At 36.2% G+C, this 72,089-nt stretch overlaps 6 protein-coding genes across 8 annotated transcripts; 4 read left to right on the top strand and 2 right to left on the bottom strand.

Annotated features, from left to right (window-relative positions):
• Positions 1–1,006: 1,006 nt before the first annotated feature.
• On the top strand, positions 1,007–2,660 carry MAD2 (DNA-binding HORMA family protein). The gene is made up of 7 exons (XM_078983475.1): positions 1,007–1,260; positions 1,367–1,382; positions 1,472–1,602; positions 1,716–1,836; positions 1,917–2,020; positions 2,203–2,324; positions 2,417–2,660. Exons 1-7 carry the CDS (start codon positions 1,188–1,190, stop codon positions 2,471–2,473), a joined length of 624 nt encoding a protein of 207 aa, XP_078839601.1. The 5' UTR covers positions 1,007–1,187; the 3' UTR covers positions 2,474–2,660.
• Positions 2,661–8,037: 5,377 nt separating this feature from the next.
• LOC145034913 (trihelix transcription factor GT-4-like) lies at positions 8,038–10,016 on the bottom strand. Of its 2 annotated transcripts, XM_078983472.1 has the most exons (5): positions 9,370–10,013; positions 9,068–9,106; positions 8,804–8,935; positions 8,488–8,712; positions 8,038–8,364 (listed from the first exon to the last, which is right to left on the bottom strand). In XM_078983472.1, the coding sequence occupies exons 1-5, from the start codon at positions 9,905–9,907 to the stop codon at positions 8,162–8,164; spliced, it is 1,137 nt and encodes a 378-aa protein (XP_078839598.1). In that variant the 5' UTR covers positions 9,908–10,013; the 3' UTR covers positions 8,038–8,161. The 2 variants fall into 2 exon arrangements, with proteins under 2 accessions (XP_078839598.1, XP_078839600.1); XM_078983474.1 differs by lacking the exon at positions 8,804–8,935 and having other exon boundaries at positions 9,370–10,016.
• A 30,753-nt stretch (positions 10,017–40,769) lies between these two features.
• LOC145034912 (uncharacterized) lies at positions 40,770–42,447 on the top strand. 2 transcript variants are annotated; one of them, XM_078983470.1, is made up of 3 exons: positions 40,776–40,949; positions 41,191–41,345; positions 41,463–42,447. In XM_078983470.1, the coding sequence occupies exons 2-3, from the start codon at positions 41,328–41,330 to the stop codon at positions 42,381–42,383; spliced, it is 939 nt and encodes a 312-aa protein (XP_078839596.1). In that variant the 5' UTR covers positions 40,776–40,949; positions 41,191–41,327; the 3' UTR covers positions 42,384–42,447. The 2 variants fall into 2 exon arrangements, with proteins under 2 accessions (XP_078839597.1, XP_078839596.1); XM_078983471.1 differs by lacking the exon at positions 41,191–41,345 and having other exon boundaries at positions 40,770–40,949.
• Positions 42,448–43,630: 1,183 nt separating this feature from the next.
• LOC145034910 (F-box protein SKIP14-like) lies at positions 43,631–46,373 on the bottom strand. The gene has a single exon (XM_078983469.1). The coding sequence runs from the start codon at positions 45,588–45,590 to the stop codon at positions 44,310–44,312; it is 1,281 nt and encodes a 426-aa protein (XP_078839595.1). The 5' UTR covers positions 45,591–46,373; the 3' UTR covers positions 43,631–44,309.
• A 19,686-nt stretch (positions 46,374–66,059) lies between these two features.
• On the top strand, positions 66,060–69,217 carry PUR5 (phosphoribosylformylglycinamidine cyclo-ligase, chloroplast / phosphoribosyl-aminoimidazole synthetase / AIR synthase (PUR5)). The gene is made up of 6 exons (XM_078983468.1): positions 66,060–66,178; positions 66,867–67,194; positions 67,268–67,524; positions 67,597–67,769; positions 68,466–68,739; positions 68,809–69,217. The coding sequence occupies exons 2-6, from the start codon at positions 66,882–66,884 to the stop codon at positions 68,968–68,970; spliced, it is 1,179 nt and encodes a 392-aa protein (XP_078839594.1). The 5' UTR covers positions 66,060–66,178; positions 66,867–66,881; the 3' UTR covers positions 68,971–69,217.
• Positions 69,218–70,073: 856 nt separating this feature from the next.
• On the top strand, positions 70,074–71,614 carry LOC145034908 (putative carboxylesterase 16). Its single transcript, XM_078983467.1, has 2 exons — positions 70,074–70,851; positions 71,065–71,614. The coding sequence occupies exons 1-2, from the start codon at positions 70,211–70,213 to the stop codon at positions 71,600–71,602; spliced, it is 1,179 nt and encodes a 392-aa protein (XP_078839593.1). The 5' UTR covers positions 70,074–70,210; the 3' UTR covers positions 71,603–71,614.
• Positions 71,615–72,089: the final 475 nt, after the last annotated feature.

Raw genomic sequence — 72,089 nt, 5'->3', positions numbered from 1 at the left:
TGTATGTGAGATTAATTCCATAGGGTCACAAAACTCTGTGACCCGTAAAATATGTTAATAGCGAAATTAGTCCAGTTTTTAAATTGTTGTTGAAGAGAACAATTGCTTTTAGACTAGATTGAATCTACTGCAAAATTTTCACATATCATGGATTTGATTTTCATGTCGTCACAAAAATGCTTTATTAATTATATTTTAGAAAATTTATTTATTAAAATTATTCTTATTTTAAATGTGTAAAAATCATTCATTCTTTCGATATCCCATTTAGGTCACATGAAAACGAAGTAAACTAGGTTTAACGTACGATTAAACTAAGCAAAATGAATTAATGTATTGTGATTTTCGTGTTCTATATCTCTAGTTGAATTTTGATCTTCTTAGAGTTTGAGAATTATTTGATCATCCTTAGAGTATATATATATATATATATATATATATATATATATATATATATATATATATATATATATATATATATATATATATATATATATATATATATATATATATATATATATAGCCTCTTCGCAGTTCATCGAAAATATTTCAAACCACCACGTCGTGGTATATATGCGTCCATGACGTGGAATCTTTTTTTGCACATTTTTCAAGTTTCTTTTTATATGGGTGTTGGTTTGATTGTGCTTTAACACACACATAGAGAGAGAGGATGGTGCTTTAACACACACAGAGAGAGAAGAGAGAGATTTTCTTTTATTTTTTTAATTATAAAAATAATTAAGTAAATAAAAGAAAATAGAAAAAAATCAAGATGGAACAATATTTTTTTCAAGTATATTCAAATTTTGGAATATCACAATTACCAATTTTTGCAGTTTACTAAATAATTTTAACACCAAAAAGATTTGAGTAAATGCCTTGGAATATTTGCAAAAATATTGGTGGGGCCTACTTGTTGCCCGTTGCGTCCGCACCAAATCGTTTTTCTCTTTTGAACAAAGTTGACCGTTTGGGATACCCAGACCCAACAAAGCGAGTGCCAAAAGTAGCCGTTGCTCTACAGTTTATCGATTTATATCATTTCTAAACCCTAGCCCTATTTCTACATAATATTTGTTTTTTCAGAAAGCACTTAACCTGTTCGATAAAATTCCCCACTGAAACACAAGAAATATATCTATCCGTTTGAGCAAACCTATCAACTTCGAGGTGTTTCTACAGAAATGGCTTCAAGAACTGTGAGCAAAGACATAATCACTCTCCGCGGATCCACAGCCATTGTCAGCGAATTTTTCGGTAAAAATCTCTCGGTCTCTCGTTGATGCTTTTCCTTAAACCATGAATCTGTTTTTTTTGAATATCTTGTTGCTAATAACTCTCCGTGTATGCAACCGCTTTTCAGGTTATGCAGCAAACAGGTAAGACTTGGTAGCGCGATTTCTCATTTTATGGTGTAGATTGCTGTGGATTCGATTGGAAAATGCTAATTTTGATCGCTAATATGTAGTATTCTGTACAATCGTGGTGTCTATCCGGAAGAAACTTTTGGAAGAGTGAAGAAATATGGACTTCCATTGTTGCTTTCTCAAGACGAAGGTGTTAAAACATTCATCTCAAATTTGAATAAGCAGCTTTCCGGTAAACATCCAATATATCGTCGATAACACTTTTCCCCAATCTTCATACAGTTTTGGTAAACTTTGTATTGTGTTTTGCTTATGTGATTCGCTTTGAATCTGTGTATTACAAAGAATGGCTGGAAGCTGGGAAGTTACAAAGGATTGTTCTTGTGATAATGAGTAAGGCCACCAATGAAGTGCTTGAGAGGTGGAATTTCAGTATAGAGACTGATGGTGAAGTTGTTGAAAAAGGGTAAGATATCTCTGAAACAAACTTTAGTCCCTCCATTGATAGATTATGTTCATGTCAATTTAATGGTTTTTAATCTCCAGGGTTTCGAGGGAGAAGAGTGATAAAGAAATCATGAGAGAGATTCAAGCTATTATGAGACAGATTGCATCCAGCATTACATACTTGCCCTGCCTTGATGAACCATGTAAGTAGAAGTATTAACAAAGTTTGTATGGATATCATATATACTTATATGTATGATTAGTTTTTTGGATAATTGATTTGGTTGATTATGTTTAAATTGCATATCATATATACTTGTATGTATACTTATATGTATGATTAGTTTTTTGGATAATTGATTGGTTGATTATGTTTAAATTGCAGGTATCTTTGATGTGTTGGCATATACTGATACGGATGTTGCAGTACCTTTTACTTGGACAGAGAGTGACCCTAAACTGATAGCAAATCCCCAAATGGTGAAATTGCATTCTTTTGATACTAAGGTATATAAATTTATTATTCGTTTATACTTTTTCATTCTAATTTCATATGAATCTTTGTAGAGGCATAAGAAAATGTTGTTTTCATGATGCAGATACATAAGGTTGACACAATGGTGTCTTACAAGAATGATGAATGGGATGACCAGTAAAAGAAAGAAAGATAAGGGATGTTTAAGAAAATTGTTGCTGTGTTTTTGTTGTTGATCTTGAAGGTTGAATGATGTGAATCGTTTTGATTCACTTGTGTGTAGGAATGAAATATGAATCTGGAAACTTGCTTTTTCTTGAAATTGAAGAACTTGCTTGCTGCAATAAGACATTGATTTTCTTGAAAAATGTCAACACTTACAATTAGACCCTAAAGTGACTTGCTTTCAAAAAAAAAAAAAATCCAATAAATCCGTCTTGGTTTGGCAACATTTATTTTCCTTGTTAACTAACAGATGATGTAACTGCACATTCATGTCTGGTGATGAAGAAAGAAGTTTTACTTTTTTATGGGCCATAGTAGATTACTCCTGAATCTTTATCTTTTTCTCTAATTTGATGCTTTTTGAGGTCCAATGGTGATCTTGTTGTTGTCTTCAATTGTGGTTGATTGAGATGTGAATATTATTTGGGTAAATGGGGTTGAAGTGGGTTCTTGTGATTTGGCTTTTCTGAACAGATGTTTCCAAGTTTGTTTCGATGAACAAGACAACTGTAGAACAATATCAACAGAAGCCATCAAAATACACTTTTTGTTCATCACCGAAAGCCATAAAGAGAACATCAAAAGACAAATCTCTAAATACCAAAAACTGTTAGGTTGGCTCTTGTACACAATAAACTTTTTATGGAATTTAAAGAAAATAGAAGGAAGATTTTTTCATTTTCATCCACTCTAGATAAATCTCTAAAGCAAACCTATTTGAAGATTTTTTCATTTTCATCCACTCTAGATAAATGAAAATAAAAAGAGAGGAGAAGCAAATGTTTGGGAGTTTCAAATAAATTGGTTCTAGATAGATAGTGTATCTTGAACCACATTCATTTGAATAATCTGTAGCAATCCAATTTTCAAAAGAAAATTTTCATTTTTAAATAGTCAAAAACATTTCCAATAAACCATAAAATCTCAAGTACATTTGTTTTCAAATTCATAACATCAATAATATTATTCCAAACATCAGAGTGTCCCATAAAAACGCTTGATAGAGTGCATGACGCGTCATCAAGTTAATGTTTAGTGGGTTCCTCAGAGCATACCCCACACAATCTACATAATCACATAATCATATTAGCTACAAAAGCTACATAAACCACATAAGCTATGCATATAAACATATAAGGATGTCGTGGAAACCGTCCAAGGTCTTACACCAAGTGTCACAAGAAACCCCCACGTGGTCTTTACTAGCCGCCACTGGAATCCACACGTGGTCTTGGCTCACTGTCGTGGGAACCTCCTCCACACAGTCTTCCCTAATTATAGACATATCATACGAACTAAACATGTAAACATACTAGGTAGCCGTGGAAATCCTCTAAGGACTTATACCAAATGTCATAGGAACATCCTCATGGTCTTAACATATTGCCACGGGGACCCCCCGGGGACTTCCATACAAGTGTCATAGCGAAATATCATCTAATCAACTATATATATATATATATATATATATATATATATATATATATATATATATATATATATATATATCATAAAATGGGTCGCATTGTGTCTTGGTCCCATTGGTATGGTGAGAAGACTCACCTCTCAACAATGCCGAACTGATAAGATAAAATCTGATAAATCCCAACACGCACCTCCAACTCAACTGCCTATAATCATCATGTTATTAACTTGTCAAAATCTCATAATACCATAAATACCCTCAAAGTCAAACTTGGTCAATCCTGGTTAAAGTCCAAGTCAACAATCAAGGTCAACAGTCCATGTTGACCCTAACTCGTCGAGTGCATCCAACAACTCGTCGAGTTCCTTCAGAGTCCATACAACCGAAATCCCAAGTCAACTCACCGAGTCACCTGAGTAACTCGTCGAGTTCCTTAATGTCCAAGGTCCGACAACTCTAAACTGAAATCTCTTAATCAGCTCACCGAAATCACTTAGGATCCTGGAAACGGGAAAACCCTACCCAACTCGTCGAGTTGGCTAAACAACTTGTCGAGTCCCTTCAGCCCTCTTTATGTTCAGTCCTTTCCAGTGGAATCTAAGGCTCCAAATTATAGATCTAACCCCTTATGGTGTAGCTACCACGTAATGTTGCAAACTTTACGTGCATGCAAGGCCTCAAAAGGCTAGAACACTAAAACTAAGGTTCATACAACGCTTAGGACATGGAAAAGGGCTTAGACTAGGTAAATGAAGCAACTTTATGTCATGAAAGACCTAAAGGTGTCCAGATCTGGAACCATATCCTCATGACAAGTCCAAATCCAAGTATGACACCATTTTTGCACCAAAAGTGACAATATTCTTCCATAAGATGAGATCTAAGCAAATAGAGATCAAGGTAGCAACTTTTACCTCCAAATGGATGCTAACAACAGGTAGATACCGGATCCAAAGTCCTCTCCTCATTTCAATCTCCTCAACCTTCAAGTTTCCTTCTAAAAAGCACAAGTTTCACTCTCCAAGGCTCACACACACTCAAGAAAGCATCAAAACGCGGCTAAGGTTTCTCTCTGGATTGTAAGAACAATGAAAGAGGTTACAAATAAGCCATAAGTTCTTTAAATAGGGTACAAACCCCTGAAAATTAGGGTTTTACTTTACAGAGTCTACTCGTCGAGTCGGGGCCTTCCGACTCGTCGAGTAGGATCTAAATCTCGTGTCCTCATAAATGATCTATATTAGACGAGTTGGAGCTCCCCAACTCGTTGAGTTCTAACACAAAACCCTAAAAACATAGGGAATTAAATGATGTCTGGAAGAGGCGTTACATAATCTTTTTTATAAGAGATAGATAAATAGATGTATATTTTTATTTTTAAGAAAAGAAAGGTGATTTCATTATTTTAATCATTTTTATAACTTATTTCAATAAATTAAATATAAAACAAACAAATACTTACTATATATAATCGTAAACCCTTTTAGATAAATTCAAATTAAAATTCTAACACTTTCATATCTTTTTTTTTTTTAAAAAAACGGTAAATATCATTAAAAAGTCATGATTAACAAGTAACTAAAGCACGACAGAATAAACAGTACAAACAGAAAGATAATGAAAACATAGAAGAAACAAAGAAAAATCAAAAACTAAAAGGGGGAAGTAGATAAACGAGCAAATGCGAACAACTCCACTCAACCCAACCGCCATAATTCAGGTGACTCCTATGGTCACACCAAGAGTATGAGTTTGACATAATATCATCCACAACCTTTTATGGATCAATTCGAATATTCTTGAAGATCTTATCGTTCATGGCGAACCATATGTACCATAGCACTCCAAATAGAATAACATCACCAATCACTTTCTTCCTTTGACAATTGTCTCATATAGTTCTTGTATTAAGAAATTCAATAACACCGGAGAACCCTTGAACAATACTACCACACCATTTAAAAATCTTGAAGTGAACCTCCTTGGCGAATTCATAGTGCACAAAAAGATGATTCCCCGATTCGACATCCTTGTTGCATAAAGTGCACATCTAATTTGATACTTGTAGCTCACGTGCTATTAGATACACCTTATACAGTTTACCACGTAACACCTAACTTTTAATGGTATTAATTTTGACTAGCAGATGTGCAACCCTTTAAAGGGGATCAGTTTCGAGCCTATGATACACCTCATACAGTTTACCACGTAATTACCGGTTTTTTGTCGGCATAAAACGAAAACCGTAGGATCTAGAATCCTTTGAGTGATTCAGGTCACCAATATATTTGTATAGTTGAACCGGTTCGTGGAGTTCAGATGGGTTGGAAGGTGACTGGTTCCAACACCACGTAAAACCATTTGCTGATACTCAATCAGAAAGTTTACAACATTTGACCGATTCAATCTTATATAAATGGGGAAACTTTTCTTCAAACGGGACGGAACGCACCACACGTATTTCCAAAACAAGATATGAATATCTAATCCGTGAACGATTTTGAATATCTTGTGAGAATCGACACCTAGATCACCCAAGGATTTAATAGCCCTTTGGATATTGTGCCACACCCAATTGGAGGTTTTACCAACAATGAAGTGTGTTGGTTTCTTACTCAAATTATGTAGACTTGTAATGACATTATTTCAAAGACTTCCTTTTTTGTTTATCAGTCACCACTACCATTTGATTAAAAGTGCAAGTTTTGTGCTTTTAGAGTTGATGCCCCAAACCACCTTGAGAGATATGGGCTGTGATTTTAGACCAAGTCGATCCAATGTATCTTGCATTTTAAATAACCACCACCCACATGAAATTTCTTCTGATTTTTTCCAAAGAATGTTTTAAACAGATACACAAAGTAATTAGGCAAGCTGTTTAGGACATATTTGATTAAAGTAATGTGACTCCCAAAGGAAAGAAATCTTGCTTTCTAATCAGATAGACGAGTTCTAGCTTGTCTATGATGGGTTTCCAATGCTTTTTCAGTCTCATATTTGCCCGGACAGGTACACCCAAGTACTTGAATGGAAAGGAATCTTCTACACACCCCATAATTCTAGCCATGTCTTTCAATTCAGTATCATAGGTACCAATACCGAATAACCATGACTTAAGAAAATTGACCTTTAGGCCTGATGAGATATGAAAACATTTCATAATTGCCGAGAGGTTTCTGATACTCGATTTATCCCACTCACCTACAAAAATGGCATCATCCGCATAGAATAAGTGAGATAAGTGTGGACCATTGAAAAGAAGCTTAACCCCAAGTATCAGGGAGTTTTCTTTGGCACTCTTGACAACAATACTCAGGCCCTCCATTGCAATGATAAAAAGGAACGAGGAGAGAGGATCTCCCTGACAGAACCCTCTTGTTTAGATAATTCAATGGATGATCCGTTTACTAACACGGAGGTTCTCGAGGAGGATAAACAGCCCAACATCCATTGTCTCTATTTATACCCAAAATTTATTTGGTACATGATGGAAACAGGTATTGCCAATTAACAGAGTCGAAGGCCTTTTCAAAATCCATTTTAAGAAAATACATCTTGTTTTTTTTGCTCTTTTTGGCCCATGAGTAAATCTCGTTCATGGGTCCGTCGAGAATGTTTATGCATTCGACGTATGCTGAGTGCACTTTATCTACCACCGAGCCAACCACTTGCTTTAAGCGAACAAGGAGTTTGGCTAAAATCTTGTACAAACATCCGATTAGGTTTATGGGTCGATAATCCACCAGATTGAACAGGTCGGGTCTGATATTTTTGGTATTAGAGTAATAAAAGAAGAGTTGCAACCGGTGGATATGAAACCCGTTCTTTCAAAGTGTTTGATGAAACTGATAATGTCCCCGGTCCCCACAACCAAAAGCATAATATAAATTCCTTCTTAGATTCAAAATCCCATAGAAACAATCTTACAATCCAGACACCTCCTTCAAATTCCCTTTCTTTAACCAAACAAGATATTTGAATTGCAGTTCTAAAAAGGTCTCACTTCTGTTTTTTACCATAACTAGCGAACCAAAGATTCCTATTAGGATCGGCTCGCCCTCTTGCTCAAGATGGTAAGGTAAACATCTCTAAAATATTCAACAACATTTGCAAACATTACACAAACAAAGTTACACATAATCATCCATGAGAAGTTACAACATCTAAGCACAAATATTCACAACATTTCAAAAAGAAACATGACAAATGTACCCAAGCCTAGCTAATACCACGATAAATTGCACCAGGGCAAAGCTCATCCATCACATCAACATTTCTATACCCATTATATTCTCTCAAGCAAATCCACCCTCTCCTCGACAAAAAGTCACGAAAATCATCTTCCGTATAAAAAATCTTGTCTTCCGTATGGACAGGCACATGATCCGGCTCCTCAAACAAGCACACTTTGATCATCAAGCCTGAAAGTTGACCAGTTATCAGATATTTGACTAATAGTCAGACAGACAAACAGACTCTACATGTCTTTTGTCTTTACACCTAAAAGTTGAATGTAAAAAGTCAAGGGCATTTTAGACATTTACCTTCGTCAACATGAAGGGTGTAGTTTCCTAGAGGCATATCTCTATCAAGGGTCCTCACTATGTTATCGATATCTTCCAACCAAAACCCTCGATTTGTTCTCAGTCTAAAAGCCGATTTGATGGTTTCCTTTATGGCATCCGGTGAGCCATCGATTCCAATTCGCCGTGTGTAATCCCCTAACTTGACCGAAATAACCCTACCACCATAAGTGTTATTCTGATCACCTGCGAATATAACAGACTTGAAGCTCACAAAATCATCAAGGGTAAAAATGGATATGAATAATAAAAATAATAAAAAAGTAATAGCTGAAACCATTTCCAGGATTCTCCCTCCAATTCCATGGAGAGACTCCACTGGCTGCCATGGTATCGGCTGCAGTGATGGCAAGAGGATGACCCTCTTGATCCAACCGTCTTTCAAGATTAAGCGCACCCCTTGGATTAGCTATGACAACAGACATAAATTGAAAAGTTTCCTTTTTTAGAAAGATGTTTTGCTATCTTCTTTTCTTTTTTGGGGATAAATCTGGAATGGATAATAAGAATTTTGATTTTGTTGATGATCTAATTGAATTACCTTCTACAGGTCCAAAAGCAATGCCGGTGTCATCTACACCTGCACAAAATAAATGATATAAAATATATTGACAATAAACAAAGAATCGAGAAGGATTGAGATCACGGAATAACAGATCACGAAGATATAATATGAACTGATGAATCAACCAGTCAAACAGAATATAACTGAAGATATCGAATATCAAAACACCCCTTCAAATTTTCTTCGTATCACATCAACGAATCACAAACAATTGCTGTTAAGGACCTTTTTGAAGCAAAATTACTCTAATTCAGAGCTCAATTGAAGTACTGTTTTACCTTTATCAGAGAACTGCATAAACGAATCGACTTTCGAGTTTTTGTTTCTATCCCTAATAACGTCTTCAACTTCTTTATAGAACTGCATCTTACTGTTAGCTGAATACCCATTATGATTAATCCCGTTATTCTGCTCCTTGGCTTTCTTGAACTCCTTCAACAAGTTCCTCCACTTGTCCGTACACATGGTGGGCGATCGATCAAAACCCTTTTCCCTCATTTTCATTGAAATCTGATCCCATAAGTGCTTGTTTGACTTTGAAGTGTTGAAGAGTGAATCGATCTCATGGCGGAGGAGGATTAGGGTTCGAGTTTCTTCTTTGACCCAAGTCTCGGCTCGTTTCTTCACTGGTGCTGAGGTTGTAGTGGTGGTGGATTTGATAGTGTTTTCTTCGCTGCTGGTGGTGTCGCCGCCGCCCGGAGCCGCGATAATCATTTGGGTTTGGTGGTGGTGAGGTGCAGATGTGGATTCCATCATCATGTTTGTTTCTTGTGGTGGGTAGAAATTGATCGCTTGAGGTTTTGCAGGTGAAAACATTTGGAATTCAAACTGTTCAGTGAGAGCTTCCACTCAACGCCAACAAGGGTTTATGATTTAAATTAAGAAAAATCCAAATTATTGGTGGGTTTACTAGTCATAAGATCAAAAAGAAACAATCTGCAGTCAATTATACGAAAATTTTGTTTCTTTTAATCTAGGTTTTTGCGCCAATGTCTTGGAGAAAATCATAAAATACTTTATTCTATTTAGGTACGTTTCTTGTTACATTACTGATCCTGGTGTAAGAATCCCATTCTAAAACATTTGATCTACCGTGTTTTTTCTGTGTGTGTTTTTTATCATTAATGTTACTTTGTAATGAGATTATTATGTTGACAAAAAGATCTGGATAAAAATTAAACAAATAAGGAAGGTGTTGAGATACATATTTTGTTTAAGTTTGATCAAGTTTTAAAGTACACTGTTATTTAGGGGTGAAGTTCCTGAACAAACGGATGTTAGGGGGCAGCGCCCCTGGGAGCAGGATCCAAGGGGCGGCAGCCCCTGGCTGGGATCGAAAATCGGTTTTTCAGAAAACTGACCATTGGTTTGACGTTTGTCCAAATATCCGTTTTTATGTTAGTTTTATAGTTTTGTGACAGTTTGAAACTATTATACGATAGTTTTCAGACAGATATCTTAAAGTTGATTTTGGTCTCATTTCTAGTACATATGAAAATATCATCAAAACACTTTCTGTTATTGTCTCTCCGAATCTTATCCGATTAAAGAATATTTGAGAGTATCACCTAAATATTTTAATATGAATGTGTTTAACATGATTCTCAGAATTTCCAGGTTTTTTATAACCCAAATTTCTAATAGTTTTTGAAAAAATTATAAAAATGTATCTTGTGGTCAGCTCGTTGGGTACTATCTAATGTCTTTTAAAAGTATGAATTTGGTTTTTCGGTCATATTTGAGTGAATTTGGTATTCCTCAAATTTGAAAGATTGTTTTACTACTTAGATATTTATTTTCCACCTTTTATGTACTTATTTGAATATATATTGTTATTGTTACTAATTAATAAATAGCTCACAACTATCATCCTTAATATGTAAGAAAGTTTGGACTTTACATTTTGGAGGTCCAACATGAAAATCAAAGTTATGTCCCATACAAAAATATTGGAAGATATTATTAAGTAAATTTGTTACTCTTAAATTTAAAACTTAAAATTATTAAAAACATTTCGTAAATTCATTACTACAATATTATGTCTTCACTCATCGCTAATAAACTAAAAGTGTTACAAGCAACATCGATGATCTATTGATACTGTTATTAGGTTTGTTATGGTTTGATTTGATTTTTATTTTTTGGTGGGTTGAAAGAAACGAAAACTTTTGTTAGAATTTATAATAGAAATAAATTTCTCTGGATATAAATACTTTCTATAAATTGTTGAACAATTTTAGAATTTATGATTAGATTTTGATTTATTGATTTATTTTAATTTTTTCATTATTAAAATGATTTCAAGATCGTAACCAATGTTACATTGTGTATATATAAATAACCAATGATTAATTTTCTTTAATGATAACAGATAAAAATGTATTTTAAGAAAAAAAGAACATTATAACTATAGATTTGTCTCAAAATTAGGAGGCCCCATGTGACCGTACCGTCTGCATACCTCTTGGGCTACCACTGATAGTAAGATATATGTAGAACCTCACATTAACTCTCCAAAAGAGCCTTTATAAAGGGAATAGAGACTCCAACATATATCGACACTTATTGGATTTCCCATCATAGTCGTAGACTCGATGAGGATAAATAGGGATATGTTGAACCATGAGGGTGCAAAATGTCAACTTTGATACCATGTAAGACATAACCGGAGCCTCGTACTCTCCAAAAAAATCTTGTGGATTGGAGACTCCAACATATATAAACATTTATTGGACGGTGTCGCACCGATGTGAGATATACTAACACAAACCTCCACCTTATACCCTCAATCGCCTCTCCTTAAATTCATTATTGTTCAGCCATTTCTCTTATATTCCACTTACCAGAAACCCACACAAGAAAAGAAAAACATCATACTACACTCCACACAAGACCTTTCTCCTAATTTTTACCACTAGAGACCCTCATCCACGTTACCATTTTTCATGAATAGAATTGAAATTTAAAAAAAAAAAAATCAATAATGTTCATGAATGGACTTCAAGGACATTGTTGAAGTTTGAGGCAGTGGAAACACGCATGAGATCTATGGAGCAGAGAATATAGCCATAAATTATTATCTTTGATGGTGTCTATTAGTTGAATAAGCTTAGAGGTGTTAGGGTTGGGAAATAGAACCGATAACTCCATCATCGTATTTTTGTTGCAACTCATCCACTTCATTAGACATGTTTGCTTATTATGGCATGATTAATCTAAAATTAAAACAAATATTAATCATTTTTAGTCGAATAATGAGTTTAGATATCCAAATACGTATTGAATTTGATAATTTTTACTCTTTCTTATGGAATTGCTTGAAGAACCATAGATAGGTGCTATTGTTTACAATTAAAATGCATACTAACTAGATATGTGTTAAATGTTTTGTTGGAATAATATCAAAATATAATCATTGAGAAATTAATTCTTTATTGGCTTATAAGAATCAACCAACGCAACGTCCCCAAAATACTAATCCATGTCTCATGTCCATATGATATCTAGAAGAACGGATGAATATTTGATCACTTATCTAAAGGACAAATATCTGATCGGATCGGAGCTCGGTAGTTGCTTTGGAAAGCACCATTTGTTGTTTAATTTAAAAGTTATATATGTAATTTAGTTTTAGACTTATCCAAGTGGAAGACTGTTGGATTGAGTATCAAAGTCAATAACTAAATTAGTATAATCTTGAATTATTAGCAAAATCCTTTGGATTGCCCTCAAACCTAATAATTGACAGGAATGCTTTTTGGAGACAGAGACTAATTTATGAATTTATTATATGGTTAATAAGTTAATTAGAAATCAAAGTAAATGATTTATTAATATATTATGAGAATAATATATTAATTAGAAATAGTATTGTTTAATTAAAAATTAATCAGAAAATAATTGGAATTAATTTAGGATTAAATAAAAGTAGAAGGACTAAAGGTGACAATGTTCAAAAATTGAACATTGACCAATTTTAGAACCTCCAATAGGTGGGGGGTGGTTCTAGAGGAGTTCTAGAGGGTTTCTAGAGCCTTTCTTGGGCTTTAAGGAAACTTGGATGCCTTGGGGGGGGGGGGGGGGAAGCAAAAGAATTAAGGTTATCTAAAAGGAACATGCTTTATCCTTAGCCACCCTATCACCTATTTAAACCCCTTTGGTTTATGATTTTAGAATTTCACCTCATTCTATACAGAATTTCAAAAATTCCCTTCCTCTTCCTTTCTCCTCTTTAGCCTCTAATTTGTTAGGGTTTGGGTGTGAGCCATTAGAGGCACGGGACTTCTGGTACTTGTTTTCTGACGGCTAACGAGGAAGGATTACTAGTTTATTTTCTATAGTAAACTAAGGTATGAATTTTCTAATAACCCTTTATATATCAAAATTAGCAATGTACTTTTAAGGTTCTTGATATTCAATAGTTGTTTGCAAATTATAGTGAGAACATATATCCTTTAGGGTGCATGTGAACTTAGGGTTTATGTTTTTAAGCTAAAATAAGTTTTTTTGTAACATATAAAACCCATCACAATGGTCCCAACCCTAGGGTATATTTCAACCTAATATACAACAATGGACCCAACCATGAGGTATATTTCAACCCAATCATGTCATAATAGGCCTAACCCTGGGGTATATCTCAACCCGAACATACAATAATATGCCCAACCTTAGGGAATATTTCAACCTAATTATACATGAAATAGTCACAACGATAACTAGCATTCTACATAACACAATCTGGTGGGTCGGCATTAGTGCCTCCGCCCCACAAGTACAATGAGAATACTCACTTAAACTACTCAACAGAAGCCTAACAGCTACCTCAACATCATAACATACTTAACTGTACCCAAGGTTAACCAAAAGTCAAACCGATCAAAAAAAAATCAACGGCCAAATCAAGATCAAAATTGTCATTCAGCTGCCCCCCCCCCCCCCCCCCCCCCCCGTCATGGGCACTAAATACCAAAACAGTCATGAAACATCCTAAAAATCATGACCAAAATTTTCATTTTTAATTATTAAATAAATCGTAGCTATCAAAATCATTTAATCCAAAAACATAAGTCATCGTATCAAATCAAGGTATCATATTGTGACATCCCCAAAATCTCGGCCAGAAAAGACCGATTTTCATTTATGCTTTTAAATATTTTCAGAGTAAATCCTTTTGATTTGAAAGAGTTGCGGAATTTGTTCCCAAAAACAAAACATGATAAAACAATGTTTACCGAAGCATTTCATAAAAGAAATGTATTTTCATTAAAATCAAAACTCGGGGTGTCATGTTCCGATACAGACCAATAAGCATAAACGATAACATTACAAGTCGTTCAACAAATATTTACATATACAGACTTGTAAACAAAACAACTTGATGGTTCATCCATCTTACGCCCTTGCGCCACTTCCTGTAATACAAATAAAACTGAGTGAGTCAGGCTTGGGAGCCTGGTGAGCATATAGGGTTTTCAACCCACAATAAATAATTAAATTAATTATTATCAACCAACAATAACCCAGTTACCCATTTCCGTTATTCTCACTTTACGTCCCTAAAATAACTAACACAAGGGACCTAATCTAAGAATATTTTCATCGGGGTGACAACACATGCTGCGGGGTTTCCTCAACAATATAAGTCAAATAAGGCAACCATGAGGGGGATGGAATACAGCGAATGAACACCCAAGTTCATTAACACCTACAGGTTATGAGCCTGCTAGCGTTCCACTGGACTATCTAGAAAAGTCTGTGGTCGTCATCTAAATTCCGCTAGATGACTGGATCAAAACAACAACGAGGCCTCTCATCTGTTTATTACACACCAACTATCTACCCATGTTCTACCCAACATATTAGTAGATAAAAACATACATTTTTATACATATTTTAAAAACCTGTATAGCATGCTTGATCAATACATTTTCCATATAACAGATGAGGCACACACACATAACACGTATTTCATATAGAAATAATCATATCTGTAAGATAGAAGAAAGTGAATATACATTCACACACATAACAACAAAATATACACATAACACGTATTTCGTATAAAATACTTCATAGTTATACGTTATGAGAAAGTAACAACGCATTCACACGTATAAACAACAATAAACTTAATACCCTCGAACCATACTTGTATTATTATTGCGTTTATGAAAGGTAGTATACACTCACATGATCAGAAGATGATCAGACAGCACTACGACTCGCAAAAGTAATAATCCTCCGTAGATCTGGAAGATCTCTACGAAAATCGAACTTCTCGCGGGCAGAGCTTCGGCTCGGAAACCGCACTTCTCGGGATCTTCGGGATCTCGGGACTCGCTTCGGGACTCGGGAATATTACCGGGGCTTCGGGGTATGATTGGCACGCAAATCGAGGCAAAACTTAGAGAGAGGGAAGAGTTTGAACAAGAAAAAATGGTTGAATTCGAGTTCTATTTATAGGCTGCTGGGTCTGGGATTACGCGGGGCGTAATCTCAAATTACGCAGGGCGTACTCGGGTTACGCGGGGCGTACTCAACGTCATTGCATGTGTATGTGTTCGAGTGACGTCATTGCATGCGTAGCTGAGGCGGTTCACGAGTACGCTGGGCGTACCCCAAATTACGCGGGGCGTACGCTATTAAGCAAACTTCAAACTTGCGTAACTTTTGCATACGAGCTCCGTTTTCGACGTTCTTTATATCCACGGAAAGGTGAGACTACGCTCTACAACTTTCGTTTAGACTCTGTCGGCTAACTTTGACGTTATTTTTATTATTTATTTTTAATAGGCCAGGACAGAAAATTTCGTTATAAATTCATAACTTCTTCGTTTGACGTCCGTTCTCGCCTAACTTTTTATCGCTTTGATACTAACAACGAGATCTTCGATTCTCGTTTAGATCACTAAGGCTAAATATCGCTCTAACGTCAATTTCACTTTTTACGTTAATCAGCGGTGCCGGTTCTGTCGCGAAACTTCGACAGGTCATAACTTCCTCGTTATAACTCGGATTTCAGCATTCTTTATATCTTCGGAAACCTTGTTTCAACTACTACAACATGATCTAAAGATATCAAGTTTATTTTACACTTAAATTTTGACACTTATTTTTATTCTTAATTAATCAAACCACATAATTAAGCAATTAAGCACAAAACACATAATACTCAAATAATACACTTATATTATTTCTGTGACATCCCCAAAATCTCGGCCCGAAAAGACCAATTTCATTTATGCTTTTTAAAATAATTTTCAGAGTAAATCCTTTTAATTTTAAAAGAGATGCGGAATTTGTTCCCAAAAACAAAACATGATAAAATAGATATTTATCAAAACATTTCATAAAGAAATATGATTTCATTTCATAATCAAAAGTCGGGATGTCATTACAAGTCTTTTAACAAATATATACATATACAGACTTGTAAACAAAACAACTTGATGTTCGCCCATCTTAAGCTCTTGCGCCACTTCCTGTAAGATAAATCAACTGAGTGGGTCAGGCTTGGGAGCCTGGTGAGCATATAGGGTTTTCAACCCACAATAAATAATTAAATTAATTATTATCAACCAACAATAACCCAGTTACCCATTCCCGTTATTCTCACTTTATGTCCCTAAAATAACTAACACAAGGGACCTAGTCTAAGAATATTTCATCGGGGCGACTACACATGCTTCGGGGGTTCCTCAGCAATATAAGTCAAATAAGGCAACCATGGGGGGGATGGAATACAACGAATGAACACCCAAGTTCATTAACACCTACAGGTTATGAGCCTGCTAGCGTTCCACTGGACTATCTAGAAAAGTCCGTGGTCGTCATCTAAATTCCGCTAGATGACTAATCAAAACAACATCGAGGCCTCTCATCTGTTTATTACACACCAACTATCTACCCATGTTCTACCCAACATATTAGTAGATAAAATATACATTTTTATACGTAGTTTCAAAACCTGTATAGCATGCTCAATCAAAACATTTTTTTTCACATAACAGATGAGACATACACACATAACACGTATTTCATAGAGAATACTTCAGATCTATAAGATAGAAGAGAGTGAATATACACTCACACGTATAACAACCAAATATATACACATAACACGTATTTTATAGGAAATACTTCATAATATTGTGTTGGAATGAAAGTAACTACACACTCACATGATCAGAAGATGATCGGGCAGCACTACGGCTTGCAGAAGTAGTAATCCTCCGTAGATCTGGAAGATCTCTACGAAAATCGAACTTCTCGCGGGCAGAGCTTCGGCTCGGAAACCGCACTTCTCGGGATCTTCGGGATCTCGGGACTCGCTTCGGGACTCGGGAATATTACCGGGGCTTCGGGATGGCTTCGGGGGTAAAAACGTAAAGCTTCGGCGCAAAAACGAGAGAGAATTAGCAAATTGGCCGGCTGCCCTCGCATGCCTTTTATAGGAGGCTGGAAGCCTCTCGTACGCGGGGCGTACTGCCTCAGAAACGTAAGCGCTTGCGTCATCCGAAGCCACTTGCTGCGATGTCGACACTTTCGGAGTACGCGGGGCGTACTCACTTACGCGGCGCGTAAGTCGGATAAGATCTGTGACTCGCCTTCGGATAATGCTTCCGAATTTGAATTAAAAATAATTATAAATTAATTAATAAACTTCGGAAATTCATATCTTCTTCATACGAACTCCGTTTTCGACGTTCTTTATATCCACGGAAATGTGAGACTACGATCTACAACTTTCGTTTAGACTCCGTCGGCTAATTTTGAATTTATTTTTATTATTTATTTTTAATAGGCCGGGACAGAAAATTTCGTTATAAATTCATAACTTCTTCGTTTGACGTCCGTTCCCGCCTAACATTTTATCGCTTTGATGCTAACAACGAGATCTTCGATTCTCGTTTAGATCACTAAGGCTAAATATCGCTCTAACGTAAATCTCACTTTTTACGTTAATCAGCAGTGCCGGTTCTGTCGCGAAACTTTGACAGGTCATAACTTCCTCGTTATAACTCGGATTTCGGCATTCTTTATATCTTCGGAAACCTTGTTTCAACTACTACAACATTATCTAAAGATATAAAGTTTAATTTACACTTAAATTTTGACGCTTGTTTTTATTCTTAATTAATCAAACCACATAATTAAGCAATTAAGCACAAAACACAAAATACTCAAATAATACAATCTTATTATTTCAAAACGGGTTACAAAGGTTAACCTAGACCATTACATTGCTAAAAATGGCAAGCCTGGAAACACAGGCGTTACAATTTCAAAACGGGTTACAAAGGTTAACCTAGACCATTACATTGCTAAAAATGGCAAGCCCAGAAACACAGGCGTTACACATATCAAAACACATTTCAATATATCAGAGTAAAACATCCCAGGCTAAACAAATGGTGTGTGCACTGTACTCATCCCGAGCTCTTCTCTTTGTATCTATAAGTACCTAAAACCAAAACTGAAAACCGTAAGCATGAAGCTTAGTGAGTCTCGCCAAACTACCACATATCATACACATAATCACATAAACTGGGCCTCGCCCCCTTCCTCGGGCTACACCCGACATCGGACAGAGTCCGACATCAGGCCTCGCCTAGTATCGTATCCCGCTAAATATATATATATATATATATTTCTCCCAGGCCCCGCCCACTATACACATACATAAAATAACATATAATCATGCTAGTACATAAAGAATCATACACAATAATATATATTCTAGTCCTAATGCCTCACCTATCATGGGCCCCGCCCTTACTCTGCTAATGATGAAATATCGAACCCCGTCCATTCTCAACTAGTGATGAGATAGGGGACCCCGTCCACACTCACCTCCCTACCAGTCACATACAAGTATCACAAATACAACAAGTATAACTAAACATGCATTCCTTCATCGAGTACCACCCGGCATCGAACCGTAGTTCGGAAACATATGTGTAAACATTCCTTGGGCCCCGCCCGGCATCAGACCAAAATCCGGAAGAATACAAACATTCATCGGGCTTTCCCTGGAATCGGACCGAAGTCCATAAACATATAAAACAAGCACATGCAAAAATCACGAATATATCAAGCATACAAACACTCCCCAGGCACTGCCCGACATCGAATTAGAATTCGAAAACATAATAACCTACATCAGGCATTTCTCGACATCGGACCTTAGTCCAGAACATACTAACATACATAAATAGGTCAGCATTGATGCCTTCGACCCGTTCCTACAGGAGAAACTCACCTCACAAAGTCGACTGCAGAATCCCGTGTATAAGCCTCTAGCTGCTAGCTAGAAGATCCCCGAACTGTTGATCTCTTGACTTCTCGAGATACTAATCATCATACAAGTTAGATAAGTCTGGAATTCTCATGACTTAACCATAAGTCCTCACTAGGGTAAAATACCATTCTACCCCTCACATACTCTTGTCCCAAAATAAACTCTACTCAAACCTTGGCCCAAAAGATAAACACTTCCACAAGGCCAAATATATAGTCCAATTTCCAATTAGGCCCAATCCCTTCACATGAATCTCAACCTAAGACCCGATAATGCTTCTCTAGTCCAAAAGTCCAATTCAGATGGCCCACTAAAGCCCAAGATACCAGCCCATGGAAAATGGACCAAACAACGCCAAGCCCAAATTTGATGAGTACGTGGGGCGTACTCCTATGTATGCTGAATGTATAGGTTGTATGGCTTGTACGTTGCTGTACACCCAATGTACTGCTCAGTTAAGCCACTTTTCCCATTAAGCACGTAACACTATATTCCAAAGGCTATAATCACAGATCCAAGTCCTCTTCAACGTCTTAATTCATAAAGTCGATTAGTTGGTGGCTTGCAACACACCAAATGGGCTCAAACTTGAAATGTGACAACTAACTGTTGGATTAGTCTAAGTCTATAACTATTTTGGTATGTACTTGACCCGATTGTGAGCATGGTCCTTTTGGGTTGCCTTCACCAAAGCAACTTGATAGGATGATTTGTGGAGAAAGAGATTAATTATGATTTATTAATATATTATGTGAATAATATATTATAAAAGAAATGATATTGTTTAATTAATATTAGTCGAGAGTTAATAAGAATTAATTTTGTGGCTAAAAGACATTAATTAAATAAAGGGGACTAGAACTGTCAATTGTGTGATAGTTGGATATTGGTCTAATGGACTCCATAAAGGATGGAGTGGACAAAATCTATGGGGAGACCCATGAGAATTCGTCCAAGGCCTTTAAGGAGGGAGTTCATGGGCTGCTTAGGGCCTAAGCAACCAAATTAGGGTTTCCTAGTTCAAAACCCTAATAGCCTCACTATATAATGACCCCTAGGGCACACAAAAACGTGGCTAAGTGTTCCTTAGGGTTTCTTGGACGTTTTGGTGCCTCCTTCTCTTCTCCTAAATCATCCTCTTGCTCTTGGTGTTTGTGAGCCATTAGAGGTGTGACATTTGTGACACTAAGCTTTCTGAAGCCAATTATAAAGAGGATTTGAGATTGTTATTGCTACATAACAATCAAGGTAAGATCTAAACGCTATTCTTATGTTAATATTGATTATCACATGCTAGATCTAGGGTTTAAAGTCTTGGATGAATGCATGTACAATAGAGAAACCTAGATCCAAGCATTAGGGTTTGCATGAGCACATAGGATGTTCTTATGGCCAAAACCCATCAGTGGTATCAGAGTCTTGATTGTTAATACATAATGTGATAAGATTACATTTGAAGTAGTTCTATGTGTTGTTCCAAAAGAGTCAATTTGCTTTTATTGCCAATAGAAGGGGCATTGGAGACGAAGCTGGCGAGTCTACCTGAGAGATCTAAGAGATGGGAGAGTCAAGACGTTTGACTCTACTTCAGGTAAAATCCACTATCTAAGTCCATTAAGTTCCTATTCATTGATTCTTAATATATAATGTGATATGATTACATTTGATTGTTTGCAGGATCAGAGAAAAGAGAGGAAGCTTGATGGAAGAGCAAGATGAGTCTGATCACGAAGAAATGGATCGCAATCGTATGCATTCAAAGATCAGATTTTGAGCTTCGAAAGTTATGATAGATTTGTTAGGAATATTTGATTACATAGGTTTTCAGATGATTTTGCATTGTAAGGACACGTTTTCCGCTGCTTTTATGAATAAAATAAAATTTTGATTTTATATATATCCTTGCAATGAAATCATTGTGAAAAGTTGATGTTTGTGTATTTCTGTAAATGGATGTGATTCTTAGTTATGTTATTTATGGTAGTGTCAAAATTTTCTAAGTAATGAAAGATTCCCATCGCCCAAGTTTCAATTGGATAGAAACTTGTAATCATACAACTTGCATTGTATGATGTATGGAAACCTTGGTACTTAGGTAATTAAGATTAATTCCTTGATCACACAAGTATGTGAGTCAAGTGAAGGACTAAAGGAATAGAACACAATGTTGTGCACTAGTCAAGTCCACCACAAATAACAATAAGACAATTCGTCATAATTTACTAAAATTCTAGTAAATATGGTTATACTTACAAGATTAAGTGTAATTTTGAATCATTGAAAAGTTTCAATGAATGGCAAAACGAATAAGAAGAATCAATTAGGCAGAAAGATTAAAGTTTCTCCAATCTAAGAAGAAGGGAGAGTACTTTTGTATCAGGTTTTATGATCGTCTTAATGATTAAGAACCATATCACAACTGATCCTCTAAGGAAATCTTAGTGCATTAGTATGGCTAAGAAGAGGAATCGAGAATTGTTGAAATGGTTAAGTCAATAAGATGTATTGTACTTCGTTCCAAAATCAAGTCTTAGAGTCATACTCCAAGATTGTGAATTGAGTGAAACATTTTAAAACAAGGTCTAACACACTCATCAAATGTGAAGTAGAAAATAGTTTTTCTTACTCCTACATGTTTGAAATTGGTATATTGTGATGTCTTGGATAAGACAAAGACCAACTAAGACCAATTGTGTGATATGGTTTGTCTTGATAAAAATCCGGACTAACTCTTGAATCTTTGTTTATCATGAAATGTTTCTTGACAAAAGAATCTTATACGTCAAGAGGTCAATGGGAGTCTAAATGATCTTGAAAAAGGTTTAAAGAACTAATCAAGAGTAAACCTATTATTAAACACTAGCACACGACTTGAGGTTTGTAACCTATCGTGTTGATGTATTCTTGTTTCTATGACAATCCAGTTGAGTAGATTATGCATATGAGTTCTATGAGTTCTCAATAGGTTGCATAAGGGAAAACACCATATGAAAGTATATTAACCGGCATAGGTGAGCTGCTATATAACTTGGAAGCAATGGTGGGACCCTTGATGGCAAGAAATTAAGAATGTACAAGTTTTGTCCATAAGAGTTTGAATTTGTCACAAACATTATCTTTCGATTATGGTTATGATAAATTCACATGGATAGGAACACATACACCATAAAATCTAAGAGTCATAAGGTTTCTATCCTTCATGAAAATGATTGTGAGAAAACGCTTTCACTAAGAGATATTTTAAGAAGATAGCGATTATGTAAATTGAATTCTCAAATTCGATTATGATTATGGCATCCCTCTTTATAGTTCAAATTATGAGATTTGGCAATTAGTCTGAACATTTGGGACTTAGTAATATAAGTTCTAAAATAGTTTAGACACACATGTGAGTTATCCAAGGGAATGTTTATAAGGTTGAGAAGCTTAGATAAAGGCTTATAAAAGCATATCATATTAGAAACAATGAACTTTGGAAGTCAATAAGTATTGTCTTCTAGAAATTTAGTTGATTTCTAAATACGTATCAAATCTAGTGGGAACATAAATGTTATGCTAGAATAGATATAATCATCATTTTAGTGGGAGCATGATTATTATTTAAGTATTGCAAGTTGGCAATATTAATTATAGAAAAACAAAAGTTTCACTTTGCAAAGTTGCAGGGGTTGAAAAGTTGTTTTAGCTATAATTAAGGGAGAGAATGTTATACTTCGTTTCCAATCTAAAAGTTTAGATCGAAAAATTTTAATTGAATTTAGTCAAGGGTATATTTATTATTTTGCATTTTCAAAGTTCAATTATGATTACGACATCTCTCTTCATAGTCCGAATTTTGAGAACACGACAATATAGAAATATTATGACAATATTATAGTAAGAAACTGGTAAAGTATCACGTTTTTTATTATGAGTTGTATCCATACGCTTCGGTTATAGGATCAATTGCATATGTTGTAATATTCAACCATTCTAAAATTTTCAAAATGCCTAGGGCATTTAGAGGGAAAAAGGAAATAGAACCGGTTTTGACTATAATAATTAAACAACTACGAAGGACAATCTAAGGTTCGCTAAGGATTGGTCGCTTGTGGATAGTTGAAAGTATAGTCATGGATGGACCATATTGACATTATTATGAATAGATAAGATTATATTTAGAATGAGTTGTCATATGGAAAATATGGAAATATTTCCATATTGGGAGTTGGATATCGAGAATCAATGTCTAGATTAGAAACTTTTATGCAAGAAGGATGTTCAAAGGAATGTACTTTGAATATGAGACTTCATGACTATGGAATTGTCTTGTAACAATCTCCAATAGAGTACTTTGTAATTTCATTGGCCGAGTCTTAGTGACTTTTGTTCCGTAACATTACGAAAGGACTTTTGTATAAAATGTTTGAATCTAACATATTCTAGTAGTGGCGAGAATTTTGTATTCTTACACTAATGGATTAGGAATTGTGAAATAAGTGTGATTGAAAATGTTATTCAATTATACTATTTTACAAAGTAAGGACCATATGTAAACATAGTGTGCATGCTAAGAGCATGGGATAATTGTAGTTATAATTCAAGTACGAAGTTCATTACCCGAAACAACAAATGATGAGTAATCAATATGGTGATTAAATAAAATGTTTTATTTATACTCAAAGGTTTGAGGCCATATAGGATTAGTATTATTCTTGTGTTTCACTTTGCATGTTTTGACTTCCCGAATAATAAGATTATTCAAACCCTCCACAGTCGCTCATACTTTGGAAATAGGTATGAATGAAGACTGTCATGAATCCGTCTGTAGATTGTCTAAAATGTTTAGACATAGCACAAGTTTTCTACAGAGTTCATGACTGCTGCTATAAGATTAGAGTATTGGATTAAACTCACGCTCACTTGGATCGCTTCATGGATTTTATCACGAGTGATTGGTGAGATGATAATATATTATATTCTTGAAACAGAGATGTGTGAGTTGTATCTTGCCAGTCTGTTACATATTGATAATATGTAAACGCACTGGTAACATGGTGTTATAAAACGTATCGTTGTGTGTGATTCAGTGAGTGAGTACAAGCGAGCATTGAGTCGAAGTTTATCCGTTCCTTTTATCCAAAGTGGGATAAAAGCGATATATGTGGGCCCCTCGATGATTTAGTGATGGCACCCTAAGCGCTTGGCCAAGTCGGGACTAAGTTTATGTGTTTAATTGTAGTCTGTTGTCAGTCGTCATAAATCAGAAGTCAAGAAACAATATATGGACAGAGAGAATGATTTAAATCCATGTCTTAGCTTATACGATATCTATAATTGAGGAATATATAATCCCTTATCTAAAGGATGCGTATCTGATAAGATCAAAGTTGACAACGGCTTTTAAAAACTACGATTACTGATCAGGTTTGAAGTTATACGTAGAACAGTTATTAGACTTATCCAAGTGGGGGACTATTGGATTAGTGTCTAAGTCCATAACTATTTTGGTATGTACTTGACCCGATTGTGAACATGGTCCTTTTGGGTTGCCTTCACCAAAACAACTTGATAGGATGATTTGTGGAGAAAGAGATTAATTATGATTTATTAATATATTATGTGAATAATATATTATAAGAGAAATCATATTGCTTGATTAATATTAGTCGAGAGTTAATAAGAATTAATTTTGTGGTTAAAAGACATTAATTAAATAAAGGGGACTAGAACTGTCAATTGTGTGATAGTTGGATATTGGTCTAATGGACTCCATAAAGGATGGAGTGGACAAAATCTATGGGGAGACCCATGAGAATTCGTCCAAGGCCTTTAAGGAGGGAGTTCATGGGCTGCTTAGGGCCTAAGCAACCAAATTAGGGTTTCCTAGTTCAAAACCCTAATAGCCTCACTATATAATGACCCCTAGGGCACACAAAAACGTGGCTAAGTGTTCCTTAGGGTTTCTTGGACGTTTTGGTGCCTCCTTCTCTTCTCCTAAATCATCCTCTTGCTCTTGGTGTTTGTGAGCCATTAGAGGTGTGACATTTGTGACACTAAGCTTTCTAAAGCCAATTATAAAGAGGATTTGAGATTGTTATTGCTACATAACAATCAAGGTAAGATCTAAACGCTATTCTTATGTTAATATTGATTATCACATGCTAGATCTAGGGTTTAAAGTCTTGGATGAATGCATGTACAATAGAGAAACCTAGATCCAAGCATTAGGGTTTGTATGAGCACATAGGATGTTCTTATGGCCAAAACCTATCACTAACTTCCATGGAAATGGATAGAACTCATGCATGACTACAAAAGGACCTTAGAGATCGAAACTTTACTATTATTGGGACTCATATAGCACTAAGGGTGGCAACCCTAAGCCTAGATACGAAGTTGAACCATAAAAATCCATAATTGGGACCTAAAAATGCCCAAAATTCCATTAACATAGATCTAAGAATTCATGAGGCAAGTTGAAAGATTTTTACCTCAAATAAGTGCCAAATGGAGATCCTATCTTAGACCTTGAGCTCAAGCTACTCAATTTCTTCTTCAACTTCTTCTTTCTCCTTTCAAACTTATAAACACCACAATGAGCTTCACAAGGCCAAAAACACACAAGGATGATGAATGAAAGTCTATCTAGGGTTTCTATGGTTAAGAGGCTAGTAAGGAGGCTAGGGTTTGAGTCATAATGTTCCTTATATAGTGCTTAACCCTAAAAATTAGGGCTTAGGTACAATAAAGGTATGTTGGGCGTACTTCTTGTACGTTGGGTGTACGCCTCCAACACCCACGACCATTTACTCCTCTACGGTGGGCGTACCTCAGTTTACGTTGGGCGTACTTTCGCGCCTACCACCTTGCATGCATGGTATCTTCTTGCCACTTTTCTCCATTAGGGACCAATATTGCCAATAAATTCAAAGTGTCATATCTTCCTCATCATAGGTTCGTTCCCGACGAACCTTATATCCACGAAAAAGTGGTGATAAGCCCTACGCTCCTAACAACACGCCTAAGCCTTAAAGCCTTCCAAATAAAACTCAAAATTTATAAAGAGATTGAACTGCCACTTTATCAATATACCCTTTCGCTCCAAGACACAACCCATCTCCCGGATCACCTCAATTACAATATCCATACATAATGGGTCTGGATCTCTCTTTTCTAAAGGCCTTAAGCCTTATGATAACCTATGTAATGACCCAATTTTCACGTCCAAAAATTTCATTTTTAAATTAATACTTTGGAAAACATTTGTGAATAAATATCGTTTGATTCTATCATTTCATAAACATATTTTGCGTCTAAAAAACCAAAACATAAAAACAACCATAATGTCAGAGTACAATATCCCAGAATAATTCATGGTGCAGAAAACAATGTGCGTGTATGATGTGCCGCTATTGTGCCAGCTCCTTCCCCTTCGAAGAAGAGGTACCTGAAAACAAAACTGTAAACTGTAAGTACGAAGCTTAGTGAGTTCCCCCATCGTACCACATACCATACAATCACATAACATGCAAATACTGTCAGGCATATCTGGGTGCCCGACCTACCCCTTTGGTCCTTTCGACCGGATACTGCCTAGCATATCTGGGTGCTGGCCTCCTTTTTGGTCCTTTTGACCGGATACTGCCTAATATATTTGGGTGCTGGCCTCTCCTTCGGTCCTTTCGACCAAATACTGCCTAGCATATCTGGGTGCTGGCCTCCCCTTCGGTCCTTTCGACCGGATACTGCCTAGCATATCTAGGTGCTGGCCTCCCCTTCGGTCCTTTCGACTGGATACTGCCACATAATATCATATCACACATATCATAATCTGGCTAGCATGGATGAGTACTAAACTACCCCTTCGGTCCTATCGACCGGGAACTAGGGACTATTTCACCCCTACTACCACTATCACATAACATCATAACATGCTAGCACATAAACATATAAAGTAGTAGCAAACCTAGATGAATATCACAAATACAATCATCTAACATACAACTCCTACTGGTGGGCCGACATTGTGGCCTTATACCCACCGCTACTGGAAGGTAACTCACCTCGAAAAGTAGCTGCTGAAAGTCTGCTTGCTAGACGACTGACTGCTGCACCGGCAATCCTCCGACTATAAATCCATAAACATAGATTAGTCACTCCTAAATACCCTTAGGTCAAAAGACTGACCTACCCCTGGTCTAAGGTCAACTCCTTGGTCAAGGTCAACTTCCAGTTGACTGGACTCGCCAAGTCATGGCACGGACTCGCCGAGTTCCTCTCCTACTATCCCAGCATTAACTCATCATGTCCCTCTTCCCACTCATTGAGTCACCCTTAACTCACTACTTGGGACGATCAGACCGACTCGCGATCCGACTCCCCGAGTCCGAGAACAACTCACCGAGTTTCAGGCAATCTTCAAAGGAATCGCCGAGTTGTTCATCCAACTCGCCGAGTCTAAGACCATCTTCATAGAACTCGTCGAGTCCACTTTGGAACTCGCTGAGTCCCTTCAACCCTCCTCCCATACAGACCAAATATGAGACATGCAACGATTCCAAACCATAGATCTAACCTCCTGGGGTATGCTTATCACGTAAAGTTGCAAACTTTACGTGCATGCATGGACCTATGAGCTCAAAAAGGCAATTCCAAGCTCTTTAGGAGGTCCTACACTCAATAGGGACCTCAATCACTTCAACCACAGGGACTTTACACTTCTAAGGTGTCCATAAGGTCCATATATGAAGTCTATTTAGAACATAGAGCATAATTACATGGAGTTTGAGGTTTTAGGGCTTGAAAACCATCAATTTGGGACAAAAGGAGATCTAATGAACTAATGATCAAGGTAGGAACTTTTCTACCTGAATGGAAGCTCTTCACAGTGTAGGTTTCGGATCTACTTCCCCTCCTTGCACTCTTCAACCCCCCCCCCTTATTCTTCTTCTTCTTCTTCTTCTTCTTCTAAGCTCCAAACTTCCTTTACCAAGCCAAAATCACTCACAAGAACAATACGAGGGCTAGGGTTTCGCTCTACAGCTCTCTGGAAGTGTTAGGGACAAGGGAGGCCGAGTTAGAGTGTTTAAATAGGGTGTAAACACCCTGATTAGGGTTTTACTTGACCAACATGGACTCGCTGATTCTGGGACCCGACTCGCTGAGTCCCTCACTTAAATCTCGTGCCAAAATCGCTCCTAATCAGCGAGTCAGGTCTCCAACTCGCCGAGTCCAAGGCAAAATGCGAAAAATACATAACCAGGAATCGTACCAGGAATCCGGTGTTACAACATATCCTTAGGCCACAATCTTGAATTAGGAAAGCGATTCAGAACAGGGAGTTACACGTCGATGATTTCCCAATAGCTACGTTGTGGGGACTGGTTTGAACAACTCAAACAAGCTTAACCATTTTTCTTCTGATTTAAAGAGATTTAAAGCTCAGATCTTGTCCTTTTCAAGCTCTTAATGAATAAACTTTCCAACTTTATCCCTTAAGACATCCATATATATCTAGATTAAGGTTCTAAAGTCCAAAAGAAAGGCAACTTAATGCAATATGTTGAGCATCGTGTACCAAAAATGTATCCAGGAGAGCTGATGTAGTCATTGCACATTACACTAATATCTCTAACCAATAAATATTGAAGTTAAGTTCCCTTGCTTAAGCATATGTTTCTAGGATTTTTAGTTTTGAGTGAAAAAAAGTGAGAAAAGAAAAAAAAAAAATGAAAAAGGTTGTGAAAAAAGAAAAAAAGGTTGTAAAAGTCCGAGAGAATAAGAGTCTAAAGAGCTATGAAGATCAAGAAATATCATGAAGAAAAGCTCCAAATTATCAAAGACTCGAGTATAAGGCAAAATATGCCAAGTTATTTATTGTATTTTTTATTTTCTAGGTTATTTTTCCATATGTGCGCTTGGGGGTTTAACCAAAAATACCTTGAGGTTAATAGAGTTTTCTGGGGATGGATTCGGAGGGATGCAGAATAAGAGCAATGTTCAAAAGAAGTGGGCAAATGTTTATGAGGATTGTGAGTATTTAGGATTAGGGAGGTTCTTAAGAAACATTAGACACAAAAATACATGCATTGCGGTCTTGGAGTAACGGAGAAGCTCAAAGTGGATTGTCTTGATCGATGTTGGTAGTTAAAATCTTGATATACAATCAAGTTGGCGCCTTCCCGCAATACTGAGAAAAACCTGAAACACATAACACATAACACGGTAAGCACGAAGCTTAGTGAGTTCCCCAAAATACCACATACAACAAATTAGCCACTCGAGGCTATAACTCTGTAAGACCCTCCGGTCAATGTGTCTTAGTGGGACCCTCCAGTCCCACAACTTTGATGGACCCTCTGATCCTAACTCTGTGGACCCTTCGGTCCTAACTCTGAATAACACATAGCATAATTCACACAGATATAATGCACTAATATCACAATACTCAAATAAACACATAAGACCCTCTGGTCACATATAGATATCACTCTAGGTAAAGTATAGTGAGAAGACTCTCCTCGCAAGCAGGTGAGCAAAGAACCTCGCGCTCGAATCTCGAACTAGCCTCTGCCTAACACAAAGGATGAATATCTATGATTAATACTCTTTTCATGAATCAAATAATCAAAGGCCATTCTTTCTCTCTCTAACTATTTGAAGTGGATAAAAGACCATTTTACCCCTTCATGGTATCTATTACTCATGTTGACCAAAACCCCAAAGTCAACAGAAGCCACACTCAAGTCATCAGTCCATGTTTGACCTAACTCGTCGAGTGCACTCATGCAACTCCTCGAGTCCACTCGCATCCCCAGAAGTCTCGTGAAGGTCCATCTTAGCTCGTCGAGTTGACCCCCAACTCGATGAGTTATCGCATGATCAAACTCATCGGGACAAGCCCTCACCGACTCGTCGAGTCAGTCCATGGACTCGGCGAGTTCCTTCAATCTGATTTCCCATTCAGACGTCCAAAGTCAGATCTATCAGTCCAGACCCTAGATCTATCCCCATAGGGTCCAAACGTAATGTAAAGCTCTGATCTTTATGTCCAGGCATGGCATATGATGCTCTAAACGCCTAAAACAATTCCAACAAGGTGCTTGCACACTATAACTCTTGTATGGGTGGGTAAAGCTTGTAAATTTGGGACTCTTTGGGCCTCACAAGGTCCAAATGTGAAGTCTAGACCACAAAAGGGACCTTATGCATTCAAAGTCCAAACAATGAGTGGTAAAAAGCCCTAACTACCACACACATGGAATCTAGTCACCATAATGATAAAGGTGAGAACTTTTTACCTCTCTCAAAAGCTTCTGGACAAGATGACCTCAAATCTAATGGCCTCTTTCATGTTCCTTGCTTGAATCCTCCTCTTCACTTCAAAGGAAATGCCCAAAACATTCAAATGCAAGCTCAAACTCTCTCTTTAAGCTCCATAACCATTTTGGGCTTCTCTCAGGGTGGAAGAATGGTCGGTGAGCCACAAATGAGGCTATAAGTGTCCTTAAATAGGCCCCAAACCTGGGAAATTAGGGTTTCCCTGCCAAATACCTACTCGGTGAGTCAGCTCTCTAACTCATCGAGTCCACTCATTAATTCCAAGCAGGCAACTCGACTCGACTCGACAAGTTGGACCCTCAACTCGTCGAGCCTCTCCATAAATATCGAGATTAAATTATACAATACTGCAACTAAAAATCTAGATGTTAAAATGATTTCATATTAATATATTAGAACTTATAATATATTAACAAATCATAAATAAGCTCTTCTCAGAAGTTTATCCTATCAAATTGTCCTGGTGATACGCAACCCAAATGGACCATGCTACTCTCTGGTCAAGTACATACCAATAATAGTTATGGCCATAGACACCTAATACAATAGTCTCTCACTTATATAAGTCTAATAACTATTATTACAAGTACGACTCCAAAATCCCGACTAGCAATTGTAGCTCTTAAAAGCCATTGTCGAACTCTGACCTAGTCAATAACGTGTCCATTAGATAAGGGATCATATATTCATCCATTCTAGATATCATATGGAGTGAGATATGGATTATAATCATTCTCCCTGTCCATCTGTTGTTTCCCGATTTTCGATTTATGATGACCAACTTATTGAACAAATCAAATCAATCCAGGCTTAGCCAAGCACTTAGGAGCGTCATCACTAAATCATTGAGGGGCCCACATATATCGCTTTTATCCCTACAAGGGTAAAAGTAATGGATAAAATTCTACTCATATGATTGCTTTATCTACTTATCAAGTCACACACAACGATATGTTTTATAACATTGAGTTACCGGTGCGTTTACATATCATCAATGTGCAACCGACTTGTAAACTGCAACTCATATCTCTCTGTTTGAAGAATATAAGATATTATCGTCTCATGATCACTCGTGATAAAATCCATGAAGTGATTCAAATGGGTGTGGTTTGAATCTAATACTCAAATCTTATTCCAGTAATACTCATGAACACTGCAGCCACCTTGTCCTAGACAAACTACAGAACCATTCATGACAATCTTGCTTCAATACCTAATTCCAAAGTATGATCGACTGTGGATGGTTTGAATAACCTAGTTATTTCGGGAAGTCAAAACCTGCAAAGTGAAACACAAGAATAATACTAATCCTATATAGCCCCAATGATTTTGAGTCACATTGATTACTCATTATTCATTGTATAATGTTTCGAATAATTAACTTAATACTTGAATTAAAACAATATTTATGCCATCCTCCAAGCATGCATGCTATGTTTGTCTAAACAATAGTTATGCCACGCTTCAAGCATGTACACTATGTTTGTCTATGGTCCTTACTTTGTAAATAGATCAATTAAAAAACATTTCAATGATGCTCATTTCACAATTCCAAATACTTATTGCAAGTGTAAGAATTCCAAATTATTGTCACTACCAGAATATGTTATATTATAAACTTATATACAATGATCCTCTTGTAATGATTATGCACAAAAGTCACAGAGACTTGGCAACATACATTACAAAGTATTCCAATGGAGAGCAATTACATGGAAACGAAGTCTCAAATTCAAAGTACATTCCTTTGAACATTCTTCTTGCATTTAAGTTTCTAACTTTCTCATATGTTCTTCAACTGCTAATATGGAAACGACAATTCATTATTAATAGAGTCATGTCTAATCATAATAATGTCAATATGGTCTATCCATTAATATACTTCCAACTGTCCTTAAGCAACCAATCCTTGACGAACCTTAGATTGTCCTTAACAGTTGTTTTAACCACTTTAGTCATATCCGGTTCTAGTCCTTTTTCCTTGTTAATGCCCTAGGCATTTGGAAAAATTTAGAACACGAGAATATTATAGCATATGCAATCAATCCTATACCCGAAGCATATGAGACATAATTCATAAAGACATGATACCTAATCAGTCTTTTGCTACAATATTTCTATTTGTCATGTTCTCAAAATTCGAAATATGTAGAGGGATGTCATAATCATAATCAAATTTTGAGAACGCAATTAATATTTCCATATATAGAATTTCCTTATGTTGAATCATTCCAACATAACATTCATATATATTTTTGACTAAATTGATTAAGATCTCAATCTAAGCTTTTAGAATTGAAATTAAGTATGAATTCCCCTCCCTTAATTATAGCAAAACAACATTTTCAAACCCTACAAGTTTGCAAATTAAAACTTTTGTTTTCTATAATTAACATTGCTAACTTGCAACACTTACCACAATAATTATGCTCCCACTAGCACAATAATTATTAACTTACCAATATAACACTTATGCTCCAACTAGCTTTGACATGTACCCAGAAATCAGTTGGACTTCTAGAAATCAATACTTCATTGACTTTCTTACCAAAGTTCATATTTCTGATACGAGATGCTTCGATAAGACTCTATCTAGGATTCTTAAACTCATACGCTTTTCCTTAGATAATTCACATGTGTGTCTTAACAATTTTAGAACTTACAACAGTAAGTCTTAAATGTTTAGACCCTTTGTCATATCTCATAATTCAAATTATGAAAAGGGATGTCATAATCATAATTGAGTTAGAGAATGCAAATATCAAAATTCTATCTCCTTAAAATCTACTTAGTGAAAGCGTTTCCTCGCCATTTTCATGAATCGGAGAGAAACCTTATGATACTTAGATTTTATGGTGTATGTGTTCATATCAATGTGAATTTGTCATAACCATAATAACAAGAAATGGTTAGTGATAAATCCAAACTCATATGGACTGAACAATCTTAATTTCTTGCCACCCAGCAGCACGAGGGCCTGCCATTGCAACCAATTAAGAACTCATAGAACTCACATACATAGTCAACTTTAACTGGAATGGGCACAGAAACAAGCATATGTCAACACCATAGGTTATAAACCTCAAGTCGTGTGCTAGTGATTAACAATAAGTTTACTCTTGATTAGTTCTTGAAACTTTTAAGATCTTTAAGACTCCCACTGACCTCTTGACATCTAAGATTCAATTTGTCAAGGAACATTACTTGACAAACAAATATTCAAGATTTAGTGCGGATTCTAATCAAGATAAACACTTTACACAATTGGTCTTAGTTGATCTTTATTTGTCCAAAACATTACAACTTACCAACTTCAAATGTACAATAGTAGAAAACTTTTACTCTACATTTGATAACTGTTATAAACCTTTCTTAAGATTATGTCATTCAATGTTACAATCTTGGAGTGTTACTCTATGACTTGTTTTGGAACGAAGTATGATTCACCTTATTTGATTTAACCATTCCATAGATTCACGATTCCTCTTCTTAGTCATAGAAATGCACTAAGATGACCTTAGAGGATCAATTGTGATGTGGTTTACATAATCATTAAGATGATCATAAAACACGATACTAAAGTACTCTCACATCTTTTCAGCTTGGAGAAACTTTTATCTTTCTGCCTAATTTGATTATTCTCATTCGTTCTGCCATACATTGAAACTTTTCCAATGTTTCAGAATTATACTTAATCTTGTAAGTATAACCATGTTTACTAAACTTTAGTAAATCATGACGAATAGTCTTACCGATCTTTGTGGTGGACTTGACCAGCACACAACCAAGTGTACCTGATCCCCTAGTCCTTCACTTGACTCACATATACATGTAAACACGAAATTAGTCTTAATTTCCCAAAGATGAATGTTCTCATTCATCACATAAGCTGAGTTGCATGATTCCAAGTTTCTATCAAACTGAAACTTGGGTGATTAGAATCTTTCCTTATTTGGTAATTTTTGATACTACCACAAATGAAAGAATCAAATCCATATTGCTAAAATTAGAAACATACAAACACTAATTTTCACAAATGTCATTGCAAGGAGATACAATAAAATAAAACAAAACAAATTTTTATTCCTTTATAAAATGCAGAAAAAGCTTTTTCTTACAATGCAACTACAAATCAAAACTATGTTATTACATATTTCCTAGCAATCTATCATAACTCCTAAGCAACAGCTCAAAATTCCGATCTTCAAACCATGCGATCGAAATCCATCTTCGTGGTCAGATTTAGCATACTCTTACTTTTAACCTTCCTTCCCTTTACTTGATCCTACAAAACATCAAAATGCAACCTTGTCACATTATGTATTAAGAATCAACAGTTAGGAACTTAATAGAGTTAGACAGTAGACTTACCTGGATCAGACCCATACAATCTGATTAAACTTCTCAGGTCAGGACAGCTTCGCATCCAATGACCCTTTCCTTGGCAATAGAAACATACAAGCTCACATGGAACAGTCTTAGAATTGGCCTTTCTATTATGATCAAAACTTTTGACCATGGCCAATTCATTTCCTTTAGGAGAAGGAATTTTTTATGGGATGTCGATGTCAGTTTGGGATGTAGATCTTCAAGCCAGATTTGTTTGACCATTGCACCAAATCATTGATGATTCAACAACAATTAGCAAATAGGTGAGATAAATTAGGGTCATGATGTGATCTGTCACATAATAGTCTTTAACGAACTCACTATATGACTCAGGAAGAATCCAGTCAATAGCCAGTGAAGAATCCAGTCAATAGCCAACTTCCTTGGGAAGATGACACCCAACATCCTCAGCTTATCAATATGCAGCTTCATGTCCAAGTACATATAGGCCTTCCATCTTTTCTTTACTATTCAATAGGGATTGAGTGATCCTGAACTTTTCAAGTCCTCGAGCTTGTGGGTCAGGGAGAATAACTGGAGGAGGTGGAGGAAGTGAAGTATGATTTTCACTTCCACGATCCAATCGTGGAACATCATCTTCGGAATGAAAGGTTGTTCTAGAAGATTTGGGAAGACCATAGTTGTCTGAGGCATACATATACAAGGGAGAAATTCAAGTTAGTTGATTTAAGTCCTTAATATAACACCAAAATTAAATATTAAGGCTAGGACCCAACACAATAATTTACAATTCGGAAGACGGATACCGTAATCCGATTGTAAACTATTTGAAGGTAGGTAAATGACGATTTACTAATTTTTACCATGAAAAACTAAAGGGAAACTTTAGGTTTTAAGCGAATTGAAATTCCTAGATCTTTTGAGATTCATTGAACTTTTCAATGACATGTTTAAATCTCGATTGTTCCCTTCAAGTTTGTGACTGGGATGCCGAGGATCATAAAAAAAGGTGTGAATAACCATGCAAATTAGCTTGGTATACTCAATGTTACAACCACCTAATCAATGTGTCGGTTAACCACATATGCTCCATTGATCTATGATTAACATCAAGCTACCCTTTTCCACGCACTGTCAGTCCATATTAGTGTGCCGGTTAACTACACACACTCCACTAACGACTTAATAGGGTAAAAAGTGCAATTTCATGGGTTAGCACCATATTCACATTTTTCCTAAAGTAATTAAGATTGAGAATTTTAATAAAGTGTAGTTACTTTATACTTATCTTTATACTTATCATTATACTTATAATGAGAATTAATGTCCTATCCTACCCGTTCAGCTAACATCCCTCCACCAGTCAAGGAAGCGGTGGGTGAGAGTGGACACTCATTAAAGTGTCATTTTATAGGCAGTAACCTTATACCCCCTTATAGACTGGCTTCGTGAATGAGGCCTACTAATGGTAAGACTGACTTTACACACACACACACACACACATATATATATATATATATATATATATATATATATACTAAACCTATAATATTATAATAGTATGAGGGTTAAATTTTAAACTTTTAAAATTCTAGGGTTTGGAACTAAATGTTTCTAAGGTTAGACTTTTACATTTACAAATTCCAAAACTTGAGGGAAAGTTTTGTAACTTTCAAAAGTTTTGGAATCCATAACATATGAGTTTAATATAGGCTTTAATGAAAGGACTTTTGAAAATCCATAACTTGAGGACAGGTTATGGAGTTCATAAAAACATTTATGGAAAAAGACTCTTCAACACCATAACCTATGAGTTTAATGAATTCTTTAAAAGAAAAACTTTTCATCTTCCATAACTTGAGGACAAGTTATGGAGTACATTAATGGCCATAAAGATCACCAAATAAACTAACAAGCATGTTAAATAATGTCCATGATCTATATTAAACTCATATGATCAAGATAATTCATATCAAACAAATTTCATGTAATTAACCTAATCATATATACTAATGCAAAACATGAAACTTTGACAATTATCTGATAAATTGAATAAGCATGATCATTACCACATCAAATACAGACTTATAAATCCAAAAACAGTTTCGGTAATGATCCTAGTCAAATTCCAGCCTTAAAATTCGAAAAACTACACTCTGGAGCACCAACTCGTCGAATGCAAGAACAAACTCGTCGAGATGGTCAGAATTGTGCTTGGACTCGACGATTCCCCCAGTGGACACGACGAGTCCACTATCCATAATAGTAGAAAATCAATTTTAAAGCATTTTGCATCAAGTATATAGGAAAACAACCCTAGTCTCTGATACCACTGAAGGGTTTTGAGCATTCTAACGCTGCTATGGTGTACATGCAACCCTAGATACTTTGGATCTATGTTTTCTCTAATATACATGCTAACTTTAATTTTCAAAAGTATCATCCTAACTAGCATGCAATAGAGTATCTTAACTACAAAGTTCTAGTTAGATGACATACCTTTTGTTGTAGTTGGAAACCTTGTTGTGTTTGGCCTTTAAGAACTTAACACCAATAGTATGAATGCCTCAAATGGAATCACAATACACATAAGACAAAAGGAAGCTTTTGAGAGAGTATGATACACACAAGAAATCGGCTCTATGGCTCTCCAAGAACCTCTAGTGCAATTTCACCAACCAAGGGGCTTCTTATATAGTGTGACACATTATGGTTACACCATGTAAACATTAATAGCTATGACCTTCCATATTCCTTAGGATCCATGGGTTTAAACCTCCATGGATCATCCATGGGTTTAGCCCAACCTAAGGAATCATGGATCATTGGCCCACACCATAAGAATGAATGATTTACCAATCAACCCCTTATATTTAATATGTCTATTTTGATCACATAATTAATTCCAAATTAATTATTGATCAATACTAATTAAATGATATGATTCCATATTAATATATTAAAACTTATAATGTATTAACAAATCATAAATAACCTCTTCTCAAAAGTTTATCCTATCAAATTGTCATGGTGATATGCAACCCAAATAGACCATGCTACTCTCAGGTCAAGTGCATACCAATAATAGTTATAGGCTTAGACACCTAATCCAACACTCAACGAGTTGACTCGGTTTATCATGAGTCTAAAAAGCACAGGAACTCGATGAGTTAGGAGGTAACTCCACGAGTTGGGTCACCTGGAAGTTGACCTTGACTTTGACTGGACCAGAGCGTTGACTTTGACCAGGGGTAAAATGGTCATTTTAACCTTAGAAGGATTTTCAGTTTTTGACTAAGTGTTCCGTGTGAATTTATAGCTAGGGAGTCATTGGAGCGGCCATCGGAGATTCCTCACTAGAGATATCAACAACCAGTTTGAGAGTTGAGTTTTCCTGCAGTAGGAATGGGTCGAAGACATTAATGTCGGCCCGTTTATGTATGATAGCTTATGTCGGACTTAGGTCCAATGTCGGGGATAGCCTAATGTAGATTATATGTTTCCGGACTCCGGTATGATGCCGAGGCAAGCCCGAGGAATGTTTGTATGCTTGATGTCTTTATAATTCTTGCATGTGTTTGTTTATGTGTTGCGGACTTCGGTCCGATGTCGGGGCAAACCCGGGGAAGGTTTAGCTTATATATTATATGTTATGTGTTCCGGACTTCAGTCTGATGCCGGGGCAAGCCCGAGGAAGGTTTATATGTTTTATGTTATGTGTTTATGTTATATGCTTGTTGTTATGTTATATGTATACCAGACTTTGTTCCGATGCCAGGCGGAGCCCAATGCCAGACTTCGGTTCGATGTTGGGTGGGGGCCGATGTCGGGTTTGTCCGATATCGGGTGGGGCCCGATGTAGTGAGCAAGACCCACTGTATGCTATTATGTGATTATGTGTATGATATGTGGTAGTTTGGGGAGACTCACTAAGCTTCGTGCTTACAGTTTTCAATTTTGGTTTCAGGTACTTCTGGTAGCAAGGGGAAGAGCTCGGGATGACTGCATGACACACACCACAATTTTCATCCCGGGATATTTTAGACTTTGATATTTTGATACATGGTTTTGATACATTATTTTGATATGATGTTTGAGATACACGATATGGGATTTTATTATGTTGTTTCATGAATTATGGTTTTTTCTTAAATGATTTTAAATGAATTTTTTGGACTATATTTTTGGGATGTTTCACAAACCCTAACAAGCGTTACATATTGATCCTAGCAGACCCTTTCTTCATTGTGGCGTCTTCTTTGATGCGCAGTGAGTGCAACACATAATAGCGCCGATTTTCCGACGTTGTGTCGCAGGATGAAGAAGTAGTCGACGTGTAATTCTCTATCTTCATTTTGGATGTTTTAGAGGTCGGAGTGGTAGAAGTGGTAGGTACCGGTGGTGTTGATGTTCAGTTGTTATTTGATGGTGCTCTGGTTCTCTTACTCCTTGATATACTATGAAACAACATTTTCTGTGGTCGGAAGTTTATAGTTCCGGCTATGAGATTAAGCTTCATAACGATGCATGTGAACAGAATCCCCAAAATAAAACTCAAGACAAAAGCACGAAGTTTAAGCTGGTTCTACCTTGGCAGAACCTTCCTGCTCTCGAATAACCTCGCAACCGACTCCAACTCCGTCTCTTCCATGCTTCTCTTCTCTTCGTTTCCGTTTTGTAAGTCATTTTCCTGTGAAATGTTTGAAGAAGTTCGTTCCATCTTTGTAACCGATTGTTGAGTTCTGATTTTGAAATTGATGACTCTAGAGATGAAATTGAGGTATTGAAGTGTGAAGGTTGGGTCTAATTAATAGTTTTGTGGCTTTGAATCTATGTTTTGTTATAGGGGGCATTTGAATCGGTGGGAAGGGGACGAGATTGTTCGTTATATTGTCAGTGATTTGCAGACGAGCAAAGAGGTAAGAGATGTGGGTTATTAACACGAAAGAAGCTAACAAACCAGAGTCGACTCAAGGATTTTGAGATTGTGTTTTTGAAGGAGAAATTGGAGGAAGATGAAAGGGAGAACAAATTGACCGAGAGGCAATTGAATTTGAGTGGTCCTTTATCGCGTCACGAAAACCTTCATTTCACAAAATTGACTCTAACTGATTTCGTATTAGCTCTCAAGCACACCATGAAAGCGATTCGAAGTCTGGTAAAGTTCATGATTACTGAAATGGCATATTCGAATTGGGATCTGGAAGCAGCGACTGAATTGTTAATGGCTTTGAATATTGTCTTGGAGCAGTTTCTCAGCGATATCTTTAGTCTCGAGTGATGGGTACATAGATGGAGCTGATGATTTGATGATGAAAATAAGGAATATGAATTTGGGTTTGATTGATTGACATGTGGTTATAGATTTTTAAAGGAGTATGACACCATGTTTGATTGTAGTTGTTGCAGGTTTTCAAGATTCTGAGGATACATGCTTACTTGGCACTTGACCAAACAATGCTACCTTCTAATGTGGGTAAAAAGTACCAAAATGACTAGTAAAATACAAGTTAATATCCTTTAAAGGCAAAAATAAAATCACAGAGAGATTATTTAAACGATTATACCAAAGATTGTTGGGTTACAGTAACAATAACCTTATTAAAAAATTTCAAAATATTTTTAAAATCAAGAAAGACTAAACTTAATCACACCTAGGATTTACAAGTATTTGTATACGGAAAAAAAAAATCAAGCCTTTCATAAAAATCAGGGGAAAGAGTCGGATTAGAAGGCTCCAACATGTAAATGGACTATTGAACCCTCTATCTCTCTTCTTCGTTCAACAAAACTGATAATAAACCCTAGCAATCCATCACCAAAAAGATCCGGGTTTTACTACATATTCAACATTGCAAACCACCGGCCTCTAAAGTAAATTGGGTATGTCTTCATCTTCATTCTCTTATGCTAAAACAGGATAGTCATCCATCTCTGCCAAATTTTTGGGTTCCTGTATACTCAAAATATTGAAATTCTTATACTTGAGCAATACTTCAATGGGGTTTCTCATAAAGATTCATCTCAACTTTTGAAGCAATCGCAAGTTTCCCGTTTTAAAGTTTTTAGGGTTATTGAATAATGAAGTTCCCTATTATTGAGCAATAATTCTATATCAAAACAGTTTAGCCACCAGCTCTGCTTATTACACTCTGTTAAAACTCAATTGGAGACCCTAATTTCTCCTCTTAACTGGAAAAGTTTCCATGGATTTTCCACATTACGCTTCATCTCAAATCTTCAAGCAACTCCAAGCTACTAATGTTAAACGTTTTTAGGGTTCGTATCCCTAAACTGACGTACCTCTTCATTTCTCTATTTACATATGTTTAAAATCTTGATTCACCTGTTTGATTTGGTTTTTAATTTCTATTAATCCGTTCCTCGTTTTTCTAGACTTCCAAAATGACCAACGCCTGTGTCACTAGACTCCACATACTTCCCAAGAGAATGAAATTCCAGTCCAATTTCTTCCGACCATTTCCCACCTGCGCATCACCATCATCAACCTCTCTACCCTACAACCCACAACAATGGCTAACTTTGACTTGTCAACTCACCCCATCAAACTCCCCTTCCCCTGCCCAACGTTCCAAAGAATGGTTTGCCCTCAGAAAAGACCGATTAACCACCAGCACCTTCAGCACTGCTCTCGGTTTATGGAAAGGCAAAAGAAGATCCGAACTTTGGCATGAAAAAGTCTTCCCTTTAGATACAGAATCAAACATCACACTCGCTTCAAAACAAGCCATGGAATGGGGTGTTGTGAATGAATCAATCGCCATTGAAAAATACAAAACAATAACCGGACGTGAAGTGAGTTCATTAGGGTTCGCGACACATTCGGAAGATAAATTCGATTGGATCGGTGCATCACCAGATGGGCTTCTCGGGTGTTATCCAAATGCCGGGATTCTCGAAGTGAAATGCCCGTTTAACAAAGGGAAACCGGAATCAGCGATTCCGTGGTCGAGTATGCCTTTTTATTATATGCCTCAGATTCAGGGTCAGATGGAGGTTATGGATAGAGATTGGGTTGATTTGTATTGTTGGACGATAAATGGAAGTACGATTTTTCGTATATGTAGAGATCAAGATTATTGGAATTTGATACATGGTGTATTACGTGAGTTTTGGTGGGAAAATGTGATTCCGGCTAGGGAGGCTTTGGTGATGGGGAGTGAAGAGGAGGCTAAGAAATATGAACCGGAATCAACGCATAAGTTAACGGGATTGGTGATTCATAAGAGCTTGAAGTTGGCTGGTGAGTCGAAGCTTTTGTGTAGAGAAATTGGAGGGAATGTTGAATTTATGTAACAATGCAATCGGTTTGGTGGTATTTGTTATTTATAATAAACTTATATTATATTCGTTTCTAGTATTTCTTGAAATTCTTTTTATACATGATGAATTTTGATGTTGGATTTTGACCATAAATGGATATGGCAATATAGTGTCACTTTTTTTGTGGGATTTTGAACCCAAACACCACACAACAAGATTTTATGTTTTTTACACTTAGACACAAATTTAAATTTCAATTTTGATCTCTATTTCATTTTGTGTTGTGTTCGATCGACAGACCCATTACGAATAGGTTTTTGGAGGCCAACACTTATCAGAACCCCATAGCTAAGTCTCAATAGCAGCAGTAAGGCTCGAGGCTTTTCAAACTCCATAACTCAACAAATTCTCTATTTAACTAGAAGACGGGGGAGGGGAAATAATGATTTGAGAGGATGAAGAATCTTCGTAGGAAATTAGGAATTAGGAAATACGGCAAAGCCCAGTTGTCCGTAAAAATAGCAACAGATATGCATACATGTTCATGGGGTTAAGGACTTAAGGTCATAATTAACGCTAAATTTTTTGAATTGTGTTTATTTGGATACTTAACTCCTTTTAAATTTTAAAAATTAAATTACAAAATTGAGTTGTGAAAAAACATATAAAAATAAAGTTGTAAAAACGAATTATGAGAAAAAAAAAAAAAAAAAACATATAAAAGACCAAATTAGCACTATTAAAAAAAAAGTTCAGCGACCATAGATTATAAAAAGTTATGGGTTGTTGCGGATGGTAACCACTTTGACAAAAACTAACACATTTTAGTTGCCTTTTAAAAAACTAAAAAGAAATCGAGTGAGGAAATAATCATTTAAAATGTTCAGTGATTAATCGTGACCTTGATTCTATAAAAAAATCTATATGCCCACATAAGCACAGAAAAATGAATGATGTTTTTGAAGCATTTGTCAATTATAGTTATCAAATAAATGATCAAATTTAGTTCCATCCGCTTCTTTCTTACATGTAAAAAATACTTTATGTCGTAAAACACTTTGTACATTTTAATAGACAACCGATGTCTACCTTGAACAAGCCACTTTCGGCATCAATCAAAAGATTTCGAGTTTGAGCACAAACAAAAGTAGAATGAGTTGAGTTAGAGTACAGAAGGTAGCCACATATAACCACTTCATTCAAATATATGGTATTATGAGCTTAAAACATGTATCAAGTCGAGTTTAAGTTTATAAAATCTCGATTCGAGTCACAGTTGGTACACCACAAACATGACATTTTAACCATTAATAAACATTTTTTTAACAAAAGAAAACACGGTACACACCACAAACATGACATCTTAACAATTAATACATTTTGTAACAAAAGGAAATAAGAAAACATCAAATGAAAATACAAGAGTCCAAAGAACAACGACATCGTATCTGAATCCACGTAAAGATCCAGCCAAACACCACAGACGGGTCAAAACCCAAAACCCATCAAATGCAACATGCAGAATCAGATTAATACACGTGTAACCCAGGCAGTCAACACACCAATATCCGACCCGCTCCACCCACCCAACTCCACAGCACGTGTCTACCCCTCATCAAACCATCACGAACCCACATGGTCAAAACTTTGACCATTTACACACCTCCTTCCATTCCTCCAATTATAACCGTTGAGATTTCACCAATTACACCCGTACCCGACAGCACCACGTCAACAAGAAGTCACATCCATTGCGCACGTGTTCTATCTATCTGACTTCTTTTTTTAACTTTTCCTTTTCCAATTTTCTCATCACCCTTCAAGAAAAAAAAAACACGAAAACCCCAGGGGCCTTCCATAAACCAAACTATATCCATTTCTAAAAGATGTTGAAGAGGACGAAAAACTCCACCACATAGGAGCAAGCAACGTCATACCGTGTGACGTGGCACCAGCACGTCAAAAAACATCAACATCCATCTGTTGCACCTTTTGACACCGTGGCATCTCCTTCAAGCACCCAGAACAAAGATACTCCAAAGAAAACGTTTCTTCGTATTCACTGTTATGCACACAACGACCACATTGAGCACATCGAGGTATGCAAATTATACAAGCCCTACATTGATCTTTCCCAAAACACCCTTCAGCTGGACAATCATACACAAGCCTCAAATTCTGACACCTTGGACATACTTCAACGTCTATATCACGTTCATCATCTGGTAGATACAGATTCCCACGATGATAATAATGAGGAAGATAATCATTTTTCTGAATGTTGTTGTCATCACTACCCAACAAAAGCTTCAACTCTTTGAAGTGCTCATATGTTATCCCATAAAACCCACCTGTTCTTATGTGTTTGATACCCGAAGTGCCACCTGTCCCTGACAGCTTGAAAGCCTTCAAGTTATTCAAAATACCATCGATGCTTAATCTTGTACATCCAGGAACAGACAATTTCGTCAACTTTGGGTTGGTTTCCAAAACACGCTTCAATCCATCATCTGTGATTCTTGGGCATTTTATAAGAGTTAAACATCTGAGATTACCTTCTGATCTGTTGGTTAATTGGACAAGAATATCATCGGTGATCTTCTCACTTAATGGCTGATCAATGTGAATGGTTCTCCATAATAACGAATCGCTACGTATTGTAGAAGATAAAGTTTTACAAACACATTCGAGTAAAAGAAGATCTTTTGTTCCAAGATAAGTGAGAGCAAGAACAAACGCTTCATGAGGGTCTCCTCCTTCGTTATTGGATGTTGTGGCGTCTTCATCATCCATGAAACTAGCACCACCTTTATCATCAGGTGATTCATTGCTTGGAAACGATTGAAACCTCAGGGCACTGTTCCAGATCAGATTGAGACCTGCATATAATCTGTAATCTTCATTTGTGTTGGCAATGTTGTTTCTGACATATTGCACGTAGTCCACTTCAAAATCTTCAAGCCACCCGGTGATGGCTGTGAAAGTTGTGCTGATATCGATCTCCATACCAAATGGATCTGAAGGTAATAAGTCGATTATGTCTGTAGAAACTGGATCTGGTGAACCACCAAAACGATCATGGATCTCTCCATTACCATGTCTAGGCTTCACGAAGCTTTCTCCCCCTCTGTCTGACATGCCTTCCACGACATACCCATTCACGATCCTCAAGGGTGAAATCAGATTGTCTTCGGATGTATGAGCAGGAAAAACTGGCCGCTGAGAATAGTTCAGAGCCATTTTGTGTACACCTAAAAGAAATTTATATTTTCCCGGAGACACGAAACTGAAAAAGGTACTTCGAAGGAAACCCCAGATTCAGCTAAATCGCCAAATCAAAATCAAAACAGGAATATTACGTGATCTTTTTTTCTTCTGTAGATTTTTTTGCTTTTTTTCTTTGTTTCGATGATTACAGATTACCTAGACCTAGAAAAAGACGAACAAATCTCAGACAAGAAAACCCTCAATTTTGGGGGCAAACTAAAATAACGCACCGAAAAATCTCACGGAGTTTCTTGTTGGAACCACTACCTATACGAATATATATCAACTACGAGATATAGAGAGAAGACCGCAGAAAGGAAAACCGAACACGATAATCACTATACAATTAAAGAATCAATGAATAATAATGCCCTAGTATTCGAAATTAAGACCTAATCCACCTAACCAAAGAAACAAATATAAAAGAATCAACGAGTGGAAGAATATGACCTGATTTATATCAGAAAACCTACGATTTTGCTCAGAACAAAGGCAATCGATAGAATTGAAAGGAACGATGGATAGGGTGTCGTCGTCTGTCGAGATAATCACAACGCTTTGAACGTCGGTCAATCGCCGTGAATGTGGAACACAACCGTTATGAGATAGTATGATAGATAACAAGAATCGAACGGAAATCCGATCCGAGTCGAGTCGAACGAATCTGTCGATGGGGTTTCAGGGGAGCGAGATGGACTTTTTAGAGAGAGAAGGGTTATCTCTAGAGAGAGAGTGTGGGGAAGGGGGAATATGGAAAAATGTATTACTACGACTAGAAGAGGATAAACCGACACGTGTCTGGCTGGTATAGTTTTACTGCTTCTTTCTCTGAAGGGAGCCGGGATTTTCTGACTATTTGCGGTGGGTTTTACCGGTGACCGGTTAAACAGAAGTGTGGTCAAACTCAAAGTTCTTTTTCTTGTTAAATTTATTATTAATATTATTCTCATGGTTGAAAACTTGCTTCGTGATGAAGAAATTTGATGGTGAAAGTTTATTCAAGTGTATGGATATGGATTACTTTGCAAAATAATTTTATGATACGAAATTATCGGAATTAGGTTCAATTAATTAAATTTAAAAAATATGAAGAAAACAAAGACTTTCGTTAAAAAGATAAATAACATAATTATCCTTTTTAAGTATATATTAAAAATAATATTCAAATTACAGATAATCATATGTTAGGATAAATACCAAATACTAAACCAGATTACTTATAAGTTAATTTAGAAATAATAATAAATTAAACAGATTTTTGTTAATCATTGAAAAAATATATATATTCTAATTTTACCAATGGAAGTTTCAAGTTTGTTATTTTTTTTAAAGAATTTTTAGTCATACATAACAATTTATGTGTTATATATTTGTATTGTATAACTCCATAAAGCACAACAAATTGTGTATGACAAATAATTGTTGTGATGTTATATTTCCTGCTAAAGAGGGTTTAAAAAATTAAACTTTTAAGTTAAATAGAAAAAAATCTTCAAGTAAATAAACCATTAAATTATAATGGGTTTTATAATATAAAGTTTTAAACACGGTGCTTCATTTTGTTCTAAAAAAACTCATGAATCCAACGCATTTTATTAAATATTCATTTTTTCTATTTTTTGTGAACTGTGATATGTTTCTTAATAAGCCATAAGTATTTTTGTATAGTGGATATTTGTCAAAATTGTTTCAAATAATCATAATATGTTATTAAATTTTCACACTTTATTATTATGTTTCTAAGATTCCACGCATGTAACATACCAAAAATGTTTTTTATTAAACAACACCTTTAGATGATATGTTTAGGGATACCTACATGAAGAAAGCGTGGACTCTTAAATATGAAGTATTGAATGTAGAAAAATGGGCATTTATAGATATTGCAATCATTTTATTGTTGGAGATGGCAAAAGATTTTATATGAGACGAGTCATTTCTTTTTATTTATGCCCATATATAATTTGGCCCATTTCTTCCTAAATCTAATATGCCCCAGCCTTTAACATGTATGTAGAGATGTACTTAACTTGGTAACTGCATACTAGTTGGTACATATCCCCAACCTTTTTGCATAAGAACTAGTTTGATCTAGTCATTGTTACTTCATACATGGGTTATATGGAGCTATAAGAAAGATATTACTTCGAACCAGGTCAATATGTGCAATGGTTCCATGTTTGGTTCGTTGGTAACTACTTCATTTTCATGGAATTCTCAATACAAGAAGTATCATCCAAAAACTACTTAGTTAAGTGTTTAGACATAAAATCAAGGCATCATAACTTGAATTTCACAATTAAATCAAATCACTAAACATTCAATTACATGTGTCCATTTCATCAATCATTCAAGACAAAATTTCACAATTGGTCCATGTGGTTTACAGAATATTATCGCACTTTGAGGACTTCGTAGCAAAAAGTCACGCCACTGTTCCTTATGGTTTCGGTTTTTGCGCGATTGGTCTTTGACCCTAACCCCGTCACTTTTGTACCGTTAGTGCAGGGTAGTTTTAGCTTTTCACATAGTAGTCACTGTAATAATCCTTCATTATGCACATAATATACACATGATCTTTGCAATTAAGTACAAAGATCATCTTCCCCAGCTACCCATTATCCTTTCGCATTCATCATCGTCTTCTCCAACACAACACAATGTAAGGATCATCCTCCAGTTCGATTGAAAACGATAATGGTGTTAACATTATGGCCAGTTCGTTCCAAACACACGAAAACATCAAACTATGATTTGGAAAGGTTATACCATAAGTGACTTACTAACGTGGTCATAGATTTTGTCGATTTGAAATTACGCCCAAATAGTTGATTTTTTTTTTTTGTTATTCTTTGTTTCAGAGGGAATAAGCAACTACTTCATACTGAAAATTCATCACGGTGGGATATTCACACAAAAAAACCTGGAAGAAGGTACGTAGATGGAACAATAGACTATGTTGACTTCGTAGATATTGACGTTTTCTCCGTGCATGAGTTGAATACAATGGTTCAAGAAATAGGGTATGCAGAAGGGAAAACTTTGTATTATCATTTTCTTATTCCAAAAGGAGAGTTGGACTTTGGTATCTTACCTCTAGGAAATGATGGGGATGTGCATGTATTGTCAAATTATGTGGGAAAAAAAAAACCTATTAAGTATCTACATAAAGCATGGGCATACAAGGGTTAACAATTATTTTTTATCCCCAGCAAAGATTATTTTTGAGGAGTTGGTTAATGATGTGTCCCTTGAACTAGATAGGAACAAAAAGAAGGTAAAAGATGTTAGATCTTCTAGGAAAAAACTAGACTACTCCCAGTCCATTATGCCATATGGAACATTTGGTGGACCTTACCAAGTGATACAGGGTCATTGGTGTTGTCGACGCCAATAAAATTAATAACCCTAATATTTTACACTAAAATAGTATATAATAGTAAAGGGATTGTATCCACCGATATTGGTTCAATTTAAATCTCTATGTAAATCACTTGTTCAAGTACTTGTAAAACAAGAGTAAAAGTAAAATGGGAGGGGGATAAATCTTTTTGATTGTTTGAGAAAATTAAAACTAAGCTATAATGTAAATATGACAAGTAAAGAAATAGATGATTTGATTAAGTTTAATGAAGTAAAATCGGTTGATTTTGGAATACACCACATGGATGACATAGTTGACTTATCATTAGACTAAATGGAACAACACTTATAAATAAATTTAACTTGGCTATAACAATTCATAAGCACAAATTACCTCAACTCTTCTTTGTTATTAAAATGATTAGAGGAGCTCCAAACACATTTTCTTAATTAAAGTCAGAAAACCAATGAAGCATGTAATCTTGTGAAAATCAATTAACATTAAGTTTTAAGAGTTACTATGTAACATCCCAAAAATGCAGTCCAAATTTTTTGTTTTAATTCATAAATAAATACTATGAGTATCATACATCATATAAAAACCATAAACATCGTGTGTCTCATAAAGGTTATAATTACCTGTCAATATATCAAAGTCATGTCAAAACATCAGAGTAAATCATCCCAGACTAAAAGTTGTGTGTGTGCCATGCAGTCATCCCGGACTCTTTCCCTTGCTAGTGGAAATACCTGAAACCAAAAACTAAAAACTATAAGCACGAAGCTTAGTGATTCTCCCCAAACTACCACATATCATACAAATAACATGCAACTAGGAGATACGGGCCCCGCCCACTCTCATGGAGATTTGGGCCCCGCCCACACTCTGTTGTCTAGGAGATTCGGGTCTCGCCCACACTCTGCTGTCTAGGAGATTCGGGCCCTGACCACACTCCACTACTAACATGCATACATGTATCACACAAACAACAAGTATATCTAACAAACAATCACATCACTATACGCAAACAATACTGCGAGATTCGGGCCCCGCCCACACTCGACTATTATGAGACTTGGTCCCCGCCCACACTCAACTACTAATATATCACATACACGGGCCAGCCTTGGTGCCTTAGACCCGTTCCTACTGAAGGAAGACTCACCTCACACTGTTGAAGTCCCATTAACAAAACCCTAGTTGTTGGATGATAGATTCCTGAATCAGTCAACATCAAAATAACACCCAATTAATAATTGGGTCCCAACACATATCCATAAGTCCATGCTTAGGGTAAAAGACTACTTTACCCCTAACTTAGCTTGATTCAAGTCCAAGGCCCAATCCAAAGGCCTAAAGTCTAAAAATGAACCAAGGCTTAACTATGGCCCAATTTTCCAAATTGGGCCCAAACCTCTACAAGTACATGGTCTTGCCTTAAGGCCCAACCATTTATTCCTGGTCCAACACTTGACGTTGTGATGGTCCAATATCTCATAATCACCAAGGCCCAATTATGGCCCATTTATGGCCTAATTTTCCAAATTGGGCCAAAACCTTTCCAGTAGACCTTATCCTTAAGCCCATTCCAAGTGTTCTAGTTCATTTACTTGGTAATAGTTGTCCCATCAAAAGTCCAAACATCTAGGGCCAACAACTAAGTCTTTTAGCCCTTTAGGGTCTCATTAGGTCAATTAGGGTTTTCCAAAGTCGGGCACCACCCACTACCACCTTGGGTAGTGGTGGTCAACGACGGCTCACGACAGCGACGGCCACCTCACGGTGGTGGTTATGGTTCTAGTCCATGTTTATCCAAGCATCCCAAATGAAATCTAACACACAGAAAGCACACCGCCACCCAACGCAGCGGCTGGTAGCGGCAGGAGATGGCAGCCACCACCTCACGGTGGTGGTTATGAGTTTTCTTTATTATACTATTCACTAATTACAATTTACAATGCTTAAAGCCAAAAATAAACACATACACTAATAGATAAACACACACACATACACCTTTGTGGTGGCCGACGGTGGTAGATGGTGGCAACTACGACCTTATGGTGGTGGCGGTGGATTTCTTGGTTTTCCGGCTAGACAAAACACATACAACACACGCTAACAATGGAAATATAACAGAAGCGGTACTGATGGCGTTGACGGCGGCAACCACCATGGCCGGCTGCCACAGTGGTTCTTCACGACCCCAACTCGACAAAACGCCCACACAACGCACCCACATCGCAATCGCAAGCCCTGAACTCTATCACCATTCTCCGTTGATAGTAGAAAACGCCACGAGCTCATCCACCCATGAGTTGGTAGGCGGTAGAATAAATATAAGAAGAAGCGTGGCGATTTAGAACAGCAACAACAGTCATGGTATCGGTCTCGACCGTCGTCAAAGTTGCAAGCGGTCGTCGGTGGTTGGTTTCTGACCTCAAAAATGGTGGTGGCTGCGTTAGAGATCGTTGAAACAGAGGTGGCGGCAACAACACTTGGTGAAATAGCCGCATGTCGGCGATGGCAACAAATTGAAACCATCCTAAACACCTTCGATTGGTCCTTCCTGATAACAACATCATCTCGCGATTCCTCCTGGCAACACCCGACGTCTGGCGACGGGATAGATGGTGGCGACTGCTCTTTCATCCACTAGGGTTAGGGTTCCTTAGGGTTTATATACCCGACTCACTGGAACTGATTGCCGCAGAAATGGTATGTCCCTCATGAAATTATTTTGATTTTGCTCCAATATTTACCCTTTAAACCCCACCTTCTGAAACCCTTTACAAATTAAGTCCGAATTTTACCAAGCAACCCCCCTCTACAAATCCTTTTCAAATTATGTCCATAATTTACTCCTTAGCCCCTGCTTCCATAAGTCCTTTCATATTAGGTCCAAATGACACCAAAATAAAAACATATTTTCTAAAAATCTTTACGAAACTAATCTGAAACTTACACTTTTAACCCACGACTTCTAAAATTGCGACAGTTAGCTCTCGAGACCAACACCTTGCTATATAATTATTGATTTTAGGGCTACTATACATTCATTAATTTATTTATTTAATAAACGGAGTGTTACAACTCCCCCCCCCCCCCCCCCACTTAAATTAGATTTCAGTCTCGAAATCATTCCTTACCATTCCTCACACGCTAACCCACTCTAGTAATATAGCCACAACCCCAAGCATATCCCCAGCCTCCCCAAGGCATTCTAAATCATCCCTCGCAGGGTTCTAAAACTCGAAAATGAACGAACTTCTTGCAACAAGATCACATTTACTCCGTCTGAAATCTACAGTCTCTAAGTGGTCTGGCCCCCTGACAGACCGCTCATACTGAATCATTATTGTTGAGCCCAGTCCACTTATCCCTCAACCAACTATTAAACTTCTGATAAATCGAGGTTCCCATTATAAAACATGATCACAGACCCAATTATCCCTGTAGATCACTTATACTTGGCTAAGGCTCAGATAATCCTGTTGTGTGTAACTACGCATAACCCACGAAATCTATCATTCCATCCGTACTAGCAACCGAAAACACAAATACTAATACTGCCTAAACATAGAAACTACCCGAAATAGCATGTTGCCACATGGTTGCTTTCCAAAATCTACTGAGACTTGTCTGGTGTCAATTCGTTCGCCAATCATTTGAAATATCGGGTTTCGGCCCGGTTGCAGAGCCAAAGGACTCCCATATAGTCGCCTTACACAACTTCATAACGAAATCCTTCTCTGTCAATAATTATCACTAGTTATCTTGTCATTGTAGCTTTAACGACCTTCTGATCTAACTGATCAGGTCGATACATCGAGTCCTAATGTCACCAACTCCAAGGCTAAAAGTGATTGCTACCTGAACGATGGTAGCCTTATATCACAAGCAACCTTAAGCAATCCATTGCTTCCTTGATCTCATAAATATAGTGGCGTTCCGACAGTTGTATCCCTGGCTCCACCAGGTCTAATCCCTCTGGGGAAATCCATAAATCAATTCGTGGATTTGCCACGCCCTCACTGTTACACCCGAACTGATCGGTACTACTGTTTCTTACGAGATCTAACAACACTCCCATGCTATCTACCAACCTAGTGAATGTTACGGCTACACCCACAGTCTTACAACACTCTAGCACTATGTACTAACTTTGTGAATGCTACGAGTATACCCGCAGACTTACAAAACTCTATCATTATCTGCTAACCTTGTAAATGCTACGGATACACCCACAGGCTTACAACACTCTAACATTTTCTGCCAACCTTGTGAATGCTACGGCTACACCCGCAGACTTACAACACCCTAACATTATTTGTCAACCTTGTGAATGATACGACTACACCCGCAAACTTACAACACTTTCCATATTGGGCTGAACACGCGCTTAACCTAACATTCAACTGAACTCATGTCCTGAATGGAATCCCCAACATGATTCCCTAAGGCCTGCTATCACGTGACCCTGATGCATCAGTACCGTACCCATGCTCGTGATCAAAGCGTCACAGTAAACCACGAAATCATCTACACCCTTTAGCAGGGTGAGAATCGCTGCCTCGCACAACCATTGTCTGAGAGTCTCGAAGGCTGCCTACTACTCAAGCCCTCATCAAAAGGCCACCAACTTCTTGGTCAATTGGGTCAAAGGAACTACAACCTTGGAGAAGTCTCAAATAAATCTCCTGCCATAACCCGCTAGACCTAGGAAACTCCAAATCTCAGTTGGAGACCCCGAAATCTCCCACTGCATCATGGTCTCCATCTTGGTTGGATCGACTAGTATACCCTTCTGGTTGAAAAGGTGCCCAAGAAATTGCACCTCACGTAACCAAAACTCACATTTATAGAACTTTGCAAAAGGTATCTCCCTCCTCAGAGTCTCTAGCACCTCCCTCAGGCGCTCCTCATGCTGCTCCTCGGTCTTGGAATAAACAAAGATGACATTGTACTCTCCCAATCCCGCAATTAGGGAAATGATATTTCGCTATCTGCTAATAATTCTCATTATGCAATTGGCATATAACATATCTTGAAAATATAATTCAAACACAAACAGATGATAACGAATAGTTACACTTACTCAAACCCTTGGAACAAAAGGCTCCATTGTGCAGTTTCCCACAAGCGCTGCATCGAACCTGGCCCTGTTGGCCTCTCAAAAGCTAATCTGAAATCTTGGGTCTCCTCTCGAGACCCTTCAGTATAAGCACTGATCTAGTTCCATCTTCTTAATCTGCTACAAGTCAATATCTAGTTCTCGTGCTTTAGAAGTTATATCATTGAGGGTCTCGCACCCCGAGATACTCACAATCTCCCTGCCATCATTCTGAGTATGTCCTGATACCTTACCTTTTTCGTTTACTCATCTGCTGCATATTGTGGTACCAAGTAAGCTATCTCCCGAGACTGGTAAATTCTATATATGGAAATGTTATAGCAATAGACTGGTAAAGTATCAGGTCTTTATGTAAGACATTATGGATCATGTCCAATATGCTTTGGGTATATGATCGATTACATATGCTAAAATATTCACCTGTTCTAATTTTCCAAATGCCTAGGGCATTAAGAGGGAAAAAGGACTAGAATTGGATATGACTAAAGTTATTAAACAACTGCTAGGAACAATCCAAGGTTCGCCAAAGATTGGTTGCTTATGGATAGTTGGAAATATAGTAATGGATGGATCATATTGAAATTATTATTAATAAACAGGATTCTATTAACAATGAGTTGTCATATCGAAAATATGGAAATGTTTCCATAATGAGAGTTGGATATCAAGAATTTATGAGAAAGTTAGAAACTTTTATGCAAGAAGGACATTTAAAGGAGTGTGCTTTGAATATGAGACTTCGGATCTATGGAATTGTCCTGTAACAATCTCCGATGGAAAGTTTTGTAATTGAAAAAGTCTATGTGACTTGTGTATATAGTCATTACAAAAGGATCACTGCATATAAGTTTAGAATCTAATAAATTACAGTAAATGCCAAGAACTTGGTATTCTTACACTTACGATAAGGATTTGGAATTGTGAAATGAGTATCGTTGGAAATGTTTACAATTGATCTATTTCACAAAGTAAGGATCGTAGGTAAACATAGTGTGCATGCTTGGAGCATGGGATAGCTTTTGTTTTTAATTCAAGTATTAGTTGATTAATCTAAGCAATATACAATGAATAAGTGTAATCAAAATGGTGATTAAATAAAAGGTGTTTTATTTATACTCAAAAGTTTTGGGGTCATATAGGATTAGTATTATTCTTGTGTTTCACTTTGCATGTTTTGACTTCCCGAATAATAAGATTATTAAAACCATCCACAATCGACCATACTTTGGAAGTAGATAATGAGGCTAGACTATCATGAGTTGGCTTGTAGATTGTATAAGACGTTAGACATTGCAAAAGTTTGCTACACCATTCATGAGTACTCCTGAAATAAGATTTGAGTATTGGATTAACCCACAATCACCTGAATCACTTCATGGAATTTATCACAAGTGATTGTGAGATGATAATATGATATAATCTTCAAACTAAGATATATGAGTTGTTGACTATGAGTTGGTTGTGCATTGATGATACGAAAACGCATCAGTAACTTGATGTTATAAAACGTATCGTTGTGTATGACTTAATGAGTAGTTAATGCAAGCATATAATGTCGAAGTTTATCTGTTCCTTTTATCCTAAGAGGATTGAAAGCGCTATCTTGGGCCCATCGATGATTATGTTTTAACTATGTGTCGGGCCCGGTCAGAACTAAATTGATGTGCTCAATTATCTTATATGTCAGAAGAATCGGAAATCGAGAAGCAAACTGCAAAACAATAAGTATGACTATGTTCCATGTATTTTTCCGCATAGATATCTTGAGAACAAAGGAATATATGATCCCTTATCTAAAGGACGTGTCACTTACTGGGTCAGATTAGACAACGGATTTTGAAAGCTACGATTGCTAAGTCGGATCCTGAAGTCGCATTGGCAGCTATAGTTATTAGACTTATCCAAGTGGGAGACTGTTGGATTTGGTGTCTAAGCCCATAACCATAACTAGAATGTACTTGACCCGATTGTAGCATGGTCCTTTTGGGTTGCCTTCACCAGTGCAATTTGATAGGATGGACTTTTGAGAATAAGGTTATTTATGATTTATTAATATATTATAAATATAATATATTAATTGAGAAATCATATTATTTAATAAGTATTGCTCAAGAATTAATTTGGAATTAATTTTGTAATCAAAAGACTAATTAAATATATGGGGGTTGATTATGTAAATCAATGATTCTTATAGTATGGGCCAATGATCCATGGTTATGTAGGATGGGCTAAACCAATGTGATATTCCATGGAGGTTTAACCCATGGAGCCTAAGTAATATGAAAGGTCATTAGGGTTTGGAAAGATGTAACCCTAGCACTATAAAGAAACCCATCATGACCAAAATAGGTTACACCATCATTCTAAGAGTTTGATATTCATTTTGTGCTAAGTAACTTATTCTCTCAAGCCTCCTCTTGCATTTGCTGTTTGTGACACGTTAGAGGCATCACACTTGAGGTGCTAAATCTTTCAAAGGTCAAGAACTACACCCTACATCAAGAGGTATTCATCTAAACTAGTTTTTGTGTTATATACCCTCTATTGTATGCTAGTTAGGATGTATGATTTGGAAAATTGAAAATACATGTATAATTAGAGAAAACATAGATCAAAAGCATCTAGGGTTGCATGTGCACCATAGGAGTGTTATAGTACTCAAAACCCAACATGAAATACTTGATAGTCACTTACAACAAATGCCAAAACAAAGGTCACAATGTTAGGACATGTAGGGGGCAACGAGGGCCTAGTGAAGTTGGAAAGAGGAGTGGACAGAAGAAGGGGAAAGATATTGTAGTTTAGTTTGTAGCTTTAAGTATGCTTTTTTATTTTATTATATCTAAGTAAAGTTAGAAGATGTTTAATATGTTTGGTTATAGTATGTTTGTAGAAACAATTAATCTTGATAGGTATTTAAGGTATTGTATGTTTGTAAACATGATATTGCACTTACATGCATTATGGTTAATGGTATTTTGGTCTGCTATGTTTGAACTAGTACATTTTGAATTTTGGTAATGCCACTTTGGTAACTAGTTTTTTTTTGTTATGTTATTGCACATTAATAATCAACATTACACTTACATGCAACTAAATTAACAATTTTCTTCCTTGCTAATAATAGTTTATATTAAAACTAATCATCAAACTTACATTATATATAATAACTATTACATTTTCTTATCCCAATATTACATACAATCATAGGGAAAATTCTTCAAAAGCTATAACATAAATAGGACCAAAACATAGATTCCAAATCACAATTTCTAAATCACAGATTTCCCCCCAAAAGCTTCTTATTTTTTACTTGAAAAAGTAACACATCAATAAAAACAACCAACTCAGACAAAGTAACCATTTCGCCATCATCAATCTTGCTTCGAGATTGATTCTTCCACGCAACAACCCCAGAACCATAACAGTTGACCTATGTCACATGAGAGGGTCGAACCATCCAAAAAACTAGCATGTTGCTCCTAACCCTGAGCATGACCATAATTGACGACTTGGGTTCAAATCAGTCCACGATGTCACCAAAATTGTCGGCCTTCCACAATGGCATATCACCGTCGTCTTTTTTTGGAATAGAATGTGAGTGGGTAGGGAATAACAGAAGAAAGGAATGAGAAGTATAAGGATAAAAAGTTAGGGCTTACATTATATAGTATGATGCACAATAAGGCGAAAAGACAAAATTACCCCTGCACCAACAACACAAAAATGATAGGGTTGGGGTCAAGGACCAATCGCACAGTGAATTGAAACCATAAGGACCAGTAGCATGACATTTTTCTAGGAAGTCCTCATAGTGCGATTTTCTGTAAACCATAGGGACCAATTGTGAAATTTTGTCATTATTCAATAACTAAATATAAATAAAACCAAAAGAAAAAAATAACAGATGAAATCTCCAAAATTTGAAGTTCATAACTGTGGAAATGGAATATCCAACTAAGAAACCAAATGCAACAATTAAAATTAACACAATCTCATCCTCAATTACGTCTTCTCCTTGCTCGTGATTAGATAGAAGTAATATTACTCCAACAAGCATATAATTCTTGAAATATTGTTCCTTTGGAGTTCTTTTAGAACTTAGATTCAAATCTAGACGGAAATGAAGGAAAAAATCACCCAAAACGAAGGTTGTAAAAAACATTTGACGGTAGCTCGGCTGTAACGTCCGTAGATCCGGGTTAGTCAATTTAGAGATAATAAGGGTCGAAAACGACTTTTTGATAAAATATTATTTAGAATAAATAATCTTAACCAATCTTTATAATGTATATCAAGGGTTTCGTACATATAAAGAACGCCGAAATCCGAGTTATAACGAAGAAGTTAAGGAGCGTCGAAGTTTTACGGCAAAACCGGCACGGCACCAGTAGACATGAATAGTGAATTTTTGATAAAGGACTTTTTAGCCTTATCGATCCAAATAAAAGTTGTAGTATATGTTAAAACGAGAACATACAAAAAAAGAACGCCCAAATCTGACTTTGTATGAGGAAGTTATGAATTTTATAAGATTTGACATAACAGTGCACGACCCGAAACTCGAATTTTAGTTCGAGCGGTTTTTGGCCTACGTGACCTAAATGAGATACTTGTTAAAAAACATACATGATTATATATGCTGATTTAGGATAAAGAGTAAAATTAAATTAATTATGAGGAATATTGGGTAGTGTTTTCTTACGAGAACGAGTGAATTATACTCAGAGAATAAAACCTTAGTATATGTCATTGATCCGGGAGCATGGATTAGACATAGCCATTGTCCATAGTCCGAGAGTATGGATTAGGCATAATCATTCATCAGTAATACGAGAGTATGGATTAGTCATTCATCCTTAGTCCGAGAGTATGGATTAGATAAAGTCGTTCATTTATGAATCGGGAGTATGGATTAGGTAAAACGGCTAATCTTAGGTCCAAGAGTATGGATAGTCTCATTGTGAGGATCGACGGGATGGGATAAGAGTTGTTTATATATATGGTGAAATTGTATATTTTGTGAGTTTTAAACTATATATATATGGTATAACGTTGTGGGATTGAAATCCCTATGTACTCACCAGGTTTCCCAACCTGACCCACTCAGTTTATTTATATCACAGGTGTTGATATGAAGTCACATTACACTGAGAGAATAATGAGATATAAATCACTAGTGATAATGAATTTAAGTTCTGTTTATGCTTATGTTTCTGTATTGACGATGATATCCCAAATGTTTTAAAAAGAATAAAAATACTTTGTTCGTAAGTGCTTTGATAACGTATTTATCATGTTTTACTGGGAACAAATTCCGCAACATTTTTTATTAAAAGAGGTACTCTGATTTTTATAAAGCATAAACAAAATTGGTCTTTTCTGGCCGTGAAAATGGGGATGTCACATCGGGGGTGGACTGGGGTCAAGGGATTAATCGGGGACCATTAATTATTAAGAAAATAATAAATATAACATTACTCCTCGGAATATAACATTGATAAATATAACATTATATCAGTTAAAATATTATTATTAAATTAATAAATATAACATTATAACATGAAACCGTGATTATAAAAAACCCCTTTTGATACTTCAATGGGACACCTTGGGTTTGCAACATTTGACATGGTAGGAGAGTGAATTGTTTCTTTTATATACAACATTTTCCCAATTCTCATATGTGGTTTCATCCAGATTGTCTATAAGAAATTTAAGATCCAAATCAGTAATGATATATGATATTTTATAGAAACAAATGTGAATTAGTAAGACATACTAAAATTGAAAACAAAAGAAGTATTAGAATGATAACAATAATACATCTTGAAAGAGCCTATAATTATTGAAAAAAAAAAACATAGTTCTAGAGAACACAGAACAACCAAGCTGCAATTTCAATCTCAAAAACAATCTTCACATCACCATTTTATCTCAGATAGTCGTCAGCAAGACCATTGGAGTTATAATCTTCATCTCCAACAATCCAAGCATAAAGATTATTGTCTTTACCCCTTTTCCCATCATTCTAATCATTCCTCACATGTTTGTTTATCTCAAAATCCTTCACAAACATCATTGCATAACCAAATATACTCCATTATTTTCCAAATTTAACCATAACAAATCCATATTTCAAGGACCAAAAGACTTATCTATACATTGTTCAATTAATCTTCTGTACTACCAGGTAAGTAGCCTATGGTTTCATTCAAGTACCGATGATTCCACACAATCAACATATGAAACTCTCATCGGTGAAGCTAGGTTTTTGGATTCGCCTTTCAGGCTGACTTGTAAACCATATCCAAAGAATAAGATGGTGAAATTAAGCCTCGATTCAAGAAGAGACGGACGTATTCATGTTAAGTTGAATAGATTCATGTTAAGTTGTTAAAAGACTCACTCATTTAAGCTTAAACAAAATCAACTTAAGTCAATTCTCAACAATCAATAATCAATTTTAATCAAATTCTAAAGGCCTAAAAAAAACAAAACTTAACCCTCTTATTAATTAGTAAATAAAACAAGCAGTAGTGGAGAGTTGAGGCTAACCTTTGCACATAACGACAATGTGTCAGCAGGATTAGGAGGTTAGACGACGGTGTTGAAGGAAGAGAAGATGACATCATAGGAGGCGGTTGTTGTGGAAGCTTCGGATGGCAGCGATTGTTGTAAAAGAGCTTCAAGGACGACGGCTGGTGGACTGCAATGACGTGAATGAAAGAAGAAGATGGTGTCGGATGAAGAGAAAATGGTGCCGAAGTTCAGTTCATTCCTTCGTTCGTTTCTTGAGACTACAGAGAGAATTTAAAAAAAGAAAAGAGACGAATGTGATGGAATGTGACGGAACCCTGGCAAAGATTCTATCACGTTGACACTTTTATCATTATTTTTTTTTAAATTTTCGTTGACCTTAGTTGACCGATAAGGCCACCTAGACCCGATAATCTCCGTCTTTGACTGGTTTTGACCACATCCGATAATAGGGGCTGATTAGCTATAAACCTCGACGGTAGAGGAGCGCTAAGCGCCGATTAATCGGCTGCCTAGGCCGATATTTGGAACACGACCCAAAACGTCAGAGATAGCTACTGGATGAGACGTATCTAACAAGGGCCTCATGTGCAATTTTTATATTAGGTATAGGCAAAAATTACAGCTTAGAGAAATATAAACTCATGGTCATGACTTTCTAGTTTGTAAATTTCGAATGTTTGATGTCTTATGTCATAGTCATTCCCATAACACGATTAACTATTGATGTCTAGAATAACCAATTATATTAATTGAATAAACATACTAATATAAACACAACAATATTGATCAAAACAATCGTAGCAAGTATATTAATTAATAACTTAAACAATTGTTTAGTGTTTTAATAACTTTCTCATATTGGTTCCATTTTTCAAAATTTTTGTCTCAAAATTCCTACTTTGAGTAGTACTATGTTTTTCCTTTGGACGACTTTCGCTAGAAGTCAACCGTTCTCCTCGTAAATTTTGACGTGTTAACTTTTTATATGTGGTTGATTTTTTTAATATATAGTACAAATTAGATCTCCTACATGATCTGTTGGATTTTTATAAAGTTTATATTTTTGGAATCACGTTGAAGCGTACATTTTAAATGTGTTAACCTGCTTATAAGATGACACGACTTTTCGCGCACTTATTTCTGAGCCTATTAGTCGAATAATCGCTTATAGTAAGGACATAATCAAACATATTTATTAGTATATAGAAGTATTACATTGTTTTCCTATTACACTTGTTTGTCTACGTTGATTTCTAATCTACAATCGGTGACACTTTTGTCTCACTTGGTACAAACGGACTTGAAACGAATAAGTTATGGTTATTTGAAGTTGGGATGCAAAAGGGTGAAAACCCGTTACCACGGGGTGAGAGTTTCAATGAGGTGGCACGCAGGTTACCACGAGGCAGCCGTTGTGCATCCCAAGCCCATGAACCCTAATTTCCCTTTCACCACTTTGAGATTCCCCTCTCTTATCTCATCTATTTTTGGAGCGTTTTGGTGGTTTTGGAGTGATGCTTTCATGCGATATTGATCCTTGAAGATTGGTAATTGAAGATCTCAACTTTCATCTACATTCTAGACCTTTTTAAGTCATAAAGTTCCAAGCTTTATTGCATTTCATCTTTTGATATAGGCGTGTTTAGTGTTTTGGTCCATTTTAGTGAGTTTTAGTCCTAATTGAGGCTTGTTCCATATTAGAGAACTCTTGATCTTTTGAGTAATGTTTGGGTTCATATCCGGTCATTTGGTAGAGTAGAGAGTACATGCAAAAAGTCTCTTTACTCCATGCATGAATAAAAGTGTGTTTTGTACATCTTATGATCTAGGGTTTTAGATCTTTATTGTTTGGAGCTTCTTAATGGATAAAGTTGGAAACTTTATCCATTTAGACATTATAAGGAATTAGGTTTGAAGGTTGGATACTTTGATTTAATGGATTAGGTTGAGAAAGATGCATTGTTGATCCTTTTGAGACTTAAAGTTTAGATCTTAGTTGTTTGGACCATCCTAATAGATCAAGTTGGAAAATTGTATCCATTATGAAGCTATTAAGTATCAGATTTGATGTTATGAGCCTTGTTCTTTAGGGATTAAGCTATTAGTGAAGAAAAGGGTATTCTGCTAGAGAAGACGACATGGCCAAGGAAGACCCACGTTGTGGTGGTGTTCAGATTATCAATTGTTTTGTCTTGATGTGCCTAAGACATGGCTAAAAGGTCTCTACGTCATGGTGGGAGTCGACTTGGTTGATCGTTGATTTTTGTTAACCGTTGACTGTTGAATTTTTGACTAATTTGACTTTGGGTCAAAATTGAAGGAATTGTGTTATTAATTAAGGTTATATATTTTCTTGGTGCTAGTTAATCCATAGTGCAGGGATGAGCGTGTTGTTGTGTTTCCTTGGGTCTTTTGATTCAAGTGAGTTTCTTCACTATACTATGTGTTACAATATATATGTCCTTATATGTTAGGATATAAGAGTAGTGTTATGTTGGTTAGAGTACTAGGGGTTGGTGAACATCTAGTTGAATGCCCTAGGGGTTGTATGCAGTTATGTAGGATAACCTAAGCACTCTTGATATAAGCTTTCTTTCATTTTCCTTGTTTGGTTGTGGCTCTAGAGTGGGATCACCTATTCGATTGTCTATCTCACATCTAAATTCATATAGCTATGCATTCATTAGTGATCTTCGAGTACTGAAGTAGAGCATTGTATGAGGCTCGGTATGCCATAATGAGTTGTTAGACAGGTAGACTACTGTAGATAGTTGCATATGGTTATGTTCTTGTTTGACTGTTTATATGTCGACATATTAGATGGTAGGTTGAGGCGGTCCTACTTTGTATTGTAGGCCAAGATACCTTGGAGGGCCAGCGGTGTTTTGTAGGCCAGGTGCAGACCAACTGTATGCTGTAGGTATAGGAGGAGGACCAGTCATGGACCAGAGGTCCAAGTGTACTGTAGGCTTCACGAGGTGGTCTAGTCAGACTGAAGGCTCGTGTGTGCATGCATTGTATGTATATCGTGGTGTGTTGTATTTTGGGGGAACTCACTAAGCTCTAGTTTATAGTTGTGGATTAAATGTTTTTTAGGTACCCATGTTGATCGTGGGAAGACGAAGGCGTGAGTGTACACACTCATCAGCAGCATTAAAGATTCCGCATTATTATATTACTCTGATTTTCAAACAATTGTATTAACGATTTTCTTAAATTGGGTTTATGGAAATTGTGTTTTATTTCAATTAAAAATAAAAAAAAATTGTGAAATGGGACATTGCAATTGACTGATATTGTTGAGGAATCCCCAATGTAGTAGGGTCTACTCGTTGCTTATAGTGATCCATCATGTTAGATCTTAAAGGTCATTGCTATAGGATCAGTATGTGAAAATCGACGAGATAGGTACCAAATGTAATTTTTTTTTTTTACAAATATCCTTATATTGTTTGATAAAAATTGGTTTTGTAGAATTATTATCATTAAAACATTATGAGATTGAAAACCCTATGTATTTCACTATTTTTTTTTCCCAAATCCGGCCCACTCAAACTTTATGCATCACATGTAGCAGAAATAAATAGCTTGTTTTGAATTTAACATCTTGGTGAATGGGGAGTGTTAGAGCTTGTTAATGCTCTAAGTACCAACTTAGATAAAGTTAAAGTTAATGCCATTTCACAATTGAATTGCAATACATACATAGTCAAACATAGCATTGGAACCTTTACATTTCTGAATTGTCTTTCACCTTGTTATTCCTTCAGTTGTTTCTTTAATATCTTGCAAATATACCCCCCCTTTTGGGTGACTAATTTGTACCTTGCGTAAAGAAGTATAAACATTAGTCCTCTGTCTTTGAGGATCAACTTTGTTTGCCTTGTACTACTTTTTAGTGCACAATAACAATTTTTTTTTTGGAGTATATTGCACCCTTTTATATTTGTTGGGTTTATTGCCCTAACATCCATCATAAGAAATAAAAAACTAAAAGATTTAGAAAGTTGAAGCACAAAAACATCGATATAAACTTGTAAAGAAGTATAAACATTAGTCCTCTATCTTTGAGGATCAACTTTGCTTGTCTTGTACTACTTTTTAGTGCACAATAGAAATTTTTTTTGGAGTATATTGCACCCATTTATATTTGTTGGGTTTAATACCCTAACATCCATCCTAAGAAATAAAAAACTAAAAGATTTAAAAGTTGAAGCACAAAAACATCGATATAAACTTGTAAAGGATCATCTTGGGAACATTTGTTTTGAAAAAAAAAACTTTAAATATCAAAATAAAGGTTTGTTGATGGGAAGTCATTGATTTAGGGTGTGTTAAATATTCAAAACCAAATAATGAATTGACAATGTTTTGCCTTTATGTTAAGCTTCAAACCCCCCCCCCCCTCCCCTCCCCTCCCTCTTTCTTTCTCTTCCCCAAGAGAATTTGATGATCGATGTCTTAACATAAACACTAATATGTCATTTGTCATATAAAGACTAAGATGACCTTTTCATGCAAAAACATTTTTTTTTTTTCATTTTGATTCCTCATTCGAAAATGATACATGGACCTTACATATACATACAAGTTTGCAATTACAATTACATCCAACTAATTAGTATAAGAACATTGCATGTTTAGTCTTAAACAACACTAAAAATGATGGAAGTCACGCAAAAAAATATCAAAACCCTAACCAGAAGCACCAAGTTATAGTTGTTTGCTTTAATTGGTTTTTGAACATTTGGGTCAATAGGATGTTACTCCGTTATCTCATTCAGCTGTTTATGCATTTCAAAAAGTTTTCCTTGTACCAACTATTAGGTATTCATCAAATCAATGAAAATACCACAATCTTAATCTTTGTTTGGAGGACCCGAGCAACCACATTAACACTATTATTAATCTACGAAACTAACAACCTAGTTTGAATATAACAATAACATCTACGAAAGAGATGATTTCTTTGTTCGTGTATGAACATTTGAGGGCTTGAATTACTTAATTGAGAATGCATCACCATTCCTCTAGGCTCACACCAAAGCTTCACCTAGTCCTTCAAGTAAAAATGTCTTTCAAGAGAACATATACTTTGAAGTCCATATAATATAATATACAGTAGAATCCAAAACGGCTAAGTGTCCAAAATATGGAGTTTTGGACGTATTCCATTTTAAAAAATATGTTAAAAACATGTTAGATATAAATAGATGACATTACTATTTTTTTTCGTTATCTCTAAAAGTAAATATCATACCATAAAATAATTGGAAGATAATAAACATGGTTGGAATTGAGAATTATAGTTGTTTGGGCTTTGGGCGTTTTAGGGTTTGAAAAAATTGGGCTTCACAACTGAACTTGTTTTATAATCTGATTCGCTAACGGTAACGGCTAAACCACCAAGTTAGGGCTTCAACACGGTTCAACCCTGTGCTGAATCCCTCCTTCTCCTCCGGACACTTCGGTCACTCTGTTCCGCGCTCGCACTTTCGTCTTCTATAACACCACAATCAAAAGGTACGCCTTCTCCGGTCAAACGTTTTCTTCTGTTATCTAAGGACCCAAATTTCCGTGGTTTCTTTTCATTTATATGTTGGTCGATGAGGTGTTATATCTCCTCTGTTGATGATGGATGACGTAGTTAGCAAAAAAAAAAGTAAGTTAATATTGGTGAAAATTTTAAGAATTTGTGTATAAGATTACATACTTATAGAGAAAATTCGTAAATCGACCAATGTATATGTGGTTTTAAAGCTCTATAACCAAATTTAAAAGAAGAAGACAGAAGAATAATTGACATGCACGAAATATTAGTTTCAGATTACATGCAAGGGTCTAGCAGACATTGGTAGAATTTGGAAAGTATTGCTATATGTGAACTACGAAACTGTTGTATTTGAGAAAATTAGGCGATTAAGGCATATGTGACATTGGAAAAGCAAAGTGAATGAAGGGTTCTTGATAGTGTATCCTGATTATTAGGCAAACATCCGTAAATTGTGATTGATTAATCTGGTTGTTATGGAAAAAGTCGTAATTTATATTTGATATTTCAGTTTTTTAGTACCCACGCATAGAAAATAAAACGACGTTTTCGACAACAACAATTTTAACAGATCAATAGAGGTCAAAATTATAAGCCATGCAAAAAAAAAATCAATAATAACTTATATAAAACAATATTAATCTACCAACTATCTTTCAGCATCTTTTTGGCATCATGAACACCACAACATTTGGATCAAATCTAGAGACATCCAAGTACGCAATCAAGCCCTCTTGTCATCAATCATCATACACCTCTCCCTTTTCTGCAACAACACACAAGCTTTCTTACTTGTCTAAGAAACCTACAAACTTATCATTCAGAAGACATACAAAAAATGGAGTTTCATGTGTGGTTAAAAGCAATCATGAAGAGGGCCTTACATATAAAGAAGCTGGTGTTGACATAGATGCTGGTTCAGAGCTTGTACGCAGGATTGCCAAAATGGCCCCTGGAATTGGAGGCTTTGGTGGCCTTTTTCCACTTGGTATTTTTTATTTATTTATTGCTATTAAAAATTAAATACACACTTTTCTCATATTATTATTTTTTGTTTTTAGGGGATTCGTATCTTGTAGCTGGTACAGATGGTGTAGGAACCAAACTTAAGCTGGCATTCGAGACTGGAATCCATGATTCCATTGGAATTGATTTGGTGGCAATGAGTGTGAATGACATCATCACATCTGGAGCAAAGCCTTTATTCTTCCTTGATTACTATGCAACAAGTCGCCTTGATGTTGATCTTGCTGAAAAGGTTATAAAAGGAATTGTTGATGGTTGCCAACAATCTGACTGTGCTCTTTTGGGTGGAGAGGTAGTACAATAATAGCAACGTACTTTTCTTTAGGTTTGACTTTGTTGTTGACTTTTTTTTTCTGTCTTTCAGACTGCAGAAATGCCAGATTTTTATGCAGAAGGAGAATATGATCTTAGTGGTTTTGCAGTTGGAATTGTGAAAAAGGAGTCGGTTATAAATGGGAAGAATATTGAAGTTGGAGATGTGCTTATTGGCCTCCCATCTAGTGGGGTCCACTCAAATGGGTTCTCACTTGTTCGAAGGTGGTTTGAGAATTCAAACTTTCTTTATATAAGACCAAATTACATTTTTGGTTCCCGAGTTTGTTCAGAAATTACTGTTTTGGTCCCAAATAGTTTACTATTGCAATTTCGGTGCCTATTTCAATTGTTGTAATGATTTTGGTCCCTATAGACAGCAAAATTGCAAACGGAAACTATTGAAGATACAGTTTTTGAACAAACTCAAAGACCAATATTGTTGCAACAATTGAAAATAGGCACCAAAATTGTAAGAAAAAAACTATATGGGACCAAAACTGCAGTTTTTGAACAAACTTTGGTTCCAAAAATGTAATTTACTCTTTATATAATATAGAGAAAATTACATTTTTGGTCCTTGAATATAGTTTACTTTTTCAGTTTTGGTCCCTAAGAGTTGTCTTGCACTTTTGGTCCTTGAGGTTTTTGTAACATTTTTTATCCCTATTCCAAGTAAAAGGACTATATATTTTTGGGACCAAAATTGCCAAATTCAGCTATAATCAGTGACCAAAAATAGTCATTTTAATTGGAACAAGGACCAAAGACGTTACAAGAATGTCAAATAAGGACCAAATTTGGCAAAGAAAACTTTGGGACCAATATTGTATAAATCAGCTATACTCAGGGACCAAAAATGTAATTTAGTCTATAATGTGACATATACATTTCGTTGTTTATATATTTTGTTTGTTATAGGGTGCTAGCGAGAAGTGGGCTTTCTTTGAAAGACAAACTCCCGGGTGAAGAATCAGTCACATTAGCGGAAGCCTTAATGGCACCAACTGTAATATATGTAAAACAAGTGCTTGATATCATAAGCAAAGAGGGCAGTAAGGGCATAAAAGGAATTGCACACATAACAGGTGGCGGCTTCACAGATAACATCCCTCGTGTTTTCCCAAAAGGGCTTGGTGCTCTTGTTTATAACAACTCTTGGCCGGTCCCCCCTGTTTTTAAATGGATCCAAAAGGTATTTTAAGTTCTTTTAATATTAAAAAAAGTTGCTTATTTTGATGTTTCCGGTTTTGCCCTTTTCCAGGCTGGAGGGATTGAAGATGGTGAAATGAAGAGGACTTTTAATATGGGAATTGGGATGGTTTTGGTTGTTAGCAAAGAGGCTGCTGAAAGGGTACTTAAGGAAGGTGGGATGGTGTATCGTATTGGTGAAGTTATAAGCGGTGATGGTGTCAGTTATCAGTAATTTTGATGACTTGCTTCTTGTGACCCGTTGTTACTTTGAGGTATGAATTTTACTAACATAAATTTGTGGGTTTTGATCCATTGCTGTTTTAGTGTTGTACTTTGTCATTTTGGAGATGTAAAATAAATGTTTTTTGGGGAATTTTGCCACTTAAGAGAGTCGTTCTTGTGTGTGTATTGGAGCTGTTTTAATTTGAGCCTTTGTGTTATCATATAAGAGTTCAAAAAAAGATTCCAATTTTTTATTATTGTTTTTTATGAATAGTTATTAACCTTGTAATTATCATATGATGATGTTTTCAAGACTTTTGAAAACAGAATAACGGTATTTGATAATAAGATTAAATACTTGGCATCCTACAAGGACACAAGTATACAAACAAATGCAACACCAGATTTGTAGAAATATTATACAAAAGACGTGCGATAATATATATAGTACTTATAACGGAAATGCATGTCAATATGCAATGAAACAACGATGTCGGTGTACCATATTTTTGCAAACATTAATCATTCAAAATAAATATTAATATTGATTATTGACAAATAAAATTATGGGTTTGCTTTGCTGTGCTTTGTCAATCATCTAAAATTTAAAATAATGACACCAACAATTATGATCATAATTATATCTATTAAGCATATTTACAAGACCATTTCTTAACCAATTGACACATCAGTTTGTAAGTTTAGGTTATCAAAAAAATTCTTAAAAGTGAAAAACTCATTTCGGTTGAAGGAATTCATATAATTGTTGTTTATTTTATTAAAATTTAAGGCATCGCTTAACTTTAGAAACTTGTTTCTAATCTAAGTATTATTTAATATTTAGGACATCGTTAGTTAATTGGTTCACCAAAATTTCAAACCGAAAACACTAGTTACTAGTTTGATTAAATATATTTTTGATTAATCTATTAAAATTCAACACATACATACATGTGGTCTTATAAATAATGATTATTATTAGTTTTCCAAGAAAGTAGTAATCGACTAATCGTAAGAATCATCAGGCGTCTAGAAATATAACCATGCAACGCAGCCTACCCTTGTAGAAAAAATAACACACCCACGCACCTACGCCTGTATATACTTCAATTAATTTATTAATACCATGTTCGAACCTTCTTCCCCAATTTTGAATTGAACAAGTCTCTTCTATCACCTTAAAACCCTAACTAATCCCCAAATTCCCCCCAAATGTTCTTTACCAAATCTTCTTTGATTCCTTGTTCAACATGCCGTCTGTATCTGTAAAATTCTACAGTGTTCTTCATAAATTCATCTTGAAACGCCAATTGCAAACCCTCACTGAAACCCACACCAAAATCTTCAATCAATTCGGTGTCGTCTCTCGCCCCGATGAATCCGTCGCTCCGGCCAACCCTAGCTTCTCTGAAGACGGTGTAGCTACCAAAGATATCCATATCGATCCATTGACATCTCTAACCCTCCGGATCTTTCTCCCTGATTCAGTACTTGCCAAATCCAGGGGTTTAAAACAAAGTGATGGGGTTTACGGTGGCTACTCGCCAGCTCTAGGCGATAATTTACGTAAATTGCCCGTGGTTTTGCAGTTTCACGGAGGTGGATTTGTGACCGGAAGCAGTGTTTCGTTGGCGAATGATCTGTTTTGTCGGAGGATCGCCAAGGCGTGTGATGCGATTGTGGTGGCGGTAGGGTATAGGCTTGCACCGGAGAGTAAGTATCCCGCGGCGTTTGAGGATGGCGTTGAGGCGTTGAGTTGGTTAGCTAAGCAGGCGAATTTGGCCGAGTGTAGGATCTCAGGTCGCGTTAACCTCAGGAGGAGACAGATCGTTGATGGTTTTGGTTCTTCCATGATCGAGCCTTGGATTGCTGCTCATGCCGATCTTTCCAGGTAACAAAGCTTCAAGAATTGAATTCAAGTCCTTAATTATCTCTTAGAATCTATTCCGATTTGGGCACAATCCTAACTGTTCCATGGTTAAATACACTTATTACGATCTGTTAACTTGTATACCACTCCACACGAATCTTTCTATCACACAGATCCTCAATGAAAGGCAAAAACAATGTATTGATTTCTTCTTGGTTTTATTGCCATTAACAGGTGTGTCCTCCTAGGTGTAAGCTCTGGTTCAAACATCGCAAATTATGTCACACAAAAAGCAGTAGAAGCTGGGAACCTATTAGACCCTGTAAGAGTGGTGGCACAAGTTCTTATGTACCCTTTTGTAATCGGAAACACTCCAACAAAATCCGAAATCAAGCTAGCTAACTCTTACCTCTATGACAGAACCATGGCCATGTTAGCCTGGAAGCTTTTCTTACCTGATGATCAATTCAATCTTGATCATCCAGCTGCCAACCCTCTGATGACAGCTAAAAGAATACCATTAAAACACATGCCTCCTACACTCACAATAGTAGCTGAACATGATTGGATGCGTGATCGTGCCATTGCATACTCACAGGAGCTTCGCCAGGTTAATGTAGATGCCCCTGTTTATGATTACAAAGATGCTGTTCATGAATTTGCAACCTTTGAGATGTTTTTGAAGACACCTAAAGCTCAAGCATGTGCAGAAGATATTGCCATATGGGTAAAGAAGTATATATCACTCAGAGGGCTTGAGTTTTCGTACTAAAAAGGGTGAAAATGGAATTATTAATTTCCAGACCACAAATTTTGAGCTCATGGAGATAAGATTCAGTACACCACAAGAGGTTCAAGGTACATAAATGAAAAAGTATTTGATTGGTGATAAAAATAAAAAATTTATCAGAGTAAAGTAAGTCACCATTAACAACCAATTAAGTGAACTTAATAATATGGAGTGGTTGGCACTTAGAACTTATTTTACTCGATAGGATAAGAGCCAAACAATATTTTTTTGATGTATAATGAGATGTAGCATGTTTTAACCTTGTATTAGGTTGGGAACACAATTTTATTGATTCTTTTGTTTCGTTATTGTTTATATTGTTTGTAGTAATAGTGTATAGAAAGATAAATGGTTTGTTCTTTAATCTTCAGAAACTGTGTATTCTTGTCAGTTTTGCATGTAATTATGTGGAAAATTTGATTGGTTAAGATGATGTTTTATGTTTTGCGAGTTCTTAAATTGCTTTAAT

The sequence above is a fragment of the Lactuca saligna genome, chromosome 3 (assembly GCF_052625555.1).
Source record: "Lactuca saligna cultivar CGN05327 chromosome 3, ASM5262555v1, whole genome shotgun sequence".
NCBI classification, from domain to species: domain Eukaryota; kingdom Viridiplantae; phylum Streptophyta; class Magnoliopsida; order Asterales; family Asteraceae; genus Lactuca; species Lactuca saligna.
Note: the sequence above shows the minus strand (reverse complement) of the source record. Positions and strands in the feature narration are given on the sequence as shown.

Coding starts and splice junctions, on each gene's coding strand:
- LOC145034913 (XM_078983472.1), bottom strand. CDS start 9,907: ATGTTTTCACCTGCAAAACCTCAAGCGATCAATTTCTACCCACCACAA. Junction 9,107..9,369: donor TATGCAGTTCTCTGATAAAG/GTAAAACAGTAC, acceptor TATTTTGTGCAG/GTGTAGATGACACCGGCATT. Junction 8,365..8,487: donor CACCCTTCATGTTGACGAAG/GTAAATGTCTAA, acceptor GTCAACTTTCAG/GCTTGATGATCAAAGTGTGC.
- MAD2 (XM_078983475.1), top strand. CDS start 1,188: ATGGCTTCAAGAACTGTGAGCAAAGACATAATCACTCTCCGCGGATCC. Junction 1,603..1,715: donor TTTGAATAAGCAGCTTTCCG/GTAAACATCCAA, acceptor TGTATTACAAAG/AATGGCTGGAAGCTGGGAAG. Junction 2,021..2,202: donor GCCCTGCCTTGATGAACCAT/GTAAGTAGAAGT, acceptor TTTAAATTGCAG/GTATCTTTGATGTGTTGGCA.
- PUR5 (XM_078983468.1), top strand. CDS start 66,882: ATGAACACCACAACATTTGGATCAAATCTAGAGACATCCAAGTACGCA. Junction 67,770..68,465: donor GGGTTCTCACTTGTTCGAAG/GTGGTTTGAGAA, acceptor TGTTTGTTATAG/GGTGCTAGCGAGAAGTGGGC. Junction 68,740..68,808: donor TTTTTAAATGGATCCAAAAG/GTATTTTAAGTT, acceptor GCCCTTTTCCAG/GCTGGAGGGATTGAAGATGG.
- LOC145034908 (XM_078983467.1), top strand. CDS start 70,211: ATGCCGTCTGTATCTGTAAAATTCTACAGTGTTCTTCATAAATTCATC. Junction 70,852..71,064: donor GCTCATGCCGATCTTTCCAG/GTAACAAAGCTT, acceptor TGCCATTAACAG/GTGTGTCCTCCTAGGTGTAA.
- LOC145034910 (XM_078983469.1), bottom strand. CDS start 45,590: ATGGCTCTGAACTATTCTCAGCGGCCAGTTTTTCCTGCTCATACATCC.